The sequence below is a fragment of the Grampus griseus genome, assembly GCF_964374135.1.
Source record: "Grampus griseus genome assembly, chromosome: 3".
NCBI lineage: Eukaryota > Metazoa > Chordata > Mammalia > Artiodactyla > Delphinidae > Grampus > Grampus griseus.
In genome coordinates, this window is record NC_139019.1 from 165,965,482 (window position 1) to 166,033,681 (window position 68,200).

Consider the following 68,200-nt stretch of genomic DNA (forward strand, 5'->3'; position numbering starts at 1 on the left):
AGTTTCAGATCTTTGTGAGCCCAGCATGCACTGCATGGCTTTTCTCCTTCCTTGCAGGAACCGATTACCCTTGGTAAATGGTCCCCTGTCTATTGTTCCTAAATCATGCCAATCTCTCTGGGCTCCTTTTCCAACAGGCAAATTATACATATTAAACCAGGGAGGAAAACACATCTTGCTTGAAGCATTCCTGGAAGAAGGCTTTCTCTGGCCTGAAATAATTCTCACTGGCTGTTTAATGTGCCCTATTAAAGACGTTGAACCCAATCTGTGGTGTCTGCCCCTTCGAAGCAGGTGGGGCTGCAGACAAGTTTGTCTGGTTCTTTCTTCTTCAGTGAAGTCAGTACTGCCAGCTTGGAGAGTCTTGCCTATTGGAGGGACCCAGACCTCCCCAAACAATGACAATATACATTCATCCCACAAAAATTCATTAAATATTTACTACAAGCTTGGCCCTACTTAGCATGCTGAGGACACAGCAGTGACCACAATAGACAAAGTTGCTGATTGTGTGGAATAGACTTTTTTTTTAATGAATTTATTTATTTTATTTATTTTTATTTTTGGCTGCGTTGGGTCTTCGTTGCCGTGAGGGGGCTTTCTCTAGTTGTGGTGAGTGGGGTTTACTCGTCGTTGCGGTGCGCGGGCTTCTCATTGTGGTGGCTTGTCCTGTTGCAGAGCATGGGCTCTAGGGGTGCGGGCTTCAGTAGTTGTGTCACATGGACTCAGTAGTTGTGGCGCACGGGCTTAGGTGCTCCACTGCATGTGGGATCTTCCCGGACCAGGGCTCCAACCCATGTCTCCTGCATTGGCAGGTGGATTCTTAACCACTGTGCCACCAGGGAAGTCCCTGGAGTGGACATTTTTTGAGAACTTACTTTCTCCTTAAGCCTCATAGCCTCCCGTGACTTGGGTTCGCTGTGTGCCCACTTTCCAGACTCTATCTTTGTAGAGATTTGGGAAACCGAGTGTGTCAGACACAAAGTGGGTAGTCATTTATTCCTCAGGCATTTATCGTGCACCTACTGTGGGCAAGACACTGTTCTACATGCTCTATGTACACTCACAGAAGTCTCACAGCTGAAGTAAGGATTACCACCCATTGTACAAATGAGGAAACCGAGGCCCCGAGAGGATGAGCAACTTACCCCGGGTCAGGCAGGTGAACCACGAGGATGGGTAATGCTCTTAAGTCTACGGTAAACAGTCTCTCACGAAGAAAAAATCAACAGAATTGAATTAAAGCCTGGATCAGGGATGCAGGTGAGACCTAATTTAGAAAGTTCTAGAACACTGGTGTCCATTTGGTGTGGCATATTCCACCATTCTCCCAGGCTCTCAGGGAACCTCCAGTGGTTCTGTTCAGCTCTCTCTTGGCTGGGGGTGAGCTCCCCCCCTTCACATCTTCATTCTTATACCAGGTGTCCACATCCCTGCCCCCAACCCAGGGGCTCCCAGGTGTCCAGGACGGGGGATATCCAAAGGTGAGGGGCTTGAGTTTTCTCGAGTTTCTTTTCTTTCCTTTTTAATTTTTTTTATAGCAATAAGCAGAATTTATTTATTTATTTATTTATTTATTTATTTATTTATTTATTTATTTATTTATTTTGTGGTACGCAGGCCTCTCACTGTTGTGACCTCTCCCGTTGCGGAGCACAGGCTCCGGACGCGCAGGCTCAGCGGCCATGGCTCACGGGCCCAGCCGCTCCGCGGCATGTGGGATCTTCCCGGACCGGGGCACGAACCCGCGTCCCCTGCATCGGCAGGCGGACTCTCAACCACTGCGCCACCAGGGAAGCCCCTATTTATTTATTTAGACCACACTGCAAGGCTTGTGGGATCTTAGTTTCCGACTAGGAATCGAACCTGTTCCCCCTGCCGTGGAAGTTGTTAGCGTCCTAACAACTGAACCATCAGGGAATTCCCTTGAGTTTCTATTTTGACTTGGAGGTGGGTCCAGGAAGGGAAAAGTGCCCTTGGGTACCAATAAGCAGCAGAGGAGGCAGGAGAACAACTAGTGTGGGGTCCTTTGGGATACAGCCTTGCCACCCAGTGAACTAATGGATGGAGTCAAAAATGGATGCTAAAAAAAAAAAAGAAAAGATAAAAAAGGGCTTCCCTGGTGGCGCAGCGGTTGAGAGTCCGCCTGCCGATGCAGGGGACATGGGTTCATGCCCCGGTCCGGGAAGATCCCACATGCCGCGGAGCGGCTGGGCCCGTGAGCCATGGCCGCTGAGCCTGCGCGTCCGGAGCCTGTGCTCCGCAATGGGAGAGGCCACAACAGTGAGAGGCCCGCGTACCGCAAAAAAAAAAAAAAAGAAAAGAAAAACATGGATGCTGAGTGAATGAATGATAGCAGGAATTCATATCTCATGCACCTGATCCCTTCACCCCACCCCAGTCCAGGTCCCCCAAAAGAAGAATGATAAGCATTTGCTCAATAATTAATAATGAAATAAATAAAATAAATTTGAGCACCTACTGCATGGCTCGCTTTGTTGCTGGGGACACAGCAGTGAACAGGATGGAAACGCCCCCTCATGGAGTGGGTATTTACTGTAGCCACGTTCACCTGGACTCTCTCTTTGAATCCTCTCAGCACTATAATGACCCACTGACCCATTTTGCAAATGAAAAAATCACAGAATGAAGTGTCCTGCCCAATACTGTACAGCTAGGTAACTGAGGCACAGAGAGGTTAAGTGACTTGCTCAGGGTCACACAGCAGGTAAAGAGATGGAACTGAGCTTCTGAATCCAGGTTTAAGAGGGAGCCCAAATTAGCAGATACAAACCATTATATATAAAATAGATAAACAACGAGGTCCTGCTGTATAGCACAGGGAACTACAGTCAGTATCCTCTGATAAACTGTAATGAAAAAAATATGAAAAAGTATATATATATATATATATATATATAATCACTTTGCTATATACCAGAAACTAACACAACATTGTAAATCAACTGTACTTCAATAAAACAAAACAAAACAAAGAGAGAGCTCAAAGAGGGTAGGAGGTCGGGAGAGTAGCTATGGGCTCCACCAAGGTCTGCTGGCCGCTGTCAGTGGTCAAGTCCAACCTCTTGAACGTGGCCACGAGAGGGCGCCAGCGAACCTCCGGCCAGACGCAGAGTAGCGCTCGGCCTCCTCCCGCAAGAATGTCAGTGGAGAAGGGAGGGGACTTTGGCCTCTAGCTTAGAGCAGCTGCTGCTGCAGCTCAGATTCCGTCCGCCTTCCCCTCCCTGGGACAACAGGTTTGCAGCGAGCCCGGAGCGGGTGGGACGGCCTTGCAGGGATGTGTGCCCTCTGTTTTCACCCCATCCTCCTGGGCTCCCAGCCCGAGGCTTCCCGGGAAAGGCTGGGCAGGACCCAGGTGTCAAGGAATAACACCCATAGCCACATAACAGAGAACGTCTGTCATTGATGGTACACCTACTAAGTTCCTGCACTTACTGGGACTTTCTCTCCATCAACTCTTCCATTCTACGGATGAGAAAACTGAGGCTCAGAGAGGTACAGTTGATCGCTCTGGTAGGAGGTGTCAGGAGCTTCTTAGCATGTACGGTATGCCGGGAGGTGCCCAGTTTGGTCACTTCCAGTCCCAGCCACGGCTCCTTGGGTCATTTCTTGGTTTCCTCAGGGCTTCAAGAACTGGCTTTGCTTCCAGATTCCTCAGGGAATCGCATGCCTCCTCTGCGGGTCAAAGGAGGTTTCTGAAGGCAGTGAGAGTTTTCAAGAGAAGCTTATTGCTAAGAGGGGATAAAGAATAATTTAGCAATCATGTTTGGGGTTGATTACTGGGTCTGAAAGCACCATGGAATTTCAATGATATGTGTCCCCACAGAGCTCACAGCCGGGCCAGGGAGAACTACCCATAAATAAGAAGCTGCAAGGGCCCAGAGGAGCCTGCTCATCTCATCTAGCCTGGGGAGTAAAGGAAGGCTTCCCGAAGGAAGTGGTATTTAGGTTGAGACCAAAAAGTTTCAGTAAATTAAGAATAATTGGATGGGACTTCCCTGGTGGCGCAGTGGTTAAGAATTCGCCTGCCAATGCAGGGGACATGGGTTTGAGCCCTGGCCCGGGAAGATCCCACATGCCGCGGAGCAACTAAGCCCATGTGCCACAACTACTGAGCCTGCACTCTAGAGCCTGCAGGCCACAACTACTGAAGCCCACTTGCCTAGAGCCCGTGCTCTGCAACAAGAAAAGCCATGCAATGAGAAACCCACACACTGCAACAAAGAGTAGCCCCCACTCACCGCAACTAGAGAAAGCCCGTGCACAGCAACGAAGACCCAACACAGCTAAAAATAAAATAAATAAATAAATTAAATTAAATTAAAAAAAAAAAAGCAGGTTCAGGGGATAGAGAGGGGGCCTCTCTGAGGAGGTGACATTTGTGCCCCTATGTCAGTTGAAGGAGGGAGACATGTGGATATCTAGGAAAAGTATTCTAGGCAGAGGGAAGAGCAAGTGCAAAGGCCCTGAGATGGAAGTGTGTGTGGAGTGTTTAAGAAACAGCAAGGAGGTCCGTGTTCTGGGAATGGATTGACTGATAGGGAGAGAGTGGGATATAATCTGAGCTGAATATTCAGGGATCAGATCGTGTAGGAGGCCACATCTTTGTGGATCTGAATCTAAGTTAGAGAGAGAACCAGTGGAGAGTTTTGAAAAGGGGAGTGACATTTTCTTTCTGTGTTAAAAAATTAGTCTGGGGATGTCCTTTGTTCCTATGACTCAAATCCAAAAGTAACAACGCCGAAAAAGATGAATAATTCCACAGCATAAAAATAAGACCAAACACCACCACAGAAAAGTTTAAAAAAAAACTGAGAAAAAGTATCTGCACTTCCTACTATAGACCCCTTAATGTTCATAATATGTAAAGAGTTTCTAAGAATTAATAATAAAATATAAACAATTCCATAGAAAAAAATTGAGCAAAAGTTGTAGTCAGAATGTCCACAAAAAATGAAACACAAATATTCTTTAACGCACTAAAAGACACTGGGCTTTACTCATGATAAGAGCAATGCAAGTTAAAATAAGAGAAATGTGAGATACTAATTTTTATGCATTAGATCAGCAAAACTTTGGAAGATCAATAATGCCCAGTTTGGTGAGGCTGTGGGGAAGTAAGCATGTTCACATGTGGACATCAGTCCTCCCCAGTAGAGGTGAAATTGATGATGTTCATAAAAATTACAAATGCTTAGTTTCTTTGGCCAAGTAATCCCATGACACAAATGCTTGCACATGTGTGAAACGAAGTATAAACACAAGGTTATTCATTGAAGTCATTTCTATCATAGCCAAAGATTGGAGAGAGCCCAAAGATTCATTACTACAGGATCAGTTGCATAAATTATTGTCCATCTACACAGTGGAATATACTGCAGCTGGACCAAAGAATGAGGAAGTCTTTTCGGGCTGCTGTGAGAAACTCCTAAGACGTATCACTCAAGGAAAGAACCAAAGTTCACACTTACGTGTATAGTATGTCGCTTTTTGTGAAAAAGTTAAAAAAAGTGAATATTCATGTTTTTCCACTCCCAAACTAAAGTTCTGTCCCCGTTAAACACTAACTCCCCATTCCCCCTTCCCAGCCTCTTTGAACCACTATTTTACTTTCTGTCTACGAATTTGCATACTCTAGGTACCTAATATAAATGGAATCACGCAATATATCTGTCCTTTTATATCTGGCTTATATTGCTAGGCATAATGTCTTCAAGGTTCATCCATGTTGTAGCACATGTCAGAATTTCCTTCCTTTTTAGGGCTGAATACTATTCCTTTGTGTGTATATACCACAGTTTATCCATTCATCAGGGTTTTTTTTTCCTTGCATAATCAGAAAGAAAACCTGGATAAATAACTCATGCAAGTTATAACAGGCAGTGGTGGGGGATCAGGAATTGGGCAGGTGAGGAAAGATGAAGGTAAGAGAATTGTTTAACAAATATTTCTTCATATATATATTTTTATTTTTAAAAGCATTGTGAGGGCTTCCCTGGTGGCGCAGTGGTTGAGAGTCCGCCTGCCGATGCAGGGGACACGGGTTCGTGCCCCGGTCCGAGAAGGTCCCTCATGCCGCGGAGCAGCTGGGCCCGTGAGCCATGGCCGCTGAGCCTGCGCGTCCGGAGCCTGCGCTCCACAACGGGAGGGGCCACAACAGTGAGAGGCCCGCGTACCGCCCTAAAAAAAAAAAAAAGCACTGTGAATGTTTTACCTCTTTGAAATATATTTTTATATCTATAGGCAGGGAGGAAAATGCAGAAGAGGAGGAGGCTGGTGCGATATTCCAGGCGAGAAATCATGGCGGTTGGAGTAGGTTAGGGGCCAAGAAGGTGTTTTGAAGTGGTTGGTTCTGAATATACTTTTCAGGTCAGGTGAAAAGGATCTCCTGATAGATTAGCTGTGAGGTGTGAAAGAGAGAAAGTAGAGACGACGCCAAGATTTTTGGCTTGAGCAGCTAGGATGTAACGATGAGGTGGGGGGGGGGGGGCATGAGTGTAGAAATAAAGAGTCAGGGCTTCCCTGGTGGCGCAGTGGTTGAGAGTCCGCCTGCCGATGTAGGGGACGCGGGTTCGTGCCCCGGTCCAGGAAGATCCCACATGCCGCGGAGCAGCTGGGCCCGTGAACCATGGTCACTGAGCCTGCGCGTCCGGAGCCTGTGCTCCGCAACGGGAGAGGCCACAACAGTGAGAGGCCCACGTACCGCAAAAAAAAAAAAAAAAAAAAGAGTCAAGGTTTCGCTTGTTATTATCACCTTCTGAGCTTTGGCCAATCTCTGCTGGTCACCAGTAGCATCCACCTGGAATTTAATAACAGTATCCCTCCCCGCACTGCATTTGTTTTTAGAGTTGCCACCTGGATTGATGATGATTCTTCATTATATGCAACAGAAACTGACTCAGTGTGATTTAAGCTGCAAAGGAATTTCTTGGGTAGATCCTGAGGGCTCACAGAATCACCAGCCTTGGAAGATTGAAAGGGGACAAAGTGGCAGCTCAGGGCAGCAGCTAAGATCCCAGCTTAAATCATCCCCCTGAAACCAACCAGAGGCTCTGGCTTTTGCTGCCAACGCTGGCAATGCCACGCTCCTGTCCCTTCTGCTACCTCCTCTTCCTGACCCCTTCTGTGGGTGGCCAACTCTCAATTCTAAATCCTGTGCATCTGCAGAGTGGAATCAGGGTCACATGCTCACCCTCTAGCTGCAAGAGAAGCTGGGAGAGAAGGCCTGGTGTTTTCTTGCACCAGGAGTCTATACGTAGGGGGTTTGGAATACTGTACGCGCCATCTGCAAATAAATATCGAGTTCAGCTTCACTCATGGTGGGTATGATGGCCTTTTCTTCTTGGTAAGGAGATAAATGTGTCTTTTAAAATAAATTATTTAAAGGAATTTTTAAAATACATTTTCAAATTTAATTTTTATTTTTTATTGGAGTATAGTTGATGTACAATGTTGTGTTAGTTTCAGGTGTATAACAAAGTGATTCAGTTATGCATATACATGTAACCATTCCTTTTCAGATACTTTTCCCATATAGGTTATTACAGAATATTGAGTAGAGTTCTAAAGGATTTTTTTTTTTAAAAAACAAGAGAATGCTGGACATAAAATTCAGGACAGTGGAGACCTTTGGGGTGAGGCAGACAGTGAATATCGATAATGTTCTAATGGTAGAGTCTGATGGTGGGCTAGTGTGTATGCATTTTGCTCCTCTGCTCTGTCAAGTGCATATGTTACATCAGTCAGCACCTTGGATGGAAAGAGACAGCACACTCACAGTGGGTAATTTGGGAAGTGATGAAGACAGGAACAATGGTTAAGGGAAGGGTCGGGGGTAAGGAGACGTGCCGCCCTGCTGGCAACTGTGGGGTCCCATCACCATCTTTAGTTGAAAGGGGCAAAAGGAGGGAGTGGTTCTCAGAAACTGGAGCTGGGGCTGAGATAGAGGGATGCCGCAAATCCACAGTGACCTGCATGGAAGGAGCGTGAGGGACAAACGCCGTGGCCTTTCCCCTCCCACTGGCAGAACCCAACGTAACCCGAAGCCAAAGGTGGAGGAAATTGATTGATGTAATCCTGGGGTGAGCCTCCTGGGTAAAGACCTCTTGCACATGTGCATTTCATCTATTCTTTTAAAAAATTAATTTAATTTAAAAATTGACACAGGGAACTCTACTCAATACTCTGTAATGACCTACATGGGAAAAGAATCTAAAAAAGAGTGGATATATGTATAACTGAATCACTTTGCTGTACACCTGAAACTAACACAACGTTGTAAATCAACTATACTCCAAAAAATTAATTAAAAAATCAATATTCAGGTCATGTGAAATAAAATGACTGGGATAGACTCCAAAAAAATAAAAAATAAAAATTGAGATATCATTCATACACCAAAAAATTTGCCCGGTTTAAATGCACAATTCAGTGGTTTTTGGTGGATTCATAAACTTGTGCTACCATCACCACTATCTACTTTCATATATTCTTTTTCAGGTATTACAACATTGCTTCAAAAGTCCAGTATGGGATAGGGGAAGGGAGGAGTTGATGTGAAAAATTATTAAATAGCCCCCATTATCTCTGCAATGACTCAAAGAGACCTCTTCTGAGGGTCCTGGACTCAGTTTCTCTTTTCTTAGAAAAGATCACGAGAGGTCCCTAAAGACCAGCATAGACTGAGTTGGACAGCCCCAGACTTGATTCCTGCCCCTTCCCCTCTGCCCCTGGCAAATGGGGATGTTCTGAGTGGCTTCATCTCATAAAACTGCAGAGCAAACATTAATTAAAAAGCTTTGCCCAGAGCTTGGCATTCCAAGGTTTGAACACAAACCACAACAAAAACTGCAAGTGAAAGGAAACAGTCCAGAGGACTTTCGTTTCAGCACTGTTATTGCTAACCCTGCTTGGTAGAAGATGACATCAGGGGAGTCACCTGCCTGGGGCCACCCACTGAATGAGAGGAAGAGCCAGCATTTATGCCCAGAGTCCATTCACTTCCGAATTCTCAAGAGGAGGGCCAAGAAATTTAGGGACACTGTCTCAGGGGTTCAGATGAGACCCCTATTGATTTAAATTTTTAAAAATTGGGCTAAAATACACATAACACAAAATTTACCATCTTCACCATTTTTAGGTGTACAGTTCCTTAGTGACAAGTACCTTCACATTGTTGTGTAACTGTCACCACCATCCATCTCCAAGAACTCTTTATCTTGCAAAATTGAAACTCTGTCCCCATTAAACACTAACTCCCCCAGCCCCTGACACCCACCATTCTACTTTGCCTCTATGAATTTGACTCCTCTAGGGACATCATATAAGTGGAATCATACAGTATTTGTCCATTTTGTGTCTCGCTTCTTTCACTCAGCACAATGTCCTCAAAGTTCATCCATGTTGTAGCATGTGTCAGAATCGCCTTCCTTTTTTTTTTTTTTTTTGGTACGCGAGGCTCTCGCTGTTGTGACCTCTCCCCTTGCAGAGCACAGGCTCCGGACACGCAGGCTCAGCGGCCATGGCTCACAGGCCCAGCCGCTCCGTGGCATGTGGGATCTTCCCGGACCGGGGCACGAGCCCGTGTCCCCTGCATCGGCAGGCGGACTCTCAACCACTGCGCCACCAGGGAAGCCCAGAAACTCCTTCCTTTTTAAGGCTGAATAAATATTCCATTGTATGGGTGGATCACATTTTGTTTATCCAGCAACCCGTTGATGGACATTTGGGTTGCTTCCACCTTTTGCCTATTGTGGACAAGGCTGCTCTGAACATGGGTATACAAATATCTCTTCAAGACCCTGTTTTCAATTCTTTCAGGTAATATCCAGGAATGGAATTGCTGAGTCATATGATAAATCTATTTCACTGTTTGAGGAACTGTCGTACTGTTTTCCATAGTGGCGGTACCATTTTATATTCTCACCAACAGCGCACAGGGTTCCAATTTCTCTACATTCTTGTGAACACTTGTTATTTTCTGGGCAATTTTTTTTTGATGTAGCCATGCTAATAGGTGTGAGATAGACCCTATTGCTTTTTAATTTTTTATTTAGATGTAAGAAATTGAACTTTATTAAATACAGTGATTGCTAGTGGTTACAAATATATATTTTGTGAAGACATATACATACATTGCTGGTGTATGCACAAACACATTTTACTGATGGAGTATGTGACCAGAAAAGTCTGGAGACCCCTTAGTGAAACCAGCTTTGGCTGTGTGTATAGGTGGGGAGGAGGGATGGTGATGTTTGGATCATCCCAGAATCCACAGACCGAAGATAGCAAAGTCCAGAGGTTGACTGAGGCAGTCTATCTCATCCTTCAAGGTCCAGCAACAATGTCCCCTCCTCCAGGAAGCCTCCCTTGCCTTCCCAGACACAACTCCAGCTCTCTGATCTGGGCTCCTCAGCCCAGGGTTCCAGAGTCCCAGGGTCCCCTCTCTCTGCCCCAGCCCTGACCGCAGAGGGGTCTGTGTCTAGAGGTTGAGGGCTCTCTGGGGTCCCAGCAATGCCCAGGCACAGAATGGGTCAAGCAGAGTTTGCTGAATGAATGAATGAATGAGTGGATAGTCTGTATGGCCTGAGATGGATGTGAACCAAAGAGGCTTGGCTGTTCAGGGGTGAGGAGGGTTGGGTGAGGCTCTGCTCACCGGGGCCACACTGGGGTACGGAAGCAGCTGCAGGCGAGACATCGAAGGCCAAGGTTGAGGAGGCGTGGCCAGCGGAAGAGCAGGCGATGGGAGGTTTGCACATACAGGCTGCCGGAGGGGTCCATGGCTTTGAGGGCGGTCAGCGGAGTGTAGCGGGCGTTGGTCTGTCTGCGCAAGGGTGGTCTGGCTGAGCCGATGACCTTGACAATTACCTGCGGGGTAGAGCCCTGAGCTTTGGGACCCAAGGAGAGGGGGTTTCTGTAGGGAGGGGCCCCCTCACATACCTGAGCCATGTCCTGGGGCTCTGGGCCCCCCACTCACCTTGGCCACATCCTGTGGGCTCTGTCCCACAGAGTGAAAGAGCTCCCTGGAGGCCGGGAGGTACAAATCCCGAAAGTAGCTCAGGGTGTCAGCGTCAGTGCCTGGGAACTCGGCTGTGGAAACCTGCTCCAGGAGCTTCCCTTCAAATTCGGTGGCCACCGGGCCCGGCTCCACCAGGGAGATGCTGGGAACAGGGGTAGGGGGAGAGGGTCTTGAGCCCCAACACACTCGCTGCCCCATTTTACCCATTACTGCCCATCTCTCCTCTTCACCCCCCTGCTTCTCCCATCATTGTTTCATGCCTCCTTGCTCCCCCATCTCCTCGCTACTCCCCTTCCCTTGTCTGTCCCATCACTGCCGTCATTCCCCTGTCACTGTCCAAGTGCCCGCCTCACAAGATGTTGAACTGAAGCAGCTGGACAGCCAGACTCTCGAAGAATCCCTCCATGGCGAACTTGGAGGCCGCATAGACTTCATTGAACACGACACCTGAGAGGATTACAGGAAGGTGGGCTCTTTGGGGGTCTGGGTGATGGGCTTTATGGGTCCAGAGGGATGGGGTCTTGGGAGACAGAGCAAAGAGGATTTAGGGATCACAGCATATCTGGGGCCAACCTGATGGGTGTATGTGATGGGAGCATATGGGGTCAGGATGAGGTTGTCTTGGGGTGCCAGGTCCCATCTCTTCCTGGCAGTGTTCCATCCACCCTCAGCCCAGGGAACTCTCCTATTTCCCTCTATCCTCTAAACCCTTGGGCCACTTGGGCATAGGATGCCCAGGGTCCCCAAGGGCAAGCACCGTTCACCAGGATCTTTACTGGTCCCTGTTGAGCAGTGAATGTGTCCCCCTCCCTTCCAAGATCAGGAGATCCAGCTGGAAGAGAGGCTGAAGGGATGGGGCTGAGTGAATGCAGCTTTTCCATGACAGGGTAACAAGTAGGGTGGATTCCTTAGGGGACTGCTGGGGAGGGGGGCAGATCCGAGGAAATTTCCAGGGAAAGGAAGGGAGTCTAGAGAGGTTCAAGGAGAAAGGGCCCGGGAGAAAGGATGGCAAGTAGATGGCCTCCATAGTAGGCCCATAGCAGACATCATTAGTCGATCACTGCTCTTTTTCCTGCAGAACCGCAGAGTCCCAAATCCAGACATCTCTGGAGCCTGGTGGGAGGTGTTTGGCAAGAAGGAGCCTCAGGAGGAGTGCTGATGGTTCCTCTGAGTTTTGTGGGATGGTTGGAAGAAATTTTTGGAGGTTTCCAGAAGTGGGGTTGAAAATGGATGTGGATGGCCTTTGGCAGCATCTATACCACCCCTGTCTACTCCTGTACCATGGTAGACATAGTTAATCTATCCCAGAACTTTTTTTTTTGCGGTATGCGGACCTCTCACTGTTGTGGCCTCTCCCGTTGCAGAGCACAGGCTCCGGACGCGCAGGCTCAGCGGCCGTGGCTCACGGGCCCAGCCGCTCTGCGGCATGTGGGATCTTCACAGACCCGGGCACGAACCCGTGTTCCCTGCATCGGCAGGCGGACTCTCAACCACTGCACCACCAGGGAAGCCCCTATCCCAGAACTTTTTCCTTCTGAGCTGCAGAATGCTTCTCAATGCAGGCATATTTAAGGAATATGAGCTAAAACCTAGTTGCCATCCTTCCAGCCGGGGGAGGGTCAGACGCTGGGAGGATTCCCAGGGGTGCATCCCCAGGGCTCACCTTGCAGCCCCATGACACTGCTGACCACCACGATGTGACCCTGTCGTCTCCTCTTCATGCCAGGAAGTACAGCTTTGACCAGACGGACGGCCCCGAAAAAGTTGGTATCAAAGACGTTCTGCATGGCAGCTAGGCTGAGCCCCTCCAAGGGCCCCACCAGGCCCACTCCAGCATTATTCACTAAGGGGGTAAGGCTGAGGGTTATTTTGAAGTCCCCCAACCCTTCTAGTGTCACTCCCCCAGGGACACTCCCTAAATTATCCCACCCCTCCCCCACTCCAATTTCAGGGCTAGTCCAAGGTATCTTGGGCGGACAAATATGTAGCATTGATAATCTTTAAATATAGTTCAGCATTTGTTATAGGGGACTCTGAGCCCTGGGTGGGGAAGAGGGCTGCTGGGTACAGCCTCTACTTTAATGCATGAGCAATTCAGCTCTGACCCCAAATTGCATCAAAACAGCCACACCCTCCTTAGAAGACCGTTTAGGGACCATGAGTTGCTTCTTCATCATGCTCCTTTCCCACAATGACTCATCAAATTAGTTTTCCCAACCACATATGGTTTTCTCCATATGTGAGAATTTCTATTTGATAAAATCCACCCTATCCCCAGGTCTCAGTATATTTCCTATATCTCTAATAAACTGAATGGTATCCTGGGCTCTTAGCCAACTGATCTACCCCTTCTCTCCAGGGTCAGAGGTTATTAGGGAAACAAGAGAGTTAGTGCCCAGACACTGGAAAGAACTTGCTGTGATGAGGATCTGTGCTTAGGCCAGGGAGGGGGCGAGTGACCCCAGGGGATGCTCAGACTCACCCAACACGTCCACTTCTCCTCCCTGGATGCAGCTGAGACACTGGGCCACTGACTCATCACTGCACACGTCCAGCTGGGCCACGGTGAGGGTCTGACCCAGAGCCTCCCCAGCAGCTGCCTCCAGTGTCCCCTTCTTTCCCAGGTCCCTCATGGTGGCCACCACTGGGGACAGAGAACAGAGTTGGAGCAGGCACTAGGTTCCTTTACCCTGTGTGTGGACTTACATGTTCCTGTGATAGTTTGCATGAGTAGTCACAGAGGAATGGAGACCCACAGATTTATACACCTACATTTGCCACACAGCCACAAATGCATACTTGTGTACAGATATTTGTCTATACTTCCATCCATCCATCCACTCATCTAGCAAACATTTATTGAGCATCTACTACACCCTATGCACTATTCTAGGTGCTGAGGCTATTGCATGAAATAAGATAAAGTCCCTGCCTTCACAGAATTCAAAACCAGTAGGTAAGACAATAAAATAAATACAGAACAGATGGCTTGAGAAGAGAAATGCATGCACACCTAAAGTCAACATAGGTGCAAATATGCACATGCAAGTATGGATAGCCCCATTTACATCGTCAACGTAGGTTCCAATTTATTGAACACCTACTATATGCCAGATAATATGCTAAACACATTTATAAACACGAACTCTAATCCTTACAAGAATCCTATGATCAGGTCACTGACTTATTTTCCAAAGATGGCCTCAACATCTTTTATCACACATGCTGTTCTAGAACCTAGCTGCTCACCCATCAGCCCATGAAATCTGATTCCTCTCCCCTTGAACCTTGTGGCTAGCTGGGAATCAATAGACGATGGGAAAGGTAACCCTGTGTGGCTTTTGAGATTAGGATGGAAAAGATGTTGCAGTTTCTGCTTTGCTTGCTGGAATACTCACTCTTGTAGGCTTCAGCCACCCTATAGGAGCCCAGCTGTCCTGAGGCCACCATGCTAGGAAGAAGCCCAAGCTGAGCCCAGATAGAAAGACCGCATGTTCCAGTCTCCTCTGTGAGCCTTTGACCCTGAGCCCAAAGCGCCCAGCTGAGCCCTTCCAAATTCATGACCCTTGTAAACCACGAGACATAGACAACTGCAGCTGTTTCACGCCATACATTTTGGCGTACAGCTGTGTACGCCATACACCCCATGCATTTTGGGGTGACTTGCTTTTAGCGATAGGAATCAGAACACGTAGGCAATATTATTATCCCCATTAACACACTGAGGCTCAACACAGTGAGGTTTCTTGCCTGCTCCAACCCCTAGCAGGTGTGAGAACTGAGATTTCAACCTGGGTTCGTCTGAGTGCTGAGCTCACGCACCTGTACACATGTTTGCACCCGCCCCCCCCCAACGCCTGCACCCACGATCACACACACATTTGCATGTTGTCTGTGAGCCCATGTAATTCGCAGGTGCTGCACACACGAATGGGACCACCTTCATCTACATATGGTGACAAGCATGGGCCCGGGGGCTGGGCTACCTGAGTTCAGATCCAGACTCTGCCAAGTTCCAGCTTGGGCAAGGACCTTTGTCAGTCGGTGCCTGAGTTTCCTCATTTCTAAGATGGGGCAAATGATAGTGTCCACCTTATCGGGGTGATGTGGGGATTAAATGACTTTCTAATATGCAAAACACTTAGATGGAAGCCTGGCACATTGCAAACAGTCAATAAACGTCACCCTCCAGCAGTGTTAGACACTCATCTGCCAGCCCACAGGGGCACACGCTGCACAATTCCCTCTCTGCACACTGGCACCCAGACTGTCACACCCGAAGCTGTGCACGTCTCTAAGACAGAGGGTAGAGGGCTGGGAGAAGCAACTCTGCCAACTGGGGCAATGCCCTCACCCCTCCATCCTCCTCTTAAGTAATGGCCCTTTGCTTACTTCGACTCCAGTGTGCACTGGGTCAGAGGTTCCCACGGGTGGGGTGAAGATTGGGGCTATTGATCCCAGAGTGGCAGGGGACCGAGTCTCTAGACCTAGAGCCCCCTCCTCCTTAAACCCTCAAGGTCAGGGTCACTTAAGAGGCTTATCTTGGAGGTTAATCTGAGGATGAGTGGGGGTGGGGACTCTTAGGGAATGACTAAGTGAAACCTCAGAAAAGCCCTCTCCAGCCAGCCCTTCTAAAAAATAAATATCACCCACACCCACCCCACTGGCTTTATTTTGCTTCTGACCACTTATCTGCACTAGCCACCTAATACGATTTAAAAATCTGTTTATTGTTTGTCCTCCCTCACCTCCCCCACTACATCACTACCTAGAACAGAGATTTTTGTCTATTCTGTTCGCAGCCGTGTTTCTAGCACCTAGAATCTGGCACCCAATGGGTGCATTAGAAATATTCTTTGGATGAGGGGATGATTCACAAGCGGAGGTGGGAAGAGGGCCTCCGTGTGTCCTGGGTCCTCCCCAAGCCCCCAAATGCAGTCGAAGTCATGGACTAGTGGAACTAGTGCTGGGAGAGCTAAGGGTCTTGGGAAGCCATGCCCACTCCTGTCCTTCCCAGCCTCACCCTGGTCCCCTTACCCTGGTAGCGCTGCCTGGGGTCACGAGCCAGCTGCACTGCGAGCTCCAGGCCAATTCCCGAGGAGCATCCTGAGATCAGTACAGTCCGGGGTGCGTCGGCCATGTTGATCCCTTTCTGGACGCGTGACCTCTGCTGGCTGGCACCTGACTCCCGCCACCCATCCTCTGCTCATCTGTCCCCTCCTAAGCACACCCCACCTGCAGGATGAATGGGCCCTGGGAGCCCTCAATTATGAACTGACTTTGGGCAGGCAGCTGGGGGGAATCCCTTCACTTCAATATAGTGCCTTCCTTTTATCTGTCAAAAATGTCCTCTCGCTGCTACACTCAAAACTGGGGGCTTTTGTTACGATGATAAATTATCCAGGGCTGGGGGGAGTTTCAGGCAGTGTGGGGAATAAGTGGAGGTGTTCTCTTGCTGTCTCTACTCTGGGCAAAGAATCTGTGATTGGAGAGAGGTGACCGAGAGTGTGGTCCCAGAAGGGTCCGTTCAAAGAGAATGGGCAGAAATGTCAGAAGGTGCGATAGACTATAGGAAGAACTTCCCAACAGACCAAGGCAGGGCATGAACTTTATGAGCGTTTTAGCCAGAAAAGTCTTAGTCTCTGATGTCCCTGGAGAGAAAGGAGGAGCAGCTTGGGGAGATTCCCTCTCCTCCCCCTTCTCAGGGCCCCCCTCCCCCTCAGGCCAGATGGGGCCCCACCCCCTCCTCCCTAAGGACACAGAGTCTCTTTGTCTGAGGAGCCAGAGGCTGGGAGGGAGACACTGCCGGCTTCTCCCTCTTGGCCTCGGGGCGGGGGAAGTGGGCAGTTCAGGGCCCGGGATATGCCCCTTGGGTTCCTCCCTGCGGAAGCTCCTTCAGATCCAGCATGTCTGTGCTTGTTCAATTGCACAGACAGCTCCACCTGACCTGACCCGCTGGGGCCTCCTCACATGGGGGCGGGGGTGTCCCAGTGGGGTGAGGGGGGGTTCCGCCTCACCCCAGGAATGGCAGGGGTCCACCCCTCCCTGTGGCAGTGCCCTGCTTAGGGTAGGGCCATACTCCCTGATTTAATGGGCCATGTGTGAGAATGGAGCTGGGGCCTCCATCTGGGGCCTGAGTCAGGGAGAAGAGGGCTAGGGATGGAGATGGGAGCCTTTATTTTAAGATTAAGAGTTTGGGGGAAAGAAAGAACTGTGAGAACTGTGTCTTGGAATCTGTGGTGAGGGTTTGGGGGTGGGGCTAGGGACCCCATTTTGGAATCTGGGGTGGAGTTTGAGGCGGGGTGAAGATCCCTTATTTAGGGACCTGCAGGGAAAGTATGGAGTGAGGTCGGTACCTCTTATTGTGGGACCAGGCAGGTGGGTGAGAATTTGGCATCAGAATTTGGGGGCCTGGCTGAGACAGAAAGGATCTGGTATAAAGCTGTACCCCTAATTCCAGGGCCTGGATGGAGGCTGAAGGTTAGGAGGCCTGTTAGGAGAAAAGGGTTTGGGCTAAGGCTGGGACCCCGGATTCTAAGGGTGGGTGGGAGTGACCCTCCTCCGACCCTGTGGGGTGAGGCAAGAAGGGCCCAGCTCCCGGCCCACGGCTCCACCCCTAGCTGGGCAATCAGAGCTCAGCACAAACTTTCCCAATTCCACCCACCAGCTGTCAGCTACCCCCCCCCCCCTTTCTGCGAGCTCCGCCTGGCCCGGAGCTGGAGCGCAGGGCGAGGCCAGGGCGGGGTCTCGGGCAGTCTCCTGTGGATCCCGAGTGGAGCCGGCCGCCGCGAGAGTGCCCTGAGCCCGTGGAGTCGCCGCGCCCCGCAGCCGCCCAGACTGGTCCCCCGCCTTGAGTGTGGGTCCCGTGGGAATGGGGAGTCGCTGGGCCCTGGGCCAGCCGCGGGCCGGCCTCTGCCTGCTCCTGGTGTCTCTGCAGCTTCTCCCCCGGACGCAGGCCGGTGAGCCAGGAGGGAGAAAATAGGACCCGGAGTGCAGGATCCATCGAGGCCCCCAAAGACGGCGTGGAGTCGGGAGTCGGGGGCGTGCATGGGGGTCGTGCACGTTGCCCGTGGCTACGGTGTGGTGTTGCGGGGCGAGTGTCTGACTCTGGGCGGTTTGTGAGTGTGACAGCTTGGTGGGGGGCGTCAGGGAAACGTGTGACCATGTTTCCTGGTGGGTGCGTGGCAATGAATGCAATTTATAGGTATACATGTGTGTAACAATATGCATGCGGCCATTTGGAGTGGAACTGTGTGTGTTGGGTGTGGGAGATGACGATGATTGTACACCTGGGTGATGGGATATGGCCTCTGGGCGAGTATGTGATTGAGTTGTGGGTAGGGGAGTGTGTCTGTGTGGGGGGCTGATTTTGAGAATAACCGTGTGTGTGTTATGCGTGTGATTGTGTGTCTCTGGGTGACCCTCTGAGGACTGTGGTTGTGGTTTGGGAAGCTAAATACTTGCCCATGAGGATGAGTCCCAGGGGGATGGGGGATGGTGAGCGGGGACTAGTAGGGAAGAGGGTTGATCTGGGATTCAGAGTTCCCTTTGCGTCTCCCCAGATAGCTTCACCTTATTCCCCCTCTTTCCCCTCTGCCCCTAATTAGCGCGCGCCCCCCTCCTTTCCCCGCCATCTTTGCCCCTTTCCCCCCTCCCCGCACTCCCCTGAGCCGGGATCAGCACCATGGACAGGGCCTCGGGAGGGCCTTGGTGAGGGGCGAGGCGGGGCGGGGCGCGGGGCGGGGCGGGGCGGGGCGGGGCGGGGCGCGGGGCGCGGGGCAGTGCACGGGCGGGGGCGGGGGGAGTGGAGTTTGCTCCTCCAAGCTGAGCGAGCCTCGGGTGTTTTTCCTGAGGAATTTCTCAGGGGCCCCCCAGGGGTCCCGGGGGCCGCCGGATGGGTGAGTCAGCGCTGACGCACGCCCAGCTGCACGAATCTGGCTGGACGCCGCGCCCCGCCCCCGAGGGTTCTGGGTCGGGGGCGCCCCGGGGTTCGGGAAAGTCGTGATCCCTCAAGTGGTGATTGAGGGGGACTTCCCTGGTCTGAGATACCCCAGGTCAGGCCCTCCCCGTAATCCCTCCCTAAGGTGAACTCAGGACCCCAACACACCCACCCCCACTTTCTCACTTTCTCCTTTTCTCCGTAGTCCAGAGAGGTGTGTGTTTACGCGGATAATCCCAAAGTGGCCTATGCCCCACTCCCACGGTCACACATCCGCACAGTCGTGCGATCTCAGGCGTGCACTCAGAATAGAAGGCCGCTGGGACACGAAGAACGTTAAACACCTGGGGCCCACGCCAAGGCAGCCCCATCCGCCACCCGCCTCACGGTCACAGCTTTTGTCACCCACCTACACTTTCAAACTCTCACACACGCTTCCACTGGCATCCATACAACGTAGTCGATGTTCTCAACCCGTCACCCACTCGCCAACTTGGCCACACTCTCACGTATAACCACACTCCTCCATCTGGAGTCTGAGCTATTACTATCACAGGCTCCCGTGCACCACCTGCAGGACCTCGAGCTCACTGCCAGGACCCCAGGACAAGTCAAAGGACTGCACCTAATCCCTCCATCAGAGGCCAAACACCCAGAGACATCGACACGCCGCAAAGCACACGCTCAGCTAGTCCCTGGTCCGTACAGAGTCACACACGTGCTCGCACAGTCTCATGCATGTACACAATCGCGCATGTACCTATTTGCACAGACACTCACACCTAGGCTCTCCTACTCATCTGAGAGGGTCCCAGCCATGTCCCAGCCCGGTCCCTGCCTGCCTTCTTCCACATCCTAGACCCCCACCTAGCCTCTCCCTGGGGTCCTGACCAGCGCAGGGGAGAATCTGTGGGGGAAGGGCAAGCCAGTTACTTGACAGACTGCCGCCCCCTGGCCCTGCAGGCAGGACTCAATGCCTCTTGTGTGTCTCCTTGTCACAAAGCCAGCCATGGAAAGAAAGGGCAGTTGGTTTCTGAAAGGTCATTACAGAAGGAACACAGATTGAAGCAGGAGACATTTGGGTTAGATGCTGGGAAAGACTTTTAAAATGTTAACGAGCAGTTGGTCAAGGAGAGACCCCCTTCCCAGTGCATAGAAAGTGGAGTCTGGGTGAAAGGAGAGCCTGGGAGAGCCACACGGGGGGGAATCACGGACCTCAGCCCTCCCCTGGGCCCCCGCCCGGAGAGGGGGCAGCTGGGATGATCATTCCACGGGAGAATGACCCTTGTGGTCAGCAGAGCCTGGGAGCCCAGATTTTAGCCCCAGGGGGCTGTAACCCAAATACCTCTTAATAACAACCCAGCCACAGAACAGGCAATTAGAGATGGGGCCGGTGGAGGCAGCAGGGTTAGGGGAGAGAGAGAGAGAGAGAGAGAGATGGAGGGAGTAATCCACACACAGAGATAGAGAGAGGCACAGAGATAGAGGTATGCAGAGAGAAACAGATGTGAGACCGAGGGAAATACCAATAGGCAGAGACAGAGAGCTAGAGAGTGAGGGAGAGCTGGGAAGTAAGAGAGGGAGGGAGAGAGAAAGACTGATTCAGAGTTGGACACAGAAAGTGGGACAGAGAGAAGGCAGGGAGGGGGAGAGAAGAAAAAGAGAGCAGAACAAGGTTGGGGGCAAGAGAGAGCTGAGGTTGGAACAGGTCTCTGGAGAGTCTGAAGACTGAGGGGTCTGACCCAGGAGGAGCTGAGATGGGGGCGCCCTCATCCAAACCCCTGTCTCCCCCAAGTCTGGCCCCCTACCCTGGATCCCAATGGTGAGATCAGTAGAGCCGCCCCTGGGGTGAGGTCATGGCAGAATCCGGCTCCTGCCAAGAGGCTGGGTCAGGGGGTCAGTGGGACAGTCTGCTGTGGGGAGGGGAGATCAGGCAGGAGTTTGGGGCTCAGGGGAAGACCCCGCCCACCTTTGCCCAAGCCATGTGGTTCCACTTAGCACTGGCCAGGCTGCACCGGGTGGGGCTGGTAGGACAGCCTGGGTTAGGATCTCACTGGACCAGTCCCTTCCTTTGCTGGGATGAGAGGGAGAGGGTCAGAGGGAGGAGGTCAGGAGGTTATCAGAGAGAGGTGATCAGAGGATAAGGTCAGAGGGCGTGATAAAGTGGGGAGGTCCACAGGTCAGATGGAAGAAACTGGGATAGGAAGAGGGAAGAGGTCAGGTGGTAGTCAGAGGGTGGTGGTCAGGGTCAGGCAGAGGAAGGTCAGAGGGGGTGGCCAGGAGAAATCAGGGAAAGAATGGTCAGAGGGAGGAGGTCACGAGTGATGAAGGTCAAGGAGGAGGTCAGAGGGAGGAGGTCACTAGTGATGAAGGTCAAGGAGGAGGTCAGAGGGAGGAGGTCACGAGTGATGAAGGTCAAGGAGGAGGTCAGAGGGAGGAGGTCATGGGTGATGGTGGTCGAGGAGGAGGTCAGAGGGAGGAGGTCATGAGTGATGAAGGTCGAGGAGGAGGTCAGAGGGAGGGGAGCCCAGGGAAGAGGTGGGGAGAACACACTCAAGGAGCCCCTCCTCTCTAAGCGGGTTTCCCCTGGCAAGGGGGGCTTCAGGCCTGGGAAGCAGCCCCAGGGAGCTGGTGCGGGGGAGTGTGGAGAGGGGGACAGTTTGGCTCTGGGGCTCAGGCCAGGAAGCTTTGATTCATCCCAGAACTAGGTCAGCTTTTTTTTTTTTCTCACCGAAAACCAAGGGAAAAAAACAGGAGTCAACAGGCTGATGAGGCTGGAACAGCTGTGGAGTGGTGAGGGGGGTATGCGTCCCAGGCCTGCTCCTTCCCCCTGACCCACAAACATAGCTGGGGGGGCTGAGTCCCCCAAACCCGAGCCACTCACGCAGAGTGCTGGGCTTGTTGTAACTGCCCCGCACCCTGGCTTCTTTCCGTAGCAGACCCTGTGGATGTGCTGAAGGCCCTGGGCGTGCGGGGGGGCCAGGCTGGGCTCCCCGAGGGTCCCGGCCTCTGCCCCCAGAGGGTCCCGCAGGGCGACCGGGCATTCAGGGTGGGCAAGGCCAGCACGCTCAGTGTCCCCACGTGGGAGCTCTTTCAAGGTGAGTCAGGGTGAGAGGGGCTGTGGTTCATCGTGGGAGCATGGGTCACAGTCGGGCCATCTGAGCTGCCCCTTTCCCTCTGCCCTCCCAGCAGAGCACTTTCCCGAGAGCTTCTCCGTGCTGATCACTCTGCGTGGCCGGCCAGCCAACCAGTCTGTCCTTCTATCCGTCTACAATGAGGCCGGTGTCCGGCAGCTGGGCCTGGCGTTGGGGCCGGCTCTGGACCTCCTAGGTGACTCCTTCAGCCCCCTCCCCCAGCAGGTCAACCTCACGGATGGCAGGTGAATATGGGGAAGGTGGGAGTCCCAGGAGAGGTGAGATGAGCGCGCGCCCCCACTGAGACTGTCCTCTTGCAGGTGGCGCCGTGTGGCGGTCAGTGTGGATGGTGGGATGGTGACCCTGGTGGCTGACTGTGAACCTCAGCCCCCCGTATTGAGCCAGGGACCTCGATTCATCAGCACGGCTGGACTTACCGTGCTGGGGACCCAGGACCTCGGGGAGGAGACTTTTGAGGTAGCGCTTCAGTGATGGGGGAAACTGAGGCAGGAGGCAGGAGGGAGATTGGTCCACAGCCTGAATCTGGAGAAGAGAATGGAGAAGGGAACTATCCAGCTTCAACTTAGCGCCAGGAAGCTGAGGAAGGGAGCGCCGGGCATCACGGTGCATCTTTGTGGCATGTGCCTGCGAGACTGTAAAGCCATGAACTGATCATTTGTGATGGTGCATACTTGGCTTGTGGTGGAAGGATAAGGTTGTGATGTGTGACGGCGCTGCTGGTTGTGATGGTGTGTGATGCCAGCAAGGCACGGAGTCGTGTGGCTCTGGGACAGATGTGTTTTCGATGTGGTGATTGTTATGCGTGTCATGACAGTCCAGGGACCTCATCATCTTGCTTCCCTCCTTATCCCCAGTACCTAGAAGGGCACCTGGCACACAGTAGGTGTCACCATGTACCGCGAGTGAAGGAACAATTGTGCCTCTGATGGGACAGAGGTTGTGGGGTGTGGCTTGTGGTTGTGGTTTGGTGTCACCCTGATAGAATCTTCCTCCTCTCAGTTTTCTGGGGCAGAGGGATTTCTGGGGCTGTGGTGGGGCTTCCTCCTCCCTATACTTAGCCTGCTTTGGGTGGAAAAACACCAGACCTTGATGCTTGGAATGGGGGTCGGAGTCAGCCTGCAGACCCCTTCCTGGACCCCCACTCTCTCCCCAGGGAGATATTCAGGAGCTGCTGATAAGCTCAGATCCTCAGGCTGCCTTCCGAGCCTGTGAGCAGTACCTCCCTGGCTGCGACGACCTGGATCCTGTAGCCACAGGGGTGAGTAAGGGGCTTGTCCTGAGGTCGCTGGCTGAGTCATCCCTGGCTCCAGGTCTCAGGAATGAATGAATTCTGAGCCCTACCCAGGGGGCTGAGTGACCCCTGCCCTTAAACTGTTCTTAGGCATGAATGACCTTGACTTCAGGTCACATAACTGACCCTTGGCCCCTCATCATATGATTTACCTTGACCCCAGGTCCCAGGGCTGAGTGAGCCCTGGCTTTAAAAGATAGGACCAGGGCTTCCCTGGTGGTGCAGTGGTTGAGAGTCCACCTTCCGATGCAGGGGACACGGGTTCGTGCCCAGGTCCGTGAAGATCCCACATGCCGTGGAGCGGCTGGGCCCGTGAGCCACGGCCACTGAGCCTGTGTGTCCGGAGCCTGTGCTCCGCGACGGGAGAGGCCACAACAGTGAGAGGCCCGCGTACCGCCAAAAATAAATAAATAAATAAAATTTAAAATATAAAATAAAATAAAAGATAGGACCAATGGACCATGTACCAGCATGACCCCAGGTGATCTGAGCGATAGGGCCTCCAGTCAGGGAATCTGGACCCGACTGGAGTCCTCTTTCCAGGTACCCCAGCGGGAACCAGAAACCCCTCCCCGTCGGCGGAAGGGGAAGGGAAAAGGGAAGAAAAAAGGGCGAGGTCGTAAGGGGAAGGGCAGGAAGAAGAAGAACAAGGAAGTTTTGGCCCTGAGCCCACCTCCCGTCTCCCTGGAGAACCAGGTAAGGGGTCTGCGGTATCTCCCCTCTGTTCTTTGACCGCCCTGCTTCTGGCCTCTGATCCCCACCCATCCCTTGTGCCTCATGCAAGGTCTCTGCCTCTTGTCTCCAGTAACTGACCTTTGACTTCTCTCAGCTGACCGATCACTTGTCGGTGGGGGGGGGGGTCTGGTCCTGTCTTAGGTGCTCTTTCATATCTCCCTCCCAACTTCCAGTTCTGCGGGGGGACTAGAGAGAGGGAGCGCACCCCGTCGGGTACCTTATGATGAGGGGGCTCTTGATGAGGGCTACTGTTTAAGGGGAGCCACTAGCTGGGGTGAACGATGGGTTCGTTAGTTAGTGTGTCATTGTTTGGGGTTGACTGGTTGGGGTCATGGGGGAGGGGTATTCATTGGGGGTCGCTAGCTGGGGGGGACACTGATGGAGGTTGCTTGTTGGGGGGAATCATTGTAGAGAGATACTGACTGAGGTTGATATTCGGGGGTTCCCTAGCTGGAGGTCACTGTTAGAGGTCACTGATGGAGGCCGCTGTTGGTGTTATTGGGGTCTGTAGTTTAGGGTTAATGGTGTGGGGCTCACTGCCAAGGATCACTAGCTGGGCAAGTCCCCAGTGGGGGACCACTGATTAGAAGGCACTAGTGGAATCACCACCTGGGGTCACTAGCTGGGGGAGTGCCTTTCAGGGAGTCATGGATGAGATGGTTAGTTTGGGAGTCCCTGATGGGTAATTAGTTGGGAAGTCATTGATGGGTCACTGGTTATAGGAATAACTGGTGGGAGGCCAATGATTTGGGTTATTCGTAGGTGTGTATGGGTCATTGGTTAGGTCCCTTAGTGGGGATCACTTGTCACGGGTCATTAATTGGGGGTCATTAATGGGTCACTGGCTGTAGGAATAATTGGGGGCCATTAGTTGGGGGTCACTGGGTAGGTGTCCCTGGTGTGGGCCACTGGTCAGGGTCCTTGGTTGGAGGGTCCCTGGTTGCACTACATCTGCTCGCCGCATCAGTGGGGAGAAAAAGGGTTATCACTTCAGCCTAGAACAGAGACACCAGGAGTAGCCTACCCTTTCTCAGCCCCTTCCTTAGCCTTCACCTGGGCCCCCATCACCTGCTGTGCGCCCTTAACCCGGTTCCTCTGCAGCTGTCCAGGCCAGGAGGACCTCCCACTCCTTCTCTGACTGTGGCCTGGCTGGCTGACAGACTGCTGAGATCTGCCTTGAGAGAGGACATATGGGATAGGCTTCCGGGAGTCTGGCCCTGAGGGGTGGACATTGACCCTGACCCCTGGGCTTTGGAGCCAGCCCCACTCTGCCTTCCAGGCCTTCCAGACCTGCCAGCCCTGCCCCTCCTCCACACACAAGGGCTCTCCCTGCTGGCTGTCCTTGTCCAGCCAGCACACCTTCGCCTGCACTGGCCAGCCCCCTGCCCCATACCCCTGTGATGTTTTTTTTTGGGAATCCTCCTCTGTCCCCCTCCCTAGACTGGGTGCTCTGGGAGAGAGAGTCTGTCTCCTCCTTTGTCTCCCTTTTGTCTTGATTGTCCTGACCCCAGACCTGGTACCTTCTCTGTCCTTCCTCCAGACCTCCGCTGACATCCCCAAGACAGAGACACCAGCTCCAACTCTGCCTCCAACTCCCACGCCTTTGGTCATCACCACGACTGTGGCCATTGGCAGCAACGTCACCGTCCTAGAGGTTGTGGGAAGTGGACGAGGCTGGAAGGGAAGGTCCTGGGACAGTGGTGGTGGCAGACAATGAAGAGGCCAGGGGTAAACTTTGGTCTGTCCCAATGTCCTCAGGAGAGCTTGGACCCCAACAGTGGAACTGAACTGGAGAACGTGGAGACTGAGTTAGCCAGAGAAGAAGAAGAAGAAGAAGGTGGTCCCACCATGGGCCCCCACTTCCGGGCAGCAGAACAGTCATGGAGGACTGAGTTGCAGATCTTTCCTGTGCGTCTGGGTGGCTGGGTTAGGTGCAGGGGGAGGGACTCCTACCTGGAGCCACACATAGCTGCCTTCTCTTTTTTGCTTTCTTTTTATCTTGCCTAGAATGCCTTCCCACCACCCCAGCGCAGTTGACAAATATTTATCTACAGACACTACGCTAATGTGACAGGCATTGTGCTAATGAATGGCTCTGTGGGTAGGGTGATTCATCTGGTTTTTAGCCTAAGCATGGTGAGAAGCCACTTGAGATGGAATACGATCTGACTTGGGAGTTTTCAAAGCTCTCTCTAACTGCCGAACAGCAGATGGACTGTAGGGGGAGCCAGAGGGGCAGCAGGGAAACCAGTAGTCTATGCAAAACAGAGTGGTGACCTGGATGAGGGTGGTGGCTGTAGCGGTGGTGGTGGGGATAGAGAAAAGTTGGACAGATTGGGGACGTGCCCCGTTTTGCTCTTGCTGCTGTATGTGGAGAACAATTCAAAGATGACCGGGTAGACGCACAGTGGCGCCACTGAGTAGGATGGGGAAGCCTGACGGAGGAGCAGGTGGAAAGTGTCAAGGATCTCATTTTGGTTGTGCTCAACGGGCAACCCTTGTCTGATTGTCAATGCAAGTGATGGGTTAGAAAATTCTGGAGTTCAAGGAAGATGGTCTAGCCTGGAGATAAAGACTTGGGACTCATCAGCGGAGAGATGCTATCTTCAGCCAGGAGATGAGATTGCCTAGGAGCTTAAGGCAGACAGAGAAGGTGTCTAGGTTCTAGCTTTGGTGTTGGACAGGGGAGAAGGTGAATAATCCTAACCATCTTACTCCGAGTGCCTGTTATGTGCTAAGCATTGTTTTAGCTTCTTTATCTTCCCGTGGGATGTATACAGTCGGCGTTCACCCACACGCTATGCAGGTGAGGCCATAGGAGTTGAATAAGTGGCCCAACATCACTCAGCTTTTGAGAGGCAGCTCCAGGATGAGGACTCCACTGTATGCCCCAGGGTTCATGTTCCTGACCCTGCTGCAGCGTGGCCAGCTTGAAACTGGAGGATGAGCTGCTCAAAACATACTGGTTGAAGAAAGGACAGCAGAGACAGCTCAGAGGGGGGACGCTGTGCACGCATGCGTGCCTGTGTGTGTGTGTGTGTGTGTGTGTGTGTGTGAGAGATGAGTGGGAGGTAAGTTAGCTGAGAGTTCTATGTCTGAGTTCCAGGGCTCACACCTCTTCTCTTTCCATCCCCTGCCCCAGGGCGCTGGGGAGAAGGGAGAAAAAGGAGAACCAGCCGTGATTGAACAGGTGAGGGGCCTGGGGCTGGAGGACGTGGCGGGGTCTGTGCTAGCATGGGGGTCACACTTATTTCTCCCCCAGGGACAGCAGTTTGAAGGACTTCCAGGAGGCCCAGGACCCCAAGTGAGTCATGGCTGCATTCCCCTCTTCTTGTCTTTTCCTTCCAGTGGGGGTATTTGATCCTCTGGGCTGGGGAGTTAGGGTGTAATGTTGCCAGATCATTTGAAGACGATTGGATATTTGAGGCTCAAAAGATGAGTAAAAATAGGGGTTGAGATGTAAAGTTGGGGGTTTATATGTGTCAGTATAGTATTGAGGGGCCGGGGGTGGCTCGGTGATGGGGTAGGAAGGTCAGTATGGGGTCAGTGTCAGTGGTGGTTTGGAAGTCAGCCTGGCTCAGACTTTGCATTTGTCATGACCTCTGTTCCTCTGTCCCCAACAGGGGGTGGTTGGCCCCTCAGGTCCTCCTGGCCCGCCAGGATTCCCTGGGGACCCTGGTCTACCGGTAAGAGACTTCCTGTGCGGTGTGAACTCCTGGGAGAGTGAGGTTTCAAGTTGGCAGCATGGCTGCGACTGGAGCTGGCTCTGACCCTTCCGCTTCCTCCTCCTCCCCGTCTGGAAATTATCATTCTGTCTCCTCTTCTGTCTCTGGGAGGGGGCGCTCTCCCCTGCCTTTCTCCTTCTGTCTCTATCCCTGAGTGTTTTTCATCTCTGTCTTTCTCCCTATGTCTCTGTGCCCGTTTCCTCTTCTCTCTTTTGTCTGTCTGTCTGTCTCTTTCTGTTTTTGTCTCTTCCACTTTTTATGACTCTTTCTCCTTCCCTCCATTTCTCTTTCTCTCACCGTCTGTCTCTTCTCTCTCTCTCTCTCCCTGCCTCCATCTTTCTCTGTCTCTCCCTCCTTGCCTCTCTCCATCTCTCTACCTCCATCCCCCTCTGTCTCTGTCCCTCTCTCAGGGCCCCGCTGGCCTCCCAGGAATCCCTGGCGTTGATGGGATCCGGGGTCTACCAGGCACTGTGATCATGATACCGGTAAGAGGGAGAGAGGGTGGCACAGCCTTGGGGAGTAGAATCCTGACCAAGGAGGAGGGCCTTTCCTGGAGGCTTCCCTCACTACCAGTTGCCCCCTAGTTCCAGTTTGCAAGAGGCTCCCTCAAAGGACCCCCAGTCTCCTTCCAGCAGGCCCAGGCTCAGGCAGTCCTGCAACAGGCTCAGGTGAGTGGAGGACAACTGGGAGACTGTCAGGGGGTGATGGGAGGAAACTGAGAGAATGACAGAGATGGGAGATGGTGAAGAGTCAGGAGACAGGTGTATATTTAACTTCTGATGATGGCTTTGTTCCCCTGTCTCTTCAGCTCTCTATGAAAGGCCCCCCTGGCCTGGTGGGGCTCACCGGGCGCCCAGGCCCCGTGGTGAGTAAGGAGGCTGTGTGGAGTGGGGAGTACATAAGTGGAGATGACTCTAACTCAAACTCCCTCTAAATGCATTACCTTATCTTTCTTCCTCCAAGGGTCTCCCTGGGTATCCAGGTCTAAAAGGAGAGATGGGAGAAATGGGGCCACAGGTGAGATTTGTGGGGGTGGGGACAGGGTTGATGGGAAGGGTCTTCTCACAGGGCTACAGGATAAAGTGCTAGCTGGGGAAAATGGCAAAGTGGCTGGGGTTACCCTTGCAATTACTGACATTTTTCTTCTCCTTTCCTTTCTCTTCTAGGGCCCCCGAGGACTTCAGGGACCTCGTGGACCCCCTGGCAGACAGGGAAAGATGGTGAGTGACTCCTAGGTCCTCAGGTCATCCCTTATCCATCTCCCAACACCCAACAGGAGCCTCAGCTCTGTGCTCCCAGGGTCTGCTGGTGTCATTGGGGGGATAAGAGCACTGAGGACAGGGAATGACAGTACACTGAGGGTGTGACAAAGGAATCTGGCCAAGTCCCCGAGTCTGGGAGGACTTGCAGAGGAATGATGCTTGAACTGAGATCTGAGGTACAACCAGGGAAAAAGGAGAGGAAGGGCATTCCAAGTAGAAAGAACAGCACATGCAAAAGAAAAGACTGGCACATTGGGGGAAATGATGAACAGGATAATTCCAGATAGGTTTTTTTTTAATTTATTTTTTGGCCGTGTTGTGTTTTTGTTGCTGCATGCATGCTTTTCTCTAGCTGCGGTGAGCAGGGGCTACTCTTTGTTGCGGTGTGCGGCCTTCTCATTGCAGTGGCTTCTCCTGTTGTGGAGCACAGGTTCTAGGTGTGTGGGCTTCAGTAGCTGCAGCACACGGGCTCGGTAGTTGTGGCACATGGGCTTAGTTGCTCTGCGGCAGGTGGGATCTTCCCAGACCAGGCACCGAACCCGTGTCCCCTGCATTGGCAGGTGGATTCTTCACCACTGCGCCACCAGGGAAGCCCTCCAGATAGTCTTAAAGCACCATGAGGAACATACAGCAGGGAAATTAATGGAGACTGAACATGAGTGTTCTTAATTTTTGTGATGATGATAACTTGAACTAGAGAAAGGGCACTAGGGCTAAAGAATAATGGATGGGTTTGAGATATATTTAAGAGGTTAAATTGGTACATGTAGAAGCCCCCAGCATAAGACACTGCATGAAGAAGGTGCTCGATACATGGTAGTAGATATCTTGATGATGTCATCTCCCCCATAGGGCCGCCCTGGAGCAGATGGTGCTCGAGGCCTCCCAGGGGACACAGGACCTAAGGTAGGTGATGGGGCCAGGCCTGGGACTTGGAGGGACTGTCAGGATAGAGGATTCAAAGCTCAGCTGGCGTTTCTTTCTTTCTTTTTTCTTCTAATTTATTTTAATTAATTTATTTTAAAATATTTATTATTTCTTTATTTATTTTGGCTGTGCCAGGTCTTAGCTGTGGCATGCAAACTCTTAGTTGCGGCACGCATGTGGGATCTAGTTCCCCGACCAGGGATCGAACCCGGGCCCCCCTGCATTGGGAGCACGGAGTCTTTCCCACTGGACCCCCCAGGGAAGTCCCTCAGCTGATGTTTCTTTGTGCAGGGTGATCAGGGCTTTGACGGCTTGCCAGGGCTGCCTGGAGAGAAGGGCCAGAGGGTGAGTGTGTGAGACCCCTTCCGCATATGCAAGCCCCCTCCCAATGTTCATAACACCCTCCCCACCCCCAATATCAGAGCCTCCGTTCCTGGGTCTGAGTCCTCACCCCTAATACCCCATCTCCTTTCCTGGGGGCTGGTCTCCACTTGTTGACTCTGAACTGCCCTCTGTGTTCCCCACTCCAGGGTGACTTTGGTCATGTGGGGCAACCTGGCCCCCCAGGAGAGGATGGTGAGAAGGTAAGTTTGGAAGAGAGTTAGGGGGTGGTTTGAAAGCTAGAAAGCCAGAACAGGAGGAGTAGAGCATTCAGGAACCTGGGGGAGGGGTGAAGGTCTGCACTGGAGAGTCAGGAGACCCCGGTGGGGCTCAAAGAGACAGGCTGAGAGTTGTGGGGTTAGGACTAGAGTTAAGGGGTTAAACCCAGGATTGCAGGTCCAGGATCGGGGTCAGGGGCCTGAATCAAATCACGTATACGCAGTTGGCTGGATCCTGCCACACACTCTGACTCTGAGATTCCCTGGAAGGGGCTGCCGATATGAGAGAAGGTGATTCTCTGAGGGTTATACCTCCCCCCTCCCCAAGTCATATGCTTTCCCACAGGGAGCAGAGGGACCTCCTGGGCCCACCGGCCAGGCTGGGGAGCCGGTGAGTATCAGGGACCCCTGGGCCCCTTGCCTGGCACAGGGGAGGGAGTCAGCACTCATAGGACCTCAGAGCAGTGATGCTGGAATAACTTTCCTACCTCCTTGCAGGGCCCCCGAGGACTGATTGGCCCTAGAGGCTCCCCTGGCCCCTTGGGACGCCCGGTGAGAATGTCGCTGTCTCTCTACATCCTGTTTGTCTTTTTCTCACCTTTATCTCCTCTGCATGTCCATTTCTGTTGCCTGGATTCTCTGTCCACTCACCTTTTCACCTGTGCCTCTCAGTGTCTCAGACGCAGGCTCCTGTGCCTGGGTCTGCCCTGGTCTCACACCCTCTCCTCCCCCAGGGTGTAGTTGGAAGTGACGGTGCTCCAGGTGCCAAAGGAAATGTGGTATGTGTCCTGATCCCTGATGCGTTCTGACACTCTGACCCTAGGACCACCCATATCCTTGTCCACTCCCATGATCCCCCGTTTCAACTTCCCTGACACCTCAACACCATAATCCCTTCCAGCTTCACAGAACCCTCACTTTCTCCCCAGGGTCCTCCAGGAGAACCAGGCCCCCCAGGACAGCAGGGAAATCCCGGGTCCCAGGTTTGAGCTATCTTTCCTGACAGAGGGGGCGGGGTGTCGTGGCGCTCAGCGGAGGTCATAGACCGCTCCTGGCTTCCCCAGCCTCTGTACTTGCTGCCGCTTTCTCATGCTTTCCTTCTCCCCTTTTTAAAAAATATTTCCAGGGAATCCCCGGCCCCCAGGGACCCATTGGCACTCCTGGGGAGAAGGTGAGTGACAACTCTCCCTCCCTTCCCTCTCCTCCCCCAACATCTTTTCCCTTCAACTCTGCCTGCAGGAAAATCTTCCCACCAGGGCCCCTTTTGTAAGCCCTGGATAACGCAACATTCCCTAAATAAGCTCAGAGTTACCAAATGTCATTGCTGGGGAGGGGTTGATGGCCAGAAACAGAACTGCACCAAGGCTAGATCAGACGGGGATATTGTCAGGAGAGAGGAGAACCCTCAGGAGCCAATCATAGAAAATATTACCAAGGCTCACGGGCCAGGAAATCCATTTGTCTCGGGTCTTGTGGTGTCATCTTTCTTCCTCTGCACATCTGTTTCCATCTCCCATGAAAAACAGGTTTCTTTCTATTTCCATCTTAGTCTGTTCTTACCCCAACTCTGTTTCTACACACCCTTGTGCTGCTCTGTCACTATTTCAGTCCCCAGTTCCTTATGACCTTACAGTTTCTTTATCCAAATCCATCTGGTCATAGTTTCTATGAGGCAAGATATCCCTTACCTCAAAATTTCAGGAGAGGATCTGATTGGCTTATCTGGGCCAAGTGCCCGCCTCTGGACTTGTCAATGGTTTGCAGGACATAGGGGGTCACCTCAGGCCTGCCTAGGCCCACACCCACACCTCTTCAGATGGAGCTGTGGGTTGGAGGTGCTTCTAAAGGAAGAGATGTGGCTGGGGAGCCCCCCACCCCAGCATGTCTCTCACACTGTTTTTACATCCCTTGTCTCAGCCCTCCCAGAAGCAGAGGATTTCTGAGGCACAGAGAGGGGAGAGAGCTTGTCCAGGTCACACAGCAAGTTTGGAAGAGCTGAGGATAGGTTTCCTGGCCAGTAGGATCTGTTTTTTCTCTAACCTTGAGGTAGCTGTATGTCTGAGTAGGGACGTTCCTGGTGGAATGGCCAGGCTCTGAGACCCTCTGTCTCCCCCTACTGTTCATCTTCTTTCAGGGTCCCCCTGGGAACCCAGGAATTCCAGGCCTCCCAGGATCTGATGGCCCTGTGGTGAGAACTAGATTCTGGGAGAAGGAGGAAGGAGAAGTGGGGAGGCTTGGGAATTTGGATGGCATATCAGGTCTCGGACAACTTAGAATGTTTATCTCCTAGGGTCACCCAGGTCATGAGGGCCCAACAGGAGAGAAAGGGGCCCAGGTAAGTGACCTGGAGACGGGCTGATTTGGGGATGAGGGTTGGCAGGCAGGGCCAGGAGTCAGGGGCTATTAATGAGAAGAGAGATGAGGGCACTGGGAACATGGAGGGGGGAGAACAGGATGGCACTCATCTTATGTCCATCTCAGGGTCCAGCAGGGTCGGCAGGCCCTCCGGGCTATCCTGGACCTCGGGGTGTGAAGGTAAGTGATACTTGGGACCTGCAGATAGAGGGTTTTTTTTGGCCGTGCTGCACGACTTGTGGGACCTTAGTTCCCCGACCAGGCATCAAACCCAGGCCCTCGGCAGTGAAAGTGCGGAGCCCTGACCACTGGACTGCCAGGGAATTCCCTGCAGATAGGGTTGATCCATCAGCATGGACCTCTGGAAGCCAGCTCTATCAGAAACTTCTGTGTGTGTGTGATGAGAGGAATCAGTCTTCCAGGCAAGGTGTGGTAGAAGTGACAATATATAGCTACTTTGGAGCTGAAAAGCCAAAGGGTAACGGTACAGCATGGTTGTCACCTCGTAGTCGAGAACAGTTAAACCCATTAGAGGCTGAACCCATTTCACTGGAAGCACACACATCACGTCCAGGTCCAGGTCAGCACACTGTGATCAAGCAGAGGGTTGTTTGAAAGCTCAAGGCCAGAGCCATACCATGTGCAAGCCCAGGAATGCTAAGACGAGCTGAGAGCTGAACTGAATAGAGATTCACTGTTGACCCAGCGCGGGGACATTGGAATTCACATCTATATGGTAGCTGAGTCCAGTTACATTGTAGCCAAGTACAGGTATCCATTACCTGTAGTCTAAAAACAGAGTTTGATGGTAGCCAAGAGCTGGCTCCTCCTATTTTTGCATTATAGACAAGCTTAGTTACACTATAACCAAGGTTCTATTGTAACTGGCCACAAAATCCTGTGTCCAAACTCAGAGTTCCATTGTAGCCAGGCATGGTTTTCTATATATAGTTGAAGGCTATGTTGTTGCTGAGTCTAGTTACATGGTAGCCGTGGCCAGAGAACAATTGTAGCCAAGCTCAGTTACACTGTGGCCAATGAATTGCCCTGTGCCTAGAGACAGTCATGCTATTGTCAAAACGCACGGTTAGGGCTTCCCTGGTGGCGCAGTGGTTGAGAGTCCGCCTGCCGATGCAGGGGACACGGGTTCGCGCCCCGGTCCGGGAGGATCCCACATGCCGCGGAGCGGCTGGGCCCGTGAGCCATGGCCCCTGAGCCTGCGCGTCCGGAGCCTGTGCTCCGCAATGGGAGAGGCCACAACAGTGAGAGGCCCGCGTACCGCAAAAAAACAAAAACAAAACCACATAGTTATATTGTATCCAAGTATAATTTTGTTGTAGTCACTGAGTTCGGTTAATATCGTGTCTCCCTGTGGCTGGAAACAGTCATGCTATTGTGAAAACACAGTTGTATTGTATCCAAGTACAATTTCATTTTAGTGGCTGAGCTCAGTTACACTGTAGCCAAGTGCAGCTTTTCTTGTGGCCCAAGTCCAGAATTTGGCTGGAGCAGCATCTGGGCTTGCACTGAGCAGTCTTGCTGTAGCCAAGCACAGACTCCCCTTGTTGCCAGGCACAGAGTTGCATTGTAGCCAGCACAATGGGAAACATTCCTTTGCCTTTAGAATGCAGCCGGGGCCTGGAATGTTCATCCTCTTTCTCCTGCCAGAAGGAACCGTGGACACAGTGTCCCCGGGAGATGGGAATCAATTACTTGGAAATTTGGCCTTCCCTGCACTCCCCCACACAGATGACCTTGGGAGGCTGCCAGTGGGAAGGGGTGGGGGGAGAGGCAGCCTCTTGCACACCATACTAGCAGACTTTGGGGAAAGATAATTTCCTCTGGGGCTGACCCTCACCCCCCTTCCTCTAGTCTGACATCCGCTTGGGACTCTCCTGGCTGTTTCAGGGCAAGGGACTGAGTCCGGGGCCTGAGTCTGGGGCCCTTCTTAAGTGGGGGGAGTGGGGGACCTGAGAGCTTTTATATTTTTCAGGGTACCTCTGGCAACCGGGGCCTCCAGGGGGAGAAAGGAGAGAAGGTGAGAAGGGAGGGGATTCCTTGAGGGTGGAACCCTAATAATGGGGCTCTGGCTGTGTCCCTTCCCTGAAGCCCTGACATCTGATCTCTGTACTATCTTCCACCCAGGGAGAGGATGGCTTCCCAGGCTTCAAGGGTGATGTAGGGCTTAAAGGCGATTGGGTAAGATGACCTCCAGAGGAGGGGTCTGGTGGATCTGGGGGACTTGGGAAAGAGAGGGAGGGGGTGAACTGGGGCAAAGACAGGAATGACAAAGGGACTGATGTCAGGACTTCTCCTTTTCTATTCCAGGGGCAACCCGGACCCCCAGGTCCTCGGGGAGAGGATGGTCCTGAAGGGCTGAAGGGGCAGGTGGGGCTTGCTGGTGAGGAGGGGCCCCCAGGCTCAGCTGGGGAGAAGGTGAGTGGACCTGGTCACCCCCTCCAGTCTATACCCCAGCTTCTAGCCTGCAGGCAAGGTGTTCCCTGGCCCTTTGCCTTCTGCCCTCTGCTCTTTTATCTCCAACTTCAGGAGGCTCTCAGCTCCTTCAATTCCCCAGCTCAGCATTACAGAGCAATTCCATGCACTTTATCTTATTTTTATCCCCATAACCACCACAGGCAACAGACTTTTTTACCCCCATTTTACAGACAAGGAAACTGAGATTTGGAATGGTTGAATGAGTTGCCCAAGGACATACCCCTAGCAGGCAGGGGCCAGGACTTGAACCCATGTTTCCCTGAATCCCCCACCCCTACCCCTGCAACCATGCCCCAGCCTTCCTGCCCCTCCCCCACTTACCTCCAAGTTGCAGTCTCTGACCTTTGTCCCATAATCTCTCTGCAGGGCAAGCTTGGGGTGCCAGGTCTCCCAGGTTACCCAGGACGTCCAGGCCCTAAGGTCAGAAGCTACCAGGAGGGTGGTGGGCAAGGGCAGGGTTCAAAGACTGATTAACGTCTGGGGGTCCGGGCTGTGGTCTGAGGGTGTGAGCTGTCCACCCCATGGGGCACTGAAAGTGTAAGATGTGGGCTTTGGCATCAGACAAACTTAGGCTCAAACACCCAGCCTTATCTGCTAAGTGACCTTGAGTAAGTCACACCTTACCTGCTAAATGATCTTGAACAAGTCTATTGAACCCATTTTCTCAGTTACGAAAGGGAGATACCAGTAGTATCTACCTCATCAATTTGATGATGATAAAATTGATGATTTTGGCGATAATAAAACTGTAGGATCCTTCTTATTTGGTATGATTGAGGTTGGTTCAAACAAGTCAGTAAGGAGGAGAATCATAAAAAATACATATTTTACATATCTTGAATTAATTATAACTTAGAATGTACTTATGTAAAACTGTACATTTGGCTGCCAATGTTTTGATGAATGAGGCTATTGGTAAGACATGTCTTTCTGCCTAAACCACACCCATATTACATCACTGATGATTTATAGTTTTTTGTTACATAAAGTGGAGCAGAAACGCAAAGACACTTGGGAAGAAATCTGAGTACAGAATCCTTCTTGAGTTCCACACTTTTAGTATCTCGATCTAGCAGTTATCTTGCCCATGCCTAATTTGACAGTGTTTTTTTTTTTTAGTGACTTCCCTTTACATTGAGTCTTTTCCATTTAACCTAGATTTTACAGATATCTTTCTTTTCCCTTTCTACATTTCATCAGTTTTTGTAAGGTTTCATTAAGTCACATGACCCCAATAGCAAGGGCAACTGATATAAATAGGTTTGGGATTAACTCAAGGTATCAAAACTAAGAGCAGAACTCAGCCTGTTGGAACAGAAATTCATGGGAGTTAGAACAAAGCCTCATGGCCAAGACTGATCAGTGTGTCTTGGGCAACAAGCAATGAATACTTTACAGGAGGCCTGATATGTCGGCCTGGTTGAGGTCAGTGTCTTATTCAGCTTGGGTTGCTAGAGTAAAAATACCTTAGACTGGGTGATTTAAACACAGAAATTTGTTCTGGAGGCCAGAAGTCTGAGATCAGAGTGCCAGCATGGTTGGATTCTGGTGAGGGCTTTTCTCCTGGTTTGTAGATGAAAATTTTCTGTCTTTGTCCTCACATAGGGGAGAGGGAGAAGGAGAGAGAGAGAGAGAGAGATCTAGTCTCCTCTTCTTCTTATAAAGACACTAATCCCATTCACGAGGGCCCCACCCTCATGACCTACTTACTTCCCAAAGGCCCAACCTCCAAATATTATCACACTAGGGACTGAGGCTTCAGCATATGAATTTTGGGAGGACACAAACATTCAGTCCATAGCACTTACTAATAGTCAGCATGAATAACAAAGACAGCTAATATTTCTTGAGCACATACTATGTGCCAAGTACCTTTAAAAAAAAAAAACCCCACTTTCTATATATATCCCATTTAATCCTAACGAAAACCTTGTGAAGGAGGTATTGTTGGTATCCCCAGGCTACAAAGGAGACTGATGCTCAGAGGGGTCAATCCATTTGTCCAGGGCCACACAGCTAATTTAGTGATGGATCTCGGATTCAAAACACAGTGAGGGGTGAGAGGGGATATCAGAGCATATGATGTTTTCCCCCAGGTCAAGGGACGATGGGCAGGAAAGCAAGTACTGGAGGCAGTTAATTAGCAAGTATTGAGTAAGACACCACCATGTGCCAGGCAGTAGGGAATAAGACCAGAGCATTATGTCCTAGTCATTGAATAAGTAAACAGATGAGCAGGGTCATTTCAATACAAATATTATAGGGGAAACAAAATAGGACGTGATAAACAGAGCATGACTTGAGGATGTGGTGGTCAGGATGATGGCGGAAAGCTTCTCTAAGGAGGTGATGTCTGAATGAGATTTAAATGATGAGGAGTAGCTGGCTTTGTGGGGATCTGAGAGAAGAGCATTTTAGGCAAAGGCAGCCAGTGCAATGGCCCTGAGGCAGGAATGTACTGGTACCTGAGTAGCATTAAAGAGGCCAGTGTGTCTGGAATGGAGTGAGCAAGGGAGGGGCTGCTCACTGGGGCTGGAGGGGCCAAAGACTTTCTGGAATCACTGGCCTGGAAATGCCTGAAAAGATGGGGTGGCTGAATGCGGTGAGGGGCTAACGTCACCCACTCCTCACACCCATGTCTTCTCTCTCATTCTCTTTACTCAGGGATCTACTGGCTTTCCCGGGCCCCTGGCACCATTAGGAGAAAAAGGGAAGCGGGTGAGTTGCAATCCAGGGGTCAGGAGAGAGGGAAGGGCTTGCCTGAGAGGAACAGAGTGTATGGCTGTGCGTGATAGCACGTGGGGCCCTAGGTGGCTGTGTCTATGCCTGGAAGCACTTGTGTGCACACATATTGCCATGTGCAATGCAGGGCACATGTAGGTGATCCCACCTGGCATTACAGCAAATGTGCCTGCGTGTCTGTGTACGCATGTGCCTCCCGTGTGCCTTTCAGTACAGATTAGATGGGATCTGGGTGCTGCAGCCTAAGGGCCTGTGACTGGGTGAACGAGGGCACCAGCTGCACGTACGTTGTGTGACTATGGGCATACATGTGTGAGGGGGTATGTCGAAGTGTGTGAAAGAATAGGGAAATACACATATGTGTGTGTTTCTGCACACCTGGGGGATTGTGTATACGTGCATGCGTTGTTTCGCTGTAGGTGCACTGTAGCTATGTAAATGGACATTGTGTATATGCACACGAGGGTTTGTATACTGCTGTGTTTATCAGGACCGTGTCCTCACATGAATCCATGCACATACGTGTTTACACTGGATAGACACGTGTGCAAGGGACATATTACATGACAGGCTCCGAGTGTCATCTCGAAGCTGCGGTCCCCCCTTGCATGCTGTGTTGGCATGCAGTCATGTGTGCATACCATGCAGCTGTGATAAATAGGTGTCTGTGTGAGCAAATGTGCTTGTATGTGTGGACCTGTAGGTGCAATCGTAATATAATTGGGTGCCTGTGATCTTTGCGTAGTTGCATGTGTAAGCTGTACTGATGCGTGCGTGTGAGTGAAAGGCTTGCAAATGAATGTGGGGCAGGCATCTTTCCAGGTCTCTGACTGGGTGCATTTGTGTGTTTGTGTCATGTATTTGCACCATCACCCTCTTCTGCTTCCCCCTCATCTAATTTACATTCCAGGGGAAGGCTGGGCAGCCAGGTCTGGAAGGAGAGCGGGGACCACCAGTAAGAAAATGGGGGCAGGGCTGGAAGGAGGGGCTACGAGAGGAGAAGTGGGCGGGAAGAGGGTTTGGGTTACTTCAGGTAGTCATGGTGGGGGGACCCAGAGGACTCATCCTCATCTCCTAGGCTCGTCTACCCTCTCACTTCCAATGTTTGCTTCTTTTCTATTCAGGGCTCCCGTGGAGAGAGGGGGCAACCAGGTGCCACAGGGCAACCGGGCCCCAAGGTATGGGGTGGGTGGGAGGTCAGGCCCCCCAAGCAGGCCCTCTGCCCCGGGCTCACCAAGTCCCACCCAATACCTCCTCGTTGAGTTCGTTCTGCAGCCTGAGTCTCATTCATTCCATCCTAGGGTGATGTGGGCCAGGACGGAGCCCCTGGGTTCCCTGGAGAAAAGGTGAGTGAGTGAGTGAGTGAGTGTGTGTGTGTGTGTGTGTGTGATTCTGGGTAGGAGACAAGCCCAGAAGGTGGGGAGACATTATAATGCAGAAAAAGCACAGCCTCTGAAGTCAGAGAGCTGTGAGTTCAAGTCTTAGCTCTGCCATTCACCTGCGGTGTGACCTTGGGTGAGTCACTTAACCTCTCTGTGCCTCAGTTTCCAACTCTATCAAATGGGAATAACCACAGTCCCCATCCCAAAGGGCTGCAGTGGTGAATGAAATGACTTCCTGTGCATAGAATGCTTGACCCCATGCCTGGCCTGCAGGAAGCACCCAACATGCTGTTGTCATTATGTGGGACTCAGGGGCAGGCGGGAGGGATGAGTGAATGATTTCTGCTTCCATTTCAGGGCCTCCCAGGTCTGCAAGGCCCTCCTGGGTTCTCTGGACCAAAGGGTCCCCCTGTAAGTGAGCTCACCCTGCTGGAGGGAAGGGGGAGCCAGGCAGTGGGGGGACTCCTTGTTTGTGCCTCAACTCTCTCCCACCTTGTCCCTCAGGGCCCCCAAGGGAAAGACGGGCAACGTGGGCACCCTGGACCTAGAGGAGAATTGGTGAGAAACCCTTTGACCTCTGGCCCATGACCCCATTAGGCTCTCCATTTCTTCCCCTCCATGACACCTCCATTTTGTTTTTGTTTTTGTTTTTTTTTCATGACACCTCCTCTTAATGTTTCTCCTCAGGGCTTCCAAGGTCAGACAGGCCCACCTGGACCAGCTGGTGTCGTGGGTCCTCAGGTCAGAGTGGACCCCACAGGTCTCCCTAGTTTTGCACCAGTTCGGGGATATTTGGGGGAGGGGGAGGTGATCTCAGGCAGACCCCCACCCCAGGCCACCTCCATTCAAGATGAGCCTTCTTCCTCTCCAGGGAAAGACGGGAGAAGCAGGGCCTCTGGGTGAGAGGGGGCCCCCAGGCCCCCCTGGATCTCCTGGTGAACAAGGTCTTCCGGGCCTGGAAGGCAGAGAGGGGGCCAAGGTGAGACCCTGCCCCACGGGAGATCTCATCAAGTGACCCCAAAGGTCCCTCAACATCCCCACGGCACCTCCAGGCTCAGAATCAACACCATGGGGCAGGGGGCCCAGACTCACAGATTGAGGGGAGATGCCCTCTTCTCTGGAGTCTGACCTCCCTCTTCTGCACTCCTCCAGGGGGACCTGGGACCACTGGGACCCTTTGGGAAGGAAGGGCCACCTGGACACAGGGGCTTCCCTGGTCCCCAAGGAGCCCCCGGGGACCCAGTGAGTATCATTTGAAGCCCCTCCTGAATGTGCCTGGCTGGGCTGTGAAGCAGAGGAGGAAAGGGGGGCCCAGGGGAGGGGCAAATGTGATAGTAAAGTAATGGCTGCAGGAGGGACAGATCCCTGAACCTCAGTGGCCGGGAAGCGGGTGGGAACTCTGAGCCCCCCAGAGTGAAGACAGGACCCAGGGGCACCCCTGGGAGTCTCTCGACTGTGAATCATCTCCTCCTCAGGGACCTACTGGTTTGAAGGGTGACAAGGGCCCCCCCGGCCCCGTCGGGGCTAACGTAAGTGTAAACCCGTCTGCTGTGTGGCAGGCAGGGTGCAGGGGTCTCAGGGTTTCTGGGAAGCTGGGTATTGTCCTCATCAAGTCTGTTATTTGGGGAGCCAAACAGGTCGGGGTCACGGCCAACTCTGCCGCTCACTGGCTGGGCAGTCGTGTCACTGCGCGAGCTTCCGTTTCTATGTCTGTAAAATAGTCCCATCTCCTAGATGATCGTAAATCTCAGTGAGATGATCCGTTGGGCACATACTTACCTGCGTAGCAGACATCAGCGTTTAAAAACCTTCTTTCAAAAACAAACAAACAAACAAAACCCTTCTTTCTCCTGGAGTTTACTACAATCTAGCCAGGGAGATAGGGATCCGACGCGATGAATGCCACGAGGCAAAATAGCGCAGAGTAAAGGGGAGAAGGGGAGAGCCGTTGAAACAGGCAGGCCAGGGAAGGCCTCCTGAGAAGGTGACATTTGAGCTGAGACCTGAAGGCGGTGAGGGAGGAGCCATGTGGGTGTCTGGGCGGAAGAGTGTGCCAGGCGGAGGGAACGGCATGTGCAAAGTCCTGAGGCTGGAGGAAGCAGTGAGCAGGGCCGTGTGGCTGGAGGGGAGTGAGCCTAGGGTGAGTGGGAGGAGATGAGAGCATAGTCGTGCAGGACCTTGTGGGCTGCCAGGAAAACCTTTTTTTCAACAAGTGGGGTGGGATCCCCAGAGGGATGTGGGCAGGGAGGGAGGGGAGGCACGTGCGCTGACTCAGGTGTTCACAGCGCCCTCTGGCTGCTGTCTGGGGGAATAGATTGGATGTGCTGGTAACCACCTAACTCAGGGCCTGACTGCTTGAAAACCCTCCAATAAATGAGAATTACCACTGCTGCTATTATCCCTGACCCTTCACCCCTGTTTTCAGGGCTCCCCTGGGGAGCGCGGTCCTGTAGGCCCAGCAGGGGGCATTGGGCTTCCTGGCCAAAGTGGAGGCCAAGGTCCTGTTGGCCCTGCAGGCGAGAAGGGGTACCCGGTAAGTGCCTGCCCCCCATCCCCCAGGCATCCCCCAGACCCAGCCCTCTACATATCAAGAGCTCATTTCTGCCGTGGCCCAACATACCCCTTTCCACTCCGCCCATCAGGGTGAACGCGGCCCCCCTGGTCCCACTGGCAAAGACGGGATCCCAGGGCCCCTGGGGCTTCCTGGATCCCCTGGAGCTGTGGGGCCTTCTGGCGAGGAAGGGGACAAGGTGAGAGAGAGTTCATGGAAGGGGAGGGGCTGGGGGGAGGATGGGGGTAGAGGGAGGCATGATCCTCCCTCATCCTGTTTCCTCTGCAGGGAGAAGTGGGAGACCCAGGTCACAAAGGCAGCAAAGGCGATAAGGGGGATGCGGTGAGTGGGGGGCCCCAGTGAGGGGGGTGGTCCTCGGGGAGGGGAGAGGGATGTGGAGGATGGCCAGGGGGAGGCCACGGAGCTTCCTGCCTTCATGAGACCCATCTTGACACCTGCAAGTAACAGAAACCACTCAGGCTACCTGGAATAAAGGGGCTAACTGCACCCCCAGCTTCCCTCCGGAAATTCAGCCGCAGCGCCCAGCGTCAGGGAGCCAGCTCAGTCCCTGGGTCCTGGTGGGACTTTTGGGCAAACGTTCTGATGGGCCAAACTTAGGACACATGCTCTGTCTGGTCCCATGAGTTGGTAGCTAGGAAGACAGGGTTGGGGGAGGGAAATGCAGCTTCTTTGTGGGGGGAGTGGACAGGGGTGCAGTGATTGACATCTCTAGTGTTTCCAGCCCCCCAATCTTGAACCTGAGGGGTTTTGGGGTTTTTTTTTGCGGTACGTGGGCCTCTCACTGTTGCGGCCTCTCCCGTTGCGGAGCACAGGCTCCAGACGCGCAGGCCCAGCGGCTATGGCTCACGGGCCCAGCCGCTCCGTGGCACGTGGGATCCTCCCGGACCAGGGCATGAACCTGTGTCCCCTGCATCGGCAGGCGGACTCTCAACCACTGCGCCACCAGGGAAGCTCCTGAGGGGTTTTTGACTCTGTTCCCTCCTCCAGGGCCCACCTGGACCAACAGGGATACGGGGTCTTGTGGGACACCCAGGCTCCCCGGTGAGTGATCCCCGTTTTGTGGCCATCCCCTGGATCCCCAGTGGGAAGGGACAGTGTTCTCCATGGTGACTCAGGCCCAAACTCAGCCCTGACACTGACCTACCCCTCCATGCCAACACTCAATATGAACTCACCCCAGAATCTGACTCAATCCTGACCTCAACCCCTGAACCCCATCACAGCCCTAATCTCAACACTGCTTGTGACCTTAACCTCAATCCCATCTCAGACCTGACCTTCACATCCAACAGTAGCCGAACCTGACCCAGTCTTACCCTTAACCCCAGTCCTGACCCACCCTCCAATGCCGACCCCAAACCTGGGCTCAAACTCTGATTCTACCTTGGCCCTAACCTCAAACCCTACCCTACATCTCAACCCCATCTGGACCTTCCCCTCATCACCTTAACTGACCTCAACTTGACCCTGACTCACCACCCAATGCAAAGTTTTTAGAAAAACTTTGACTCAACCCTTGACTTCATTGCTCATCTCTGATGCTTAACCTGCATCCCCAACTTCAAACCCAGTCCTGACCCTCTCCAAACTGAATCCCAACCCTGAGCCTCAATCCTGACTTTGACCTTGACCCTCTCTCCGACCCCTGACACAGACCCTAACTGTGCCTTGCCCTGTCCTCCCCCCAGGGGGCAGATGGGGCTCAGGGACGCCGGGGACCTCCAGGCCTCTTTGGGCAGAAAGGAGATGATGGAGTGAGAGGCTTCATGGGGGTGATTGGCCCCCCTGGCCTGCAGGTAGGTGTCTGAGTTTGGGGATACAGCCTCTGGTCCTTCCCACTTTGTGCCCCAAGTTTTCTTCTTTGTTCCACAGGGGATGCCAGGCCCTCCTGGAGAAAAGGGGGAAGTTGGAGACGTAGGGTCCATGGTATGGACAATGGGGGAAAATGGGGTTGTGGTGGTAGGGCGGGGGTGGCCATTAAACCAATTTGGGGGGTCACAGGTCACATTGTCATTTTAAGGGTCATGTGGGCCACCAGCATCAAGGGTGGTGTTTGTGATTAGTGGAGCTTTGAAGGACCATGGGGTCACCGGATGCTCTTCTGACTGTCCCACAGGGTCCCCATGGAGCTCCAGGCCCTCGGGGTCCCCCGGGCCCCAGCGGATCAGAGGTGAGGACTCTGGGGGAGGGCAGGATGCCTCAGAGGTGAGGACATAGCTTTCCCAAGAAGGGGCTGTTGGGATTGCACAGTCCCAGCTGTACCCCTTGCTGTCTCTCCAGGGTCCTCCAGGGCTGCCTGGGGGAGTTGGTCAGCCTGGAGCAGTGGGCGAGAAGGTGAGAGAGAGAGAGAACCGGAGTCTGCCTGGGGTGGGGAGGCACAACCAGTCCTGCCTGGGGGTGGCTGCCAGGATGGGAACTCTCCTCACCTTCACTTTGCCTCCTGCAGGGTGAGCCAGGGGAGCCTGGAGACCCGGGACCCCCAGGAATCCCAGGCATCCCTGTGAGTGACCTTTGTCCAGTGTCCCTGCACCCATCTCAGGGAATCCCTGACCCCTGGGCATCTAGGGTCACCATGACCTCTGCAGCCCTAGGTCACCCACTGACCCAGGACCTACAGGCATCCCCTGTTATCTTGATGACAGAGCCCTGAACGGTATCAGGGTTGCTACACAAAGTTCTCTAGGTTGTACACTGCACAAGGGTGTAGGGCTGAGGAGGCAGGTGGGGCTCAGATCTAAACCACAAGCCCTGGCTTGGGGATGAGTTGCCCAGAGGGGATCCCTTTTCTGATTCACTCCAGGGTGGCACATGGGCTAGCCCAAATTTGCCCATGACCTCTGGGCAACTGGACCATCCTGACCCCTGACTCCTATAAATCCTAGATTCCTCTGACCTCTGACCCTTGGGCAGTCTAGGCTACTCTGACCCCTAACCCCAGGAAAGCCCCAGGCCAGCCAGATTCCCGAGTCCAGGTATGCTAACCCTTGACCCCTGGAGAGGCCAGGCACCTCTGAACTCTGTTTCTGAAAAGGGGCCCAAGGGAGAAATTGGTGAAAAGGGGGATGCAGGCCCATCTGGGGCAGCTGGACCGCCGGGCAAGAAAGGCCCCCCTGGAGAAGATGGAGCAAAAGGGAACGTGGTGAGTCCTGGGGGACATGGAGGGAGAGACTCGGGGAGGAGCACGTGTGTCACCTTGAACCTGTTCCCCAACGTCCAGCTGGGGGGGGGGGTCCCATCCTCCAGTGTGCTGATTCCACAAGCAACCCGGAACATGGCTGAGTAAATGAATGATTGAATGAAAGAATGAGTCAATATAAAAATGGAGTGGTTATATGTCATTGCAGTAGGGGAAACTTGATTCCACACTGAGTTGTTCTAACAATGCTGGGAAGGTCAAGGTTGAGACTCATGCTGGGTCAGAGTTGGCTGATGAAGGATTTGCCATCAGGGCAGAGGTGGAGCCCCTCCCACCATGGTGATGGGGCTCGGGGTTGGGATGGAGGACAGCAAGGAGCTTCGGGGTCTGAGGGACCTTGACTTGAATCTTACCACCCCACCACTCGCCGAGTCCTTTCTCTGAGGTCAGTTCTGTCTGTGAGTCCCAAGCCTAGAGGATGCAGTGAGATGATGCATGCAACATACTTAGCTCACATTAAACACGAGAATGTTCCTTCTACCAGGGCTGGGATTCTGTGTTTTGTTCACCAGTGTATCCCAGCAACCAGAGCTGTGCCTGGGCACAGTTAAATGAATGAATGAATGAACGCTCCATCATTCAGAGATATAATTATCCATCATTCTGTGTTCCAGGGCCTCACAGGGCTCCCAGGAGACCTAGGCCTCCCCGGAGACCCTGGGGTTTCGGTGAGTGTGACCCCTCCTTACTCGAAAGCCTAGCATATTCCCTATTCTGTTCCCATCTCCACAACACCCCCACAGACCTGGGCAAGGTCGATGGAGGAAATAACCTTCACATTCCTCCAAACCTCACCCCTAAATTCTCATGTACCCCCATGACCCCTTCCGACTTTGTTCCTTCCACCACAGGGTCAAGACGGCCCCCCAGGGGAGAAGGGAGACCCTGGAGATGTGGGGGGACTGGTGAGTAGGGGAACAGAGGATGTGGTGCGTGAAGAGGGGGGTTGGGGCTGGTGGGTGGGTGAACTGGGGGGTCAGGAGAGTGGGTTAATGAGGTACCCAGGGCTCTTGTAGATGCACCTGCTTTGCCTCTCTGGGTCCTCGCCGTGAATGTGAGTAGTTTGAGGGTAGAGGCGGGAGATGGCTGGTGCCGGGTGACATGTGGGGAAGGCTGTCTTCACATCAAAGGCATCCTGATGGGGACGTATGTATACGTATAACTGATTCACTCTGTTATAAAGCAGAAACTAACACACCATTGTAAAGCAATTCTACTCCAATAAAGATGTTTAAAAAAAAATAAAAAGGCATCCTGAAACCATCATCCTCAACTACCCTGCTGGTTATAATCTCCAGGGTCCACCTGGTGCTTCTGGGGAACCCGGTCCCTCTGGGCCCCCTGGCAAAAGGGTGAGTGATGAGTACCCCACCACCACCTCCTGGCTGCCCTGGCTCCAACTTTGTTCCATTCACTCTCACAGCCCCCCGCTCCCCCCTACAAAACCCCCACTCATCCCCGAGCACCCACTCACCTCACAGCTCCCCACTCATACTTTCTCCCCTAAGGGTCCTTCTGGTCGCACGGGTCGAGAAGGCAGAGAAGGGGAGAAAGGTACCAAGGTGAGTGCCCCCTGCCAAGGGGTGGGGGGGCCTTGTCCTGACCTGTCAGCCAACAGTTGGGCCATCAGAATGGGGAGAGGCCTGGGACACCACGGGTGCTCCAGTTCCGACCCCTCCCTGCTGGTTCTTGGCTGGGGGGTCGGGAGGCAGCCACCCCCTGACTCTCTCTGCCCCCTCCCTTGCCCCTGTGCTTTTCAGGGGGAACCAGGTCCTGACGGGCCCCCAGGGAGGACAGGCCCAGTGGGGACTCGAGGGCCCCCTGGGCGTGTCGGGCCTGAGGGTCTTCGAGGGATCCCCGGCCCTGTGGTGAGTGGGGTGGGAACAGGGACAGGGCGGCGGGGGGGATCCTGCCTTCCTTATGTGCTCCCATCTTGTAATTTCTCACCATAGTTAGAAGGAGCCGACCTTGGTGGGCAGCGGGACATCCACACTGAGTTCTGACAGAGTTCAGCCCCCCATGTTCTGCTTTGCCCTAGGGTGAAGCAGGCCTGCTGGGACCTCCTGGACAGTTGGGCCCTCCTGGCCCCCTGGTAAGCGACTTCTTCGTCCCTGAGGTCCCAGCACTGGGAACCACACTGGGCATGGGTGCTGACGCTGCAGACTGACCACTCATTGACTAGCCATCTGATGGTCAACCCTGACCCTCTATACTAAGCATCTCTTCCGATCACTCATCTCAATGGTCTACACTGACCGTCCACACTGGCCCTCTATCTTGATGGTCTACATTGACCAAACAGACCACCTATCTTAATAGCCTACACTGACCATCTACATTGATATTGACCACGGACCATCCAAGTTGGCCGTGCTCCAACAAGCCCCTTCATTCATCTCTCATCATCCCTCCTCTTTCTTGACCATCATCCCCATGACCACTTCCCTGGTAATTCCATTTGAAACCTGGGTAATTTCCCATTTGACCATCCCCCAATCACTCACATGGACCTCGAGGCTTTCTGTCTGAGACTCACCAGCTGACCCTAACTCTTCTTCCAGGGGCCCTCTGGCCTCCCAGGGCTGAAGGGAGATGCTGGCCTCAAGGGGGAAAAGGTAAGGATACCTCCTTCCATTATTCTCCTCCCCCACTTAACCCCGCTCTCCTCCACCCTTACCTCCCTCTGTAGCCAGAGGGCTAGGAGATTGGAGTCTCCTCTACTACTCCAAGGCTCTAGGAGAAAAATCTCCCAATCCCCCGCCCACACTTCTTCCCCAACATGTGCCTCTTTTATCCTCCAGGGCCACATCGGATTAATTGGTCTCGTTGGCCCCCCTGGGGAGGCTGGTGAGAAAGGGGATCAGGGTTTGCCAGGAGTGCAAGGCCCCCCTGGCCTCCAGGGAGAACCTGTGAGTGTGTGTCCTGCCTCGAGTGGGAAGATTGTGTTCAGAGGGTGGTGGGAAGTCAGAAGTGGGGCTTGTTTGGAGACTGTGGGTATGGGGATTTGGGAAGCCTGGGTCTAGAATGATAGGGGTTGTGTCTGGAGAAAATGGGGGGCTCTCTCTGGGGACTTGAAGCTTGAAGTCTGCATCTGGGGTTTGGGGTCTTCTTTGGAGGGAACTGGAAGCCTGTCTGGGGGATGTGTCTGGACCATAGGGATGAACCTTATCAATGATGACTCTGACGTCCTTTCTCCAGGGTTCCCCTGGTCCCATCGGCTCTCTGGGCCACCCTGGACCCCGAGGTGTGGTGGTGAGTATGAGGGATTTGTGGGGTGGGGTCACCTTGTTGGGCCAGCCAGGACTCCGGCTCTCCCTGTCTCTACCCCACAGGGTCCTCCAGGACAGAAAGGTTCAAAGGGGTCCCTGGTGAGTACTCACTGTTCCCTTGGGCTCCCACACCCCAGCCCCCTTCAACTGCGCTAGAACGCTCAGGGCCTTTGCATTCATTCATTTATTTATTCAGTCAGTCAGGCATTCAACAAGTATTTCTTCAACACCTGCCATTGTATTTTTTTTTTAACATCTTTATTGGGGTATAATTGCTTTACAATGGTGTGTTAGTTTCTGCTTTATAACAAAGTGAATCAGTTATACATCTACATATGTTCCCATATGTCTTCCCTCTTGCGTCTCCCTCCCTCCCACCCTCCCTATCCCACCCCTCCAGGCTGTCACAAAGCACGGAGCCAATATCCCTGTGCCATGCGACTGCTTCCCACTAGCTCTCTACCTTACCTACCATTGTATTTTGTCAAATCTAAGATGCCATCCATTGTAAGATGAGCCATTGTTTTATAAACTGCTATGGAAGAAAACAGTTCTACCAAGTAAACTATGACTTGTCACAGATGATGACTTCAGAGGTGTTCACATATAGAAAGAAAATGTGCAGTTTATGCTTGGTGCTGCAAATTGCATGTCCTTACCCCCAGTGCTGTGTGTGTGTGTGTGTGTGTGTGTGTGTGTGTGTTGGCAGGCAGCGGTCTCCATAGACAGAGTTCACACCCAAATGACTTCTCCCTACAGGGATCCCAAGGTCCCCGCGGAGACACTGGACCCCCAGGTCCCCCCGGCCCCCAGGTGAGTTACCCAGGGACTATGTCGGAGTGTGTCCCCCTTGGGTCCCTCAGTGCCCAGAACTGGGCGGAACACCAGGTGTTCAGGGGGTGCAGGTGGGGTGGGAGGTGGGCCCAAAAGCTGAAGGAGGATCTGGGCTGTGTGTAGGGCGTTGGGGGGGACATCCATGGGGGCTCTGACAGTATCTCTTATGTCCATCTCTCCTGGCCTTTCTCTGTCTCTATCTCAAACACTTGTTTCACTATTTTATCTTTGTTTCTCTCTTCCGGGCGCACCCTCTCTCTGTCTCTCTCTGTCCTTGTCTCTCTCTCTCTCCTTTGCCTGACTTTGTGGTTTTGTCTCTTTTTATCCTCTCTCCACTTCGGCCTCTCCCCATCTCTGAGCCCTTCTGTCTCTCTCCTTCCCGTGTCTCTGTTTCTGACTGTCTATCTCCCCTTGTCCCTGTCTCTATCTCTCCCTCCCCTTTCTCCTCTCCCCCTACCCCTGTGTCTTTCTGCCCCCCACGTCTTTCATTTCTGCCCCTCTCTCTCCCTGTCTCTTCCTCCTGCGTCTCTGATCTCCTCCTCTCCTCCATCCCCACCTCCGCCCAGGGTCCATCTGCGCAGCTGCACGGGCTGCGCCGGCGCCGGCGCTCGGTCCCGAGCCCGGGAGTCCCGGAGGGCGGCCTGGAGGAGGTGCTGGCCTCGATCACGTCGCTGAGCTTCGAACTGGAGCAGCTGCGACGCCCTCCGGGCACGGCTGAGAACCCGGGCCTCGTGTGCAGCGAGTTGCACCGCAACCACCCGCATTTGCTCGACGGTGAGGTTCCGTCTCTCCCCCGGTGGGCGGGGAGCCTCGGGGTCCGCCCGGCTCATCCGCCCTACCTGGCTCTGCGGCAGGGGAATACTGGATTGACCCCAATCAGGGCTGCGCGCGGGATGCGCTCAGGGTTTTCTGCAACTTCACGGCGGGAGGAGAGACCTGCCTTTACCCAGACAAGAAGTTTGAGACCGTGAGTACCTCTGGGGGTGAAGTGGGAGGTGGTGGTGGTGGAAGGAGGGACCAGACTCTGGAAACCATTTCATTCATACCCTGTCCACACACACACACACACACACACCAGGCGTTGACTGGGACTTTATTTTTCCTTCAACTAACATCTATTGAGCACCTACTGTATGCCAACTCCTTGAAATGCTGGGATTACAGCAGAGAATCCAAAAAAAAAACTGCTTTGCTTTTATGGAGCTCATTTTCTATGGGGAAAGACAGATAAGAAAATCTAGTAAAGAAATCAATAACGATGGAGAACCTTGAAATAGCAGGTATGTATGCCAGCCCTAAGCGCTTGGCTGCATTAACAACCACCAATGTGGCCATCCTGTTATCATCCCTAAAATAGGTCACCAACAAGAACCTACTGTGTAGCACAGGGAACTATACTCAATATTTTGTAATAACTTATAAGGAGAAAGAATCTGAAAAAAAAGATATGTATGTATGTATAACTGAATCACTTTTCTGTAACCTGAAACTAACACAACATTGTAAATCAACTATACTTCAATTAAAAAAATAAAATTCTGTTATCATCCCCCAGACAGGGAAACTGAGGCACAGAGAGGGACAAGATTACCCACGACAGTCTGGCTCTTGTCCCAGCCCTTAACCTTGCTCTATTGTGCCCTAACCTGCTGTCTTATAGGCCCCATGGGCTCACTGCCCTCCACCTGGTTCCCCAGAAATCCTGGGGTTCTCCATCGGGGAGCCCTGAGCCTAACAGCCTGTGACACCAAGCCCCAGGCTTGGCTATAGAGGGCAGTGGGTGTGCAGTGAGCTTCTGGACCCTGGACTGCTCAGACTGCAATCCAGATCTGTCACCTCAGTTTTTTCATCTGTAAAGTGGGGTTCAAGAAAGTATCTACCTCATAGGGTGGTTGTGCCATTGAGGCGCCAATGAACATATCAGGGGACACTGAATGAACACTGACTATGTGCGTCACTGTGTTAATACCTCTACTGCAGGGAAAACACATTGTAAGCTCAGGGCCTGCAAAAGTGCCCAATAATGTCCTTCTTATTTATTCTTATTTTTTACTGGTCAGAGCCCTGGTTTAGTGGGAACTCAGATACCCTAGTGGATGCAAATTTAGACGAGCTCACCCCCCACCCAATTTATGGGGGCTTGAGGTCAGGGCTTGATCTCTAAACAGTTGCTGACACCTGAAGCCTGATCTCTCACCAGCTCATCTTCCTTCTGCCCAGAGAGAGGCTGGGGCAGGGAGTGAGGAACACTCTTGGTTTGGGTTCCCCAGACACAGACCCTGAGATGAGGGTTTGACAAGGGCAAATCATTTATTTAGGAGGTGATCCCAGGAGGGGTAAGTGAGAGGGGCCAGGGGAGGCAGCCAATAAGGGGTGTGCTGTTAAAACATCACCGTTGGACACCCAAGGCTCAGTTCCACTGGGGACTTCCAGGAGACAGTGTAGGGTAGGCTCCTGGGAGCTGTCCCCCACCTCGGGGAGAGGGAGCCGGGGCATTTATCCACCAGCTCTCATCAATCATTGGTGGAGGCTGCCTCAGAAGGCGGGAACACCCAGCCTCTTGGGTCTGTCCTGTGTACCAGCCAAGTTCAGTCCAACAGTCAGAGAACAGACTGAGAGTCCCTGATAATTACAGTCAGTAGCTTTCATTGTGGGGAGGTAAATGCAGAAAGGACATGGTGGCCCCCTGGGGCACCTGCTACACCGTCCCCTCCACTCCCCAGGTGAAACTGGCCTCCTGGTCCAGAGAAAAGCTGGGAAGCTGGTATAGCACATTCCGTCGAGGGAAGAAGGTGAGTTGCCCTGGAGGCCAAGGTGGGGATGGTATAAAAATTGGTGGGAACCAGCATGGGAATTGGAGGAGGTGAGATGAAAAGGATAGACTCACTTTGCCTCTTGATGATCACAGCATCAGATGTATGATAGGGCAAAGCACAGGTCATGGTGGCGATCCAGAGGCAGTGCTGGAAGGACCTGAAGGCTTCCTGGTAGAAGTCACAGCTCAGCTGAGGTCTAAGGAATAAGTTGGGTTGCAAGTTTGGGAGGACAAGGAATAGTGTTCCAGGCAGATGGAACAGGATATATGAAGGCTCAGAGTCAAGAGAGGGCCTGGTAAATTTAAAGAAAAGGTGACTTGCTCTGCTCTAGAGAGTGTGAGGGGGAATGTGGTAGGAGAAGAGGCTGGGGAGGTGGGTGTGAGCTAGGCCCACTTCCTCAGAAAGATCTATGAGCAGTAGGGAGCCATGGAATGTTTTTAAGTGAGGGAGGCACCGAGATTAAATCTCTGTGATAGAAAAATGCCTCTGAGCTGGTGGAGGTGGTGATGGGGAACTTGGAGGCTGGGAGACCCAGAAGACTGAGGTGTTGGTCCAAGAGAGCAAGGAAGGGACCAGGCTGGAGCTGGTGCTATGGGGATGGAGAGGAGGGCATGGCTTAGAACAACCTCTGAGAGGGGAAGTCAGTACGACCTAGTAATTGATGGGATGACAAGTCAATAGGACCTAGTAACTGATGAGATGGCACGTGAATAGGACCTATCAGGTGAGTAATTGATGAGATGGAGGGGAGGGAAGAGATAGGGATGACACCCAGGTTCCTGGTTTGAGGGACTGATGTCTAGTGAGGTTCTGAGATATGTAAATGGGAAGAAGGTCAGGTTTACGGGATGGAGTGGAATCTTGGGTTCATTTGGGATTTGTTTATGTTACATATATGTGTATGCTAAACATTGGGAACATAGCAGCAAAGAAAAGTTCCTAACTTCATGAAGTTGATATTCTACTGGGAATAGGACCAAGGAAGCAGACAGACCATAACCAAGGAAACAAAGCTATAATATAATGTCAGGGAGTATCTTGGTTTGGGTTCCCCTGAAAGAGACCCTGAGGCAAAGACTCTATTGCAAGGGGCTTATCTGGGACGTGATTCCAGAAAACATCAATTGTGGAACATGAAAGGGTACAGGGAAGAGAAGGAAGCCAGGACGCGTTACCAAGCCAGTTATCTCAAGTTAATAATATATTTTATGTAACCCAATATATCCAAAATATTGTCATATCAATATAAAGATTATTGAGGCATTTTAAACTTTCCCCCTCTGAGTTCTTCAGAGTCTGGTGCATATTTTATATTTATAGCACATCGTAATTTGGACACTAACTTCCCTTGGAAGTACTTAAATTGCATAAAACCTGCAGTTGAAAAAGTATATTCACATCCTCAAGTTGTTCCAAACCTCAGTTTTCTGATAAATGGATTGAAGCTCAGTTATTAGTTATAAATTAACGTTACAAGTTTTAAATTAAATAATTAAATAAAAAATTAAAATTTAAATGGATGGACCTAGAGATTAGCATACTAAGTGTAGTAGGTCAGACAGAGAAAGACAAATATATGATATCACTTACATGTGGAATCTAAAAAAATGATACAAATGAACTTATTTACAAAACAGAAATAGACTTACAGACATAGAAAACAAACTTACAGTTACCAAAGGGGAAAGGGGAGGGAGGGATAAATTAGGGCATTTGAGATTAACAGATACACACTACTATATATAAAATAGATGAACAATGAGGACCTACTGTAGAGCACAGGGAACTATATATTCAATATCTTGTAATAACCTATAATGGAAAAGAATCTGAAAAATAATATATATGAGTATATGTGTATATATATATATATACACACACATACACAAATAACTAAAACTTTTCACTGTAAATCTGAAAATAACACGACATCGTAAATCAACTATACTTCAATTTTTTTTTTTTTTTTGCGGTACGCGGGCCTCTCACTGTTGTGGCCTCTCCCGTTGCGGAGCACAGGCTCCGGACGCGCAGGCTCAGCGGCCATGGCTCACGGGCCCAGCCGCTCCGCCGCATGTGGGATCTTCCCAGACCGGGGCATGAACCCTTGTCCCCTGCATCGGCAGGCGGACTCTCAACCACTGCGCCACCAGGGAAGCCCTTATACTTCCATTTTTTAAAAATGAGTGCCAACAGAAAAAAATTAACATTTAAATAAAGTTTTGAAAACTTTCTCAGTCTCACCGGCTGCCTTTCAAGGGCTCAATGGCCACACGTGCCTAGGGGCTTGCAAGAGAACCGTGGACGACCGGTGGCTGGTGGGGCTGATAAAGATGAGGACGTGGCAGGGCGGGCAGGTCTGCGGTGGGTGGAGATCCTGAGAGGTGGGTACCTCAGAAGGAGTAGAGGCGAATGGAGCACGCTCACCTCTTCTTTGTCCCACCTCCAGTTCTCCTACGTGGATGCTGATGGGGCCCCGGTGAGTGTGGTGCAGTTGACCTTCCTGAAGTTGCTGAGTGCCACAGCCCGCCAGAGCTTCACATACTCCTGCCAGAACTCGGCCGCCTGGCTGGACGAAGCTGCAGGAGACCATGGCCGCTCTGTCAGTTTCCTTGGGACCAACGGGGAGGAGCTGTCCTTCAACCAGACGGCAGCAGCCACCATCACTGTCCCCTACGACGGCTGCAGGGTAAGGGAGGGGTGAGGGGCTGGCCAGAGCAGGGCGGGAGGCTGTGGCTACCCTCCCCCTGACTCAGCATCCGTGTCTTCCCCCGGTCAGCTCCGGAAGGGACAGACGAAGACCCTCTTCCAGTTCAGCTCTTCCCGAGTGGGATTTCTGCCCTTATGGGATGTGGCGTCCGCTGACTTTGGCCAGACGAACCAGAAATTTGGGTTTGAACTGGGCCCCGTCTGCTTTAGCAGCTGAGAGCTTCACGGGTGGGAGGGAAAATGAGGGAGCCCCAGATGGGGCACATTTGGTGCTGAGGCTTTGAAGCCATCACATTTATCGTCTCCTGGGACTGTGGAGCCAGGGGACAGTCTGCTCATCACCGTCAAACAGTATTCCTTCTCCATTCCGGGGGTCTGGAGGCTGGACTCCCCTGGCCCATGAGTCCCATTGCCCTGCACTTCACCCCGGCTGGCATAACTGTAGTCTGGCTCTGTCTCCCCTTCCTGCTCACCCGATGCTCAACTCCCTCCCCTGACCCCCATGCAATGAACTTCTAACCCAGAGCTGATGAATGCCCCCCATGCCTGCCTCGCACCCCTCAGTCAGTGCTCTCAACACCCTTTGGTGCTACCTTCCGCATAGTTAAGCACTGGATGTCTCCTGATCCCAGGCTGGGACCTCTTCACTCATTCCTATTTTCAGGTGGGTTCACAGCGAATGGACTGAAGTCAGACGACAGAGGGAAGTGGGATTTCCCTGGGCTGAGCTGTGTGTTCCCTCTGCTGCCTCAGCCCCGCTAGCTCTGAATACTGCTTCCCCCCGTATCTCCCCAAATGCACCTTGCCATGCCAGATGGTTTGGGGACCAGGATGGTGGAGGGTAAATCAGGATCCTAATGGTGCTGCCCTATTTATACCTGGGTCTGTATTAAAAGGAAAAACCCCCTCTGTTGTATATTTAATCTGCTTCTTCCTTAGGGAGGGCTGGGATATGATGAGAGAGATTCTAGCATGATCCCCAAGTCCGCCCCCCACCCCGCCCCAGGCCATAGGGCATAATTGGCATCTCAAGTCTGAGAATAAACCAGTGAACTGTGTCCCTGTCTGCTTTTCATCTGACGCTGGCCATATCTCTCTTAGGGTCAGGCTCTTGTCTCACCCAAGGAATCTGCCACCACCTGTCTTAATAATTGAGTCTTTTGGTAGAGGTAGCTTTGGGGGTCGGGGAACCTAATTATAATGGGATTCACTGGAAGTGATGGGCCTGTTTATTAACTTAGGCTGCTAGAGGAAAAGTTGAAAAAATAGTCAGATCTCTAAGAGAGCAGATCTTAAATGTTCTCAGGACAAAAAAAGAAGTGGTAAATATGTGACGTGAGGGAGGTGTTAGCTAATGCTATGGTGGTAATCTTTTTGCCATATATAAGTGTATCAAATCAACATGTTATATACACTTTAAACATCTACAATGTCATATGTCTATTATATCTCAATAAAGCTGGGAAAAATTGTGAACCTATTAGGAAGACATTTAACTTTAAAAAAGAAAGTAGACAGATCTCCATGTTGACCTTGATTGGTCTTGGAATCACTGCCTGAGTTGAGGGGATGTATCAAGAGGTGACATGGAATGTGGTTTTGGTTTGAGATAAAATGACTAGGGGTCAAAGGTTTGGGTGGCAGGTCAAGGGAGTGAGTTGGGGGTGAAGAGATTTGAATTATGAGTTGACCCTTGTGGTGAGTTGGAGGTTAGGGGTTAAGGGTAGGGTAAATTACATTGAAGTGGGTTGAAGATAAGTTGAGTTGGAGGGTGGTTTGAAGTGTGTTGAATCAGTTTGGGGATCTGTTGAATTGGGGGTTGGAATGATGAGTGGATTACATTAAGGGTTTGGAATTGGATATTGGGTTGAATTGAATTAGGGTTGATTTAAGAAGTAGAATGAACTGAGTAGAGGTAAGTAGGGGTTACTATGAATATGGGGTAGGGATTGCCAGTGTGGTAAGGTAAGATGTGATCAGTTAAGATGAGAGTTGGGTTTGGGGTGACTTGAATTTGGGGTTAGATGTTGGGTTGAAGGTTTTAAAAAACAGATTTATTGAGATATAATTCACATACCATATAATTCACCCATTTAAAGTGTATAATTAAATGGTTTTTAGGGTATTCACAGACTTGTGCAACCATAACCACCATCAATTTGGAACATTTTCATCACCTCAGAAAGAAATCCCATATCCGTGAGCAGTCACCCATCATCTCCTCCAAACCTCTCAGTGGTAGGAAACCACTAATCTTTCTGTCTCTGCGGATTTGCCTGTTCTCCACATTTCATATAAATGGAATCATACAATATGTGGTCCTTTATGTCTGGCTTCTTTCATTTAGCATAATAATGTCACAGTTCATGTTGCAGAATGCATCAGAACTTCATTCCTTGTTATTGTTGAATAATAATTTACTGCATTTTGTTTATCCATTCAGCACTTGATAGACATTGTTGAGTTAGGAGTGATGGAGGGCTGGTGTGAGTTAAGTTGGATCAGGTGGGATTGTGTGGGTAGAGGTAGCAGGTTGGAGTGAATTGCCTCCCTCAAACCCAGGGCTTGGGACTTCCCTGGTGGTGCAGTGGTTAAGAATCCACCTGACAACGCAGGGGACATGGGTTTGAGCCCTGGTCCCGGAAGATCCCACATGCCGTGGAGCAACTGAGCCGTGCGCCACAACTATGGAGCCTGCACTCTGGAGCCCGCGAGCCACAACTACTGAAGACTGCAAGCCACAACTACTGAAGCCCACATGCCTAGAGCCCGTGCTCCGCAACAAGAGAAGACACCGCAATGAAAAGCCCGTGCACCGCAACGAAGAGTAACCCCTGCTCACCGCAACTAGAGAAAGCCCATGCCCAGCAACAAAGACCCAATGTAGCCAAAAATAAATTTATTTTAAAAAACCCCAAAACTAGAGCTTACTCTGCTATTCCTGCCAGCAGCCCTCTAAGGCCACCTGAATACTTGCTCTAGATTCCTTTATTCATTCCATAAATGTTACTAAGAGTGCTAACTCTATGAAGAATATTGGTGCCCAGAGGTTAATCCATGAGTTCATCCCTTTATACACTTATTCATTTGTTTAGCTCTATTGAGTGTGTAGTAAGCACTAGGCATTGCTCCAGATGTGGAGATAGAAGAAAGATGCCGTATCTGCCCCTCAGGACCTTACTTCTGAGGAAAACAGATTCTACACAAATCTCTATGTAATGTGGCTTCAGGTAGCATTAATTGTTGTGAAGGAAAATCAAACAGGTTACATGGAGAGTGATGGAGTCGGGGGCTTACTTGAAATAGGTTGGTCAGAAGAGGCTTTGCTGAGGAGCTGGTGTTTTAGCAGAGACCTGAAGGATGTGAGGGAAGAACCAAGTGGAGTCTTTTTTTTTTTTTTGCGGTACGCGGGCCTCTCACTGTTGTGGCCTCTCCCGTTGCGGAGCACAGGCTCCGGACGCGCAGGCTCAGCGGCCATGGCTCACGGGCCCAGCCGCTCCGCGGCATGTGGGATCCTCCCGGACCGGGGCATGAACCCGTGTCCCCTGCATCGGCAGGCGGACTCTCAACCACTGCGCCACCAGGGAAGCCCCAAGTGGAGTCTTTTTTTTGGCCGAGTAGCTTGAGGGATCTCAGTTCACTGACCAGGGACTGAACCCAGGCCACAGCATACAGCAGTGAAAGCCCAGAATCCTAACCATTAGGCCACCAGGGAGCTCCCCATGTAGAGTCTTGAGGAAGTATCCGACACACAATGAAGAACCCAGAAACCCTCAAATACCAATGAGGGCTCTTAGGGGGTGGTGTTTCTCCTGGTCATCTCTTCTCCAGATGTGTTGCTTTTGCTGATTTCTTCACCCTGGGTTGATGTCTATCAACCCAAATGTAGACCGGAGCCTGCCTTCCTTTTAGTTCCTCTCTCAAACATCTTTAACTCAAGAATGCTTATGGTGGGCTTCCCTGGTGGCGCAGTGGTTGAGAGTCCGCCTGCCGATGCAGGGGACACGGGTTCGTGCCCCGGTCCGGGAGGATCCCACATGCCGCGGAGCGGCTGGGCCCGTGAGCCATGGCTGCTGAGCCTGCGCGTCCAGAGCCTGTGCACCGCAACGGGAGAGGCCACAACAGTGAGAGGTCGCGTACCGCAAAAAAAAAAAAAAAAAAAAAAAAAAGTGTAATGACTCTTTAATTATGTAAAAGCTCATTAAAGAATTACAAATTCAGCCCTGCTAAATTAAAGGGTAATTGACAAAGGTGTAAGGAGGGAATTTTAGGCCTTGCACGCTCAGCTCTGTGTATTTACCCAGCATCGTCACCGGCACCCTGGCGGCTGCTGGGAAATTCCCAGCTGATTTGCATATTCAGCAGCCATAATTAATCGCACTGCTTGTGCTTCAGGAGCAATTACTCCAGAGCTGGGGGTGGGGCAGGGCGGCCAGCGTGGGGGCCCGGCTGCAGATTCAGACCGGGTTGTAGGGGGTGGGTGGAGCAGGGGATGTTACACATACACACTCACAACATTGTGGGAGATACAAACAATGACATATGCAGACCAAGGGCTCATGGAATCGGACCCTCATCTTGTCACCTCCTTCCATCCCCCGCTGCTACCACAGCTGCAAGTCACTTCCTGGACCCACAAGCAGACTCAGGCAGACCCGCATCACACACTCCCCTACACCTCAGCCAGATCCAGATACACTGACACACAAAGGCCACACAGAAAGTTGCACACACCCAGTTGTGTCTGGACATACACCTAGAGCTGCCCTGCAAAAAAAACCGTGTTCACAAACCCACCCTCAGAGATGGAGCCACATCTGGAGGGAGATCCCCATTGTCACACATAGAACTACTGTATCCTGGGGCCTGGCACGTGCTAGGCACACAGAGGAACACGCAGCCCCACACAGAGACATGCCACCAACACACAAGCCGCAGATGTGGGCCCAGGTAAACTCCATCATGGGTGGTTCAGAGATAACCCTCCCTCTGCCCACACATTCATTCAATCAATCAACCAATCTTTGTTAAGCACCTACCATGTGCCAGGCACTATTCTAGGCTTTGGGTACCCAGCTGTGGACAAAACAAAGATCCCTGCCCTCGTGGAGTTAATACTAGTGGGGTTGACAGACAGTAAGCAAATACATATATGATATGTCAGGTGGTGCTATGAAGAAAAATAAGGCAGGGAGGAGGACTAGAGGGGTGTTCGTTGAGACAGAGTAGTCAAGGAAGGCTTCCTGGAGGAGGCATCCCTGAAGCGGTAGCTCATACAGAGAGAGAGGGAGGGAGCCATGTGACATCTCACACAGCCAGGCCCAGAGGCACTGACCCATGCAGAACCGCGCCGATCCACATCTGGCCATGCAAAGAGGTCCTGACCCCACAAGGGCAGATGTGTGGCCTCCTGTGCTGAGTGCCCCAGACAGCAGAGCTTCCTTTCGAGAGGACGGGCCTGGACCCTGAAGGTGACAGTGCAGCACTGGGAAGACGGGTGGCTGAGCAGATGGAAGACCCAGATTGACACCAAGAGGTTGTCCTGTCTTTCCATGATGCTAGTCTAATCTCCTTTATACACGCTTTTTCCCCCTTGGTAAATTTCTTATTTTATTTTATTTTTGTGGTGAAAAACTGCATAACATAAAATTTACCATCTACATTTTTTTTTTTTTTTTTTTTTTTTGCGGTACGCGGGCCTCTCACTGTTGTGGACCCTCCCGCTGCGGAGCACAGGCTCCGGGCGCGCAGGCTCAGCGGCCATGGCTCACGGGCCCAGCCGCTCCGCGGCATGTGGGATCTTCCCGGGCCGGGGCACGAACCCGCGTCCCCTGCATCGGCAGGCGGACTCTCAACCACTGCGCCACCAGGGAAGCCCTACCATCTACCATTTTTAAGTGTACAGTTCAGTAGTGTTAAGTATATTCACGTTGCTGGGCAACAGATCTCTACAACTTTTTCATCTTGCAAAACCGAAACTCTATACTCTTTAAACAACTCTCCATGCCCTCCCACCTCAGCCCCTGGCACCCACCTTCTACTTTCTGTCTCTATGGATCTGACTCATCTAGGGACCTCACATGAGTGGAATCATGCAGTATTTGTCTTTTTGTGACTGGCTTATTTCATTGAGCATCATATCCTCAAGGTTCACCCATGTTATAGCATGTATCAGAATTTCCTTCCTTTTTAAGGGTGAATGATATTCCATTGGATGGATGGACCACATTTTGTATATCCAGTCATCCACTGATGGACACTTGGGTTGCTTCCAGCTCTTGGCTACTGCGAATAATGCTGCTATGAATATGAAAGTGCAAGTATCTCTTTGAGACCCTGCTTTTGATTCTTTTGGATCTATCTCCAAAAGTGGAATTGCTAGATTGAGTATTCTTTCTTTCTTAGAAATTGTTTTCATCCAGGCACACAATATGTACAATAAAATGCACTGATCTTAAGTGTTCTGTTGGAGGAGTTTTGACAGTTGTCTACACACCCTAAATAAGATGTAGACTGTTTCTAGCACCCAGAAAATCCTGATGCCCTTTCCCATGCCCCCCCACCCCGGAGACACACCTTCTTCTCGGATCCATTCCAAGTGTGGCAAAACTGATGAATGAAATATGGAAGGTTTATGGAGGTAGTGTTGTGTAGTGGTTAGAGCCAAACCACCTGGTCCAAGTTTCAGCTCCTTTGCTATATCAGATGTGACCTTCACCCCTCTGAACCTCAGTCTCCAGAGCTGTAAAGTGGGGTGAATAATAGCACCTACAGCGTCAGATTTTGTGAGGATTAAAGTCGTTAAAATAGATCACATACTTAGAACAATGTCTGCCATGTGGTAAGTGCTACAAAAGTGTTACATTTTAAGTGTTGCATATATAAAAATATGCATACATATGCAACACTTAAAATGCAACATACATGTAAATATATGGGGAGAGAGAGAGAGGGAGAGATAGAGAGAAACTTCATAATGAACACTCATGTGCCCACCACCCAACCTAAGAAATAAAGCATCATACCCACAATTGATGCCTCCTGTATACATTTCTGCCATTGCATTCCTCTCCCTTCCCCAGCAAGGGTAGATGAATGTGGAGAATTAAAACCATGGGTTTAGGGACTTCCCTGGAGGTCCAGTGGTTAATATTCCGTGCTTACGCTGCAGGGGTTGGGGGTTCGATCCCTGGTTGGGGAACTAAGATCCTTCATGCCGTGCAGCGCGGCCAAAAAAGAATACATAAAATAAAATTTAAACCATTTACCCATTTTTAAGTGTCCAGTTCAGTGACATGAAATACATCCACATTGTTGGGCAACCATTCCCACCACCCACCTCCAGAACTTTTTCATCTTCCGCAACTGAAACTCCGTCCCCATGAAACCCTAACTTCCTATTTTTTCCTTTCCCTAGGTTGTGGGAATTTTTTTTTTTTTTTTTTTTTTTTTTTTTGCGGTACACGGGCCTCTCACTGTTGTGGACCCTCCCGCTGCGGAGCACAGGCTCCGGGCGCGCAGGCTCAGCGGCCATGGCTCACGGGCCCAGCCGCTCCGCGGCATGTGGGATCTTCCCGGACCGGGGCACGAACCCGCGTCCCCTGCATCGGCAGGCGGACTCTCAACCACTGCGCCACCAGGGAAGCCCGGTTGTGGGAATTTTTGACCTCAGTTTATTTCTCCATGTTTACTGCTTACAGAAAGCTGTATCCAGGGATGATGGACAACATGATTTTGCAAGTTTCTAAACTATCTCACACTGGTACGATACTGAACATGTTTTTTTGTGACTCGCTTTGTTAGTTCAGCCAGAGATTTTTTCATCTTCTCCATGTAGGCACAAGTATTTCTAGTCTTGTCTTTTTAATTGCTTTGAAAATGCTCACCTCAGCAGAGTTAGCTGTTCTCCTACTCATAAACTTTCAGGTACTTCCCATTTTGTTCCTCTTCAAACATCTAGGCATGTGTTGCACATGGTAAGTATCTCTAGGGTGTCTAAGGATATAAGAAGTTAGGAAATTCTGGGTTAGGGAGAAGGTGCATTTTCATCTATCCTGAGTAGGATATTCATGCTGGTTGCCCAAACCTCACGATGTACCTTTCAGATCACCACTCTCGCGAGACTCCCTTTTAGCCCTAAGACAAAGTCCAGGTTCTTCTACCTGCGGTTCTGGCCTCACTTGCCACCACACCTCATCAGGAGACCTAGCCTCCTGCACCTTGTGGCCTCAGGGCCTTTGCGCCTGCTCTTCTTTCTGCCCACCACGCCCTGCCAGCTCTTACTCATCCCTCGGATTGCAACTCTGGTGTCACTCCCTGATGCTGACCCCTCAGGCTAGATCTGGGCCCCCTCGTCACACTCAGTGAACCCTGCCCATCTGTGCAGGCACCCTACTCCTAACTCTCAATTACTTGAAAACGGGGCTTCCCTAAAGCCAGTGCAGGCTGGGCCTGGATTGAGTGCCCGGTCTCTGCTTGTGGATAGCTGGAGGAGTCTGTGCATCTGCCTTGGGGCTGGGGTGGCAGCTGCACAGAGACCTGGGCTCCACTCCCAGTTCTACCACTTGCTAGCTGTGTGACCTCAGGCAATGGCTTAACCCCTTTGAGCCCCTCACTTTCCTCTCCTGTGAAACCCTTCCCAGGGCTGTTGCAGGGGTTGAAATGAGCCCCGGCCAGGTCTGGCTCAGGGTAGACCGCTTTTGGTAGGAGCTGCTGTGGTTCTGAGCCAAGTTCCGGCCCCATAACCTTGGATTAGGGCTTCTCTCCTTCCTGGCTTGGCAGGGCTGGGAAGTGATGCTAGGTCTCCTTGTCCCGCCAGCTCATTCCTCAATTCCCAGGCCTTTAATGGGAACCATATGCACTGGACGCCTGCCTGTCCACCCGCCCTCCCTCCTCCGTATCCTCCCCCAGAGAGGCCTCCTGAGTCATCTGGTCCCCCTCCCCCTCCCCTGCTTCTCACAACCTCATTCCCACACTGCTCCGGCCTGGGGTTTGCGTGTTGTGGGTGTCTGTGTTGTGTCATGGGTCCCTGTGGGTGTGTGTGAACTGTCTGCCTGTACTTTGTGGCTGTGTCTGAACTGTGGGTCTGTGGGTGGGTTTTATACAAGTGGTGTGCCTCTTTTTTTTTTTTTTTGGTTTTTTGGTTTTTTTTTTTTTTTTTTTTTTTTGCAGTACGCAGGCCTCTCACCGTTGTGGCCTCTCCCGTTGCGGAGCACAGGCTCCGGACGCGCAGGCTCAGCGGCCATGGCTCACGGGCCCAGCCGCTCCGCGGCACGTGGGATCTTCCCCGGACCGGGGCACGAACCCGTGTCCCCTGCATCGGCAGACAGACTCTCAACCACTGCACCACCAGGGACGCTCCCCCGGTGTGCCTCTTTTTTGTGTCTGTGTGTTGTGCTTAAACTACCTGCCCTGTTTTGTGTGATTGTCTTGTGAGTTTGTGCATGTTACTGTATGAACGATATGTCGGTTTCATAGATCTCCACATACGTGAATATGTGTGTGTGAGCTGTGCGTCTGAACCATGGGGTTTGGGTGTTTTTTGTGTTGGGGGTCTGTGTGTGTGTTGGATCAAATGTATTTGTGAGTGCTCGTTCTTGGGTAACTGTGGTTGGTTCACCTCTGACGTTATTCCACCATTTGATGGGTGTGTGTGTGGGTTTCTGTGGGCTCTTCTGCCTGGAACGTGTATCAGGCTGTGTGTTGCATGTGGTTGTATGTGCTGGTTCTGGGTGACACTGTTCCGTCTGAGCATGGCATTGTGCCTGGACCATTTATCGGGGTGCAGTGTCCCCGGGTGACTCTAAGTCCATGTTGTGTGTTTGTGTGTCAGTTCACTTGAGGCCAGGCCTGTGCAACTGGGGTACAAATTCTCATTTTCACATGGTCAGTGTGTGTGTGTGTGTGTGTGTGTGTGTGTGATGCCTGGAGGGGAGGGAGTTCCTCTGGTGGCTGCAGCTCCATGGTGAGAAATGCCCAAGAGAAGGAAAGAATGGGGCTGAACAGTGGGGCCAGTCTGTGGGGAACCCCCAGGCTCAAGGGCTGAACTTAGGAGCCTCTCCTAGGACATGGAAGGAGAGCTGGGCTCCATTCTGAGTGAACAACTGGAAGAGCAGAGCCCTGGACCTGGAGGGCGCCTGGAATGATCGCCATGGAGATGCATGTGCAAGCCGGGGAGGGGAAGAGGTGATGCTCAGCTCATCTGGGATGGACCAGGTCTTCTGGATGCCACGTGAACAGATATCCCCTGCAACCACAGCATAAAAAGCCTCGTGTCTGGAATCCGACACGAACCAAATTATGGTCTTAGCTCTGCTGTACACCCTCTCTGTGACCTTGCTCAAGTGTCTTAATTTCTCTGAGCCTCAATTCCTCCATCTGAAAAGTGGGACTGAGGCAGATGATGTCGGTGTCCTGCCTGTATCCCCCTTGCCCTCATGGGTTCCTGTGCACACTTTAGCCTCAGGGCTTTCTCAACTCATATTCCGGCCAAACCAGAAATGCTGAGGAGCTGATGCCCCTGGGAGCAGGCCTCCCACGGTGACACGTGGGACTTGGAGAATAAATACCTCCCTCCCTCACTCTCTGGTGGGACAACTATGAAGGGCAGGATCTATGCTCTCTCCAAGGGGTCTCCAGGAGGACTGACCCTCAGTTGTCTATGTGGATTTGATAGGAAAGGAAAGATGCCGAACAAATAACCCAGTATCATGCTACGGAGGTCAATAGGTTGGCTTTGAGTCAGACAGAACCGGGTTTGAACCCAATGTCTGCTGTTTGTAGCTGGGTGGCCTTGGTCAAGTTAGCTAACCTCTCTGAGCCTCAGACTTTGCATTCTTAAATTGGGGATAATCATTCCTACCTCATAGGGTTGTTGTAAGAATTCAAGGAAATAGGGACTTCCCTGGTGGTCCAGTGGCTAAACCTCCATTCTCCCAGTGCAAGGAGCCCAGGTTCAATCCCTGGTCAGGGAAGTAGATCTCACATGCTGCAACTAAGAGTTCACATGCCGCAACTAAAGATCCTGCACGCAACAACGAAGATCCCACACGTGGCAACGAAGATGCTGCATGCTGCAACAAAGATCCCGTGTCCACAACTAAAAAAAAAAAAGAAGAAGAATTAAAGGAAATAATGCGTGGAGAGGACTTCACCTGGTGTTGAGTCCTTAGTGGGAGCGCGATGAGTGGGGATGGTTGTTATTAAAGAGATGTAGGGAATTCCCTGGTGGTCCAGTGGTTAGGACTCTGTGCTTCTCTGGCAGAGGGCATTGCTTTGATCCCTGGTTCGTGAACTAAGATCCCGCAAGCCACGTAGTACAGCCAAAAAAAAAAAAAGTGTGTGTGTGTGTGAGAGAGAGAGAGAGAAAGAGAGAGAGAGAGAGAGAGAGAGAGAGGGAGAGAGAGAGAGATGCAGCCCTGAGTAGGTAGTCGCACATAGCCTGGGGTATTAGGACTTCATGAATGACAAGGTTTTCTCCAAACAGGTAAGGGGAATGAATATTCCAAGAACATATCAATCAGCGTTTAGCTATAGGAAATAAGGACCAAAATCAGGGAAGCTAGTGCTTACAAAACTGTTGGAAGGCAGAAGGATGGGGCTCTAGGCTAAGCCTATTGGATGACTTACTACAGAACATGACTTCTGAATTGACCCTTCCAGGAGCTTCTGCCTCTGATATTCACATAGGAAGGTGGGGAATAACACACTGGGAACCACTGACTTCAAGAATACATCACCATAACAAGAATGAATATATGTATATGTGTAACTGAATCACTTTGCTGTATACCTGAAATTAACACAACATTGTAAGTCAACTATATGCCAATAAAATAAAAAAATACATCACCATAATGCATAAGCAAAATCCGGTCCAGCCATACAATGGAATATTATTCAGCTATAAAAAGGAGTAAAGTCCTGATACATGCCATACCATGAGGTTTTTTTCCGTTGTGGCCTTTCCCGTTGCGGAGCACAGGCTCCGGACGCGCAGGCTCAGCAGCCATGGCTCACGGGCCCAGCCGCTCCGCGGCATGTGGGATCTTCCCGGACCGGGGCACGAACCCATGTCCGCTGCATCGGCAGGCAGACTCTCAACCACTGTGCCACCAGGGAAGCCCATACTTTGAGGTTTTGTTTTGAACCCCATGTTTTGAGGTTTTGATAAACCTCAAAAACATTATGTCTAGTGAAAGAAGCTAGACACAAAAGGACAAATATTTTGTGACTCCACTTATATGAAATATCTTAGATAGGCAAATTCATTGAGACAGAAAGTAGATTAGAGGTTCCAGGGGTTGGGGATGGGAAAGATGAGGAGTTATTGTTTAATGGTTACAGAGTTTTGGGGAGACGAAAAAGTTCTGAAAACAGATAGTGTTGATGGTTTCACAACACTGAAGAGGTAATTAATACCACTGAATTGTACCCTTAAAAATGGTTCAGAGAATTCCCTGGTGGTCCAGTGGTAAGGACTTTGTGCTTTCACGGCTGAGGGCCTGGGTTTGATCCCTGGGTTGGGGAACTAAGATCCCACAAGCCACGCAGTGTGGAAGAAAGAAGGAAAGAAAGAAAGAAGAAGAGAAAGAAAGAAAGAGGAAGAAAGGAAGGAAGGAAGGAAGGAAGGAAGAAAGATGGAACTTCCCTGGTTGCACAGTGATTAAGACTCTGAGCTCCCAATGCAGGGGGCCCGGGGTCGATCCCTTGTCAGGGAACTAGATCCCAAATGCATGCCACAGCTAAGAGTTCGCATGCTACAAATAAAGAGTTGGCGAGCCGCAACTAAGGAACCCGCCTTCTGCAACTAAGACCCAGAGCAACCAAATAAATTAATTAAATATTTTTTAAAAAGAAAGAAAGATAGTTTAAATGGCAAATTTTATGATACTTATATTTTACTACAACTTAAAAAATTAATAATGTAATATACCAAAAGCCATTGAAGTATACACTAAAGGGTGAATTGTATGGTACGTGAATTATATCTTGATAAGACTGTTTTTTTTTTTTTAAAGAAATACATCTCCATGGTTGTAATTTAGAGATTTGGAAGCTACCCTCATTGTCACTTGCAACTGCCTCTCAACAAAAGCTAGTGACACTGGTGACTGAAGACAGTAACATCTCTGCAGGAAAACCCACAATAGAAAGATG

General features: G+C 51.7%; 2 protein-coding genes across 2 annotated transcripts; one reads left to right on the plus strand and one right to left on the minus strand.

Annotated features, from left to right (window-relative positions):
* Positions 1-10,671: 10,671 nt before the first annotated feature.
* RDH8 (retinol dehydrogenase 8) lies at positions 10,672-16,178 on the minus strand (the record flags this gene model as incomplete). Its single annotated transcript, XM_082651611.1, has 6 exons — positions 10,672-10,887; positions 10,997-11,180; positions 11,392-11,485; positions 12,702-12,881; positions 13,521-13,682; positions 16,076-16,178. The coding sequence occupies 6 exons, from the start codon at positions 16,176-16,178 to the stop codon at positions 10,672-10,674; spliced, it is 939 nt and encodes a 312-aa protein (XP_082507737.1).
* Positions 16,179-17,833: 1,655 nt separating this feature from the next.
* COL5A3 (collagen type V alpha 3 chain) lies at positions 17,834-56,100 on the plus strand. Its single transcript, XM_082650867.1, has 67 exons — positions 17,834-17,997; positions 21,914-22,075; positions 22,167-22,356; positions 22,432-22,588; positions 23,286-23,390; positions 23,967-24,119; positions 25,699-25,812; positions 25,917-26,066; positions 27,301-27,348; positions 27,421-27,462; positions 27,782-27,844; positions 28,294-28,368; positions 28,468-28,551; positions 28,692-28,748; positions 28,847-28,900; positions 29,050-29,103; positions 29,998-30,051; positions 30,364-30,417; positions 30,603-30,656; positions 31,018-31,062; positions 31,170-31,223; positions 31,406-31,450; positions 31,601-31,654; positions 31,798-31,842; positions 32,806-32,859; positions 32,962-33,006; positions 33,153-33,206; positions 35,020-35,064; positions 35,172-35,225; positions 35,355-35,462; positions 35,889-35,942; positions 38,187-38,240; positions 39,175-39,219; positions 39,389-39,442; positions 39,566-39,610; positions 40,004-40,057; positions 40,151-40,204; positions 40,334-40,387; positions 40,518-40,625; positions 40,799-40,888; positions 41,122-41,175; positions 42,072-42,179; positions 42,289-42,396; positions 42,486-42,539; positions 43,206-43,259; positions 43,907-44,014; positions 44,091-44,144; positions 44,335-44,388; positions 44,499-44,552; positions 44,665-44,718; positions 45,250-45,357; positions 46,029-46,082; positions 46,266-46,319; positions 46,713-46,766; positions 46,923-46,976; positions 47,175-47,282; positions 47,453-47,506; positions 47,976-48,029; positions 48,216-48,323; positions 48,613-48,666; positions 48,747-48,782; positions 49,443-49,496; positions 50,084-50,291; positions 50,372-50,484; positions 52,241-52,309; positions 54,783-55,022; positions 55,113-56,100. Exons 1-67 carry the CDS (start codon positions 17,910-17,912, stop codon positions 55,257-55,259), a joined length of 5,244 nt encoding a protein of 1,747 aa, XP_082506993.1. The 5' UTR covers positions 17,834-17,909; the 3' UTR covers positions 55,260-56,100.
* Positions 56,101-68,200: the final 12,100 nt, after the last annotated feature.

Bases quoted from the DNA above. Each gene is read 5' to 3' on its own strand.
- COL5A3 (XM_082650867.1), top strand. From the start codon at position 17,910: ATGGGGAGTCGCTGGGCCCTGGGCCAGCCGCGGGCCGGCCTCTGCCTG. The intron at 28,901-29,049 runs GTGAGATTTGTG...TTTCTCTTCTAG, and splicing joins TGGGAGAAATGGGGCCACAG to GGCCCCCGAGGACTTCAGGG. The intron at 46,767-46,922 runs GTGAGTGATGAG...TTCTCCCCTAAG, and splicing joins CTGGGCCCCCTGGCAAAAGG to GGTCCTTCTGGTCGCACGGG.